Source organism: Rattus norvegicus, chromosome 2 (assembly GCF_021556685.1).
Source record: "Rattus norvegicus strain SHRSP/BbbUtx chromosome 2, alternate assembly SHRSP_T2T, whole genome shotgun sequence".
Lineage (NCBI taxonomy): Eukaryota > Metazoa > Chordata > Mammalia > Rodentia > Muridae > Rattus > Rattus norvegicus.
In genome coordinates this window covers 85582169-85654257 of record NC_141535.1, presented here as the reverse complement: position 1 = coordinate 85654257, position 72089 = coordinate 85582169, and the positions used below count along the sequence as shown (strand labels likewise).

Below are 72089 nucleotides of genomic sequence, written 5' to 3'. Positions count from 1 at the left end.
TCAACCATCAGAGCATAGAATGACAACCAGAAAACAGAACAGATGGGCTTGTCCTCTTTCTAGTCACTCACCAAGCGTGTTCTAGATGGGCCACACAAAGAGGATGGAGGTTGTCAGAATAACCTGTCAGAGGTGTCCTTTTGTCTCCAAACAAGCCGAGGCAGAGGAGCTGAGCATGAGCATGCACAGGCTTGCCTTCCTCAGGAATTTATTTTTGGGCAGAACAGAATCCTCAGTCTGACCACAGCTCCTCCCGGACCCTGTAGCTTCTTGAAATCCAGGGTCTCCTCTGTCTGGCAAATATGAAGTACTGAGACCCTCCTGTCCATTCTTTTCCCATCTGCGCCCAAGAAGGAGACAAACTTGGGTATGTTTGAACCCCCATGCTCCCTTACAGCTATAGGAATGAGTGAGATGGAATTCATAACTCAGAAAGGATGTCTCTCAAAGGGTCTCAGGGCCATGACTATCAAACTGCTGACATGAGGGCATTCTCAGTTCTGAATGCAGCCAAGAAAGGCACCATCAAGTTATCAAGTATACACAACCATAGACTGATTAATGCCGATTAAGAAATGATGCCTTAGTGGCAGACCAACTGGAGCCAAATTCTGAATCTATCCCTAAGGTTTTTGACCCAGCAGAGCTCATTTTAATCTTATTACATAAAATAATGAAAATCACACACATTATAAAACCCAAATAATAAAAAAGAGAAGGGATGTTAGATGCCTGTATATTACCTTCCACAATCTTCATCATTGGAAATATTCAGTAGCTGAATGTTTTATCTGTTTACTGCATTCCATAGTATTGCCTGGCGGGTGTGTGTGTGTGTGTGTGTGTGTGTGTGTGTGTGTGTGTGTGTGTGTGTGTGTCTGTGTGTGTGTGTATGTGTGTGTGTATGTGTGTGTGTGTGTGTGTGTGTGTGTGTGCAGTGTGCTTGTTCCTTGGGTTTTCAAAGTAATTTGGTTTTAAGAGCATGACCCTCTGTCCATTCATTTTCCTTTCTCTGATGTCTGGCGAGGGTTACGGCATTGGCATTCTTCGGTGACTTTTCTATATCTTTTATGAACACCGTCATGTTCTTCATCCATTATTTAACATTTCTTTTTTATATCAGCTTTTAAAATTCTGGGGTTGGAATTATATTTTTTACTATTTCTCCTCTATTTGATACTTTAGTTTTTCATTCATATTCGGTTACTGACTCTAGGAAACAATTTTAGTTAGTCAAATTTGATATGGTAGCTTTAATTTTCCTTTTGGTTTATTATTTTTTTCATTTGTTAATTTAGTGGGCTTTGCATGTGCATGCTACATAGTGGAGGTCAGATGATAACAGATGATTCCTCCCATCATATGGGTTCCAAAGACAGAATTCAAGTTGTCAATCTTGACCAGTGCCTCTAACCATTGAGCTATCCATGAGCAATCTATTTACTTTGGATAATTATTTAGATGTTTATAATTCTAGGGATACACATTATTTTACTACTCCCCCAGTGTCTATGCATCTGTCATTATGATATTATATAGATGTTTTCGAACTGCAATATAGATTAGTGTATTATTTTTAATGAGTATTATATATAGTATGAGGTCATGAATTAGTCTTACACATACTTTTTTTTTATTATCAAACAAATTAATTGTTTAATCTGCTAGTAACATAACAGCCACAACCAAGTTGCATATGTATTTAGGATCAAAATATCCCGTTAGAAATCATTAAAAGTTCATCATAGGTACTGTGTTGTTGGTCTGCCTTTTGGCCTCGCTGATGGGGTGTCAGATCACCAGTGATATGCTGCTCAGGGAAGGCAAATGCAGGAGTGTTAGGCTACAAATTTTCCTCACTGCTAGGGTCCTGGGCTGCCAACATGCAGCTCAGAAAAGACGAAAAGCATTCTAAGATAGGGATCGCAGGCCCTGTTTCTCAGGGCGACAACCAGAAATGAACATTATTCTCCAACCCCACAATAGTGACATCCCGGTCCTTGATGAAGGAGACAGTTCTTGCTTGTTCAAACCCTTATTCATAGGGAATGAGGATGCCTACGTCTTATTTGGGGCAAAACAGAGATCCAAGGTGAATTTTTTTTTTAACCTCGAACATATTTTAGCTTTATTCTATGTCTCTGCAACACAAACATATACATTGAAATTTAAGTTTTAAAATGTGTGCTGTGGTCATCACAGTGGAATTTTATCTGTCTTTTTTTTCCTTTTTTTTAAATATTTTTTTTCTTTTTTTTTTTTATTAACTTGAGTATTTCTTATATACATTTCGAGTGTTATTCCCTTTCCCGGTTTCCGGGCAAACATCCCCCTCCCCCCTCCCCTTCCTTATGGGTGTTCCCCTCCCAACCCTCCCCCCATTGCCGCCCTCCCCCCATAGACTAGTTCACTGGGGGTTCAGTCTTAGCATGACCCAGGGCTTCCCCTTCCACTGGTGCTCTTACTAGGATATTCATTGCTACCTATGGGGTCAGAGTCCAGGGTCAGTCCATGTATAGTCTTTAGGTAGTGGCTTAGTCCCTGGAAGCTCTGGTTGCTTAGCATTGTTGTACTTTTGGGGTCTCGAGCCCCTTCAAGCTCTTCCAGTTCTTTCTCTGATTCCTTCAATAGGGGACCTATTCTCAGTTCAGAGGTTTGCTGCTGGCATTCGCCTCTATATTTGCTGTATTCTGGCTGTTACACATACTTTTTTTTTATTAACTTGAGTATTTCTTATTTATATTTCGAATGTTATTCCCTTTCCCGGTTTCTAGGCCAACATCACCCTAACCCCTCCCCCACTCCTCCGATATGGGTATTCCCTCTCCATCCTCCCCACATTACTGCCCTCCCCCTCACAATCACGTTCACTGGGGGTTCAGTCTTAGCAGGACCAAGGACTTCCCCTTCCACTGGTGCTCTTACTAGGCTATTCATTGCTACCTATGAGGTTAGAGTCCAGGGTCAGTCCATGTATAGTGTTTTGGGTAGTTGGCATTTTTGTTCATATGGGGTCTTGAGCCCGTTCAACCTCTTCCAGTCCTTTCTCTGATTCCTTCAATGGGGGTCCCGTTCTCAGTTCAGTGGTTTGCTGTTGGCATTCGCCTATGTATTTGCTATATTCTGGCTGTGTCTCTCAGGAGAGATCTACATCCGGTTCCTGTCAGCCTGCACTTCTTTGCTTCATCCATCTTGTCTAATTGGGTGGCTGTATATGCATGGGCCACTGTGGGGCAGGTTCGGGATGGATGGTCCTTCTGCCTCTGTTTTAATCTTTGCCTCCCTATTCCCTGCCAAGGGTATTCTTGTTCCCCTTCAAAAGAAGGAGTGAAGCATTCACATTTTGATCATCATCTTGAGTTTCATGTGTTCTGTGCATCTAGGGAATTCAAGAATTTCGGTAATAGCCACTTATCAATGAGGGCATATCATGTGTGTTTTTCTGTGATTGGATTACCTCACTCAGGATGATATTTTTCAGTTTCCTCCATTTGCCTATGAATTTCATAAAGTCATTGTTTTTGTTAGCTGAGTAATATTCCATTGTGTAGATGTACCACATTTTCTGTATCCTTTCCTCTCTTGAAGGGCATCTTCTTTCCAGCTTCTGGCTATTATAAAGAAGGCTGCTATGAACATAGTGGAGCACGTGTCTTTTTTATATGTTGGGGCATCTTTTGGGTATATGCCCAAGAGAGGTATAGCTGGGTCCTCAGGCAGTTCAATGTCCAATTTTCTGAGGAACCACCAGACTGATTGGCAGAATGGTTGTACCAGTCTGCAATCCCACCAACAATGGAGAAGTGTTCCTCTTTCTCCACATCCTCGCCAGCATTTGCTGTCACCTGAGTTTTTAGCCATTCTCACTGGTGTGAGGTGAAATCTCAGGGTTGTTTTGATTTGCATTTCCCTTATGACTAAAGATTTCGAACATTTCTTTAGGTTTTTCTCAGCCATTTGGCATTCCTCAGTTGTGAATTCTTTGTTTAGTTCTGAACCCCATTTTTAATAGGGTTATTTGTCTCCCTGGGGTCTACCTTCTTGAGTTCTTTGTATATTTTGGATATAAGCCCTATATCTGTTGTAGGATTGGTAAAGATCTTTTCCCAATCTGTTGGTTGCCGTTTTGTCCTAACCACAGTGTCCTTTGCCTTACAGAAGCTTTGCAGTTTTATGAGATTCCATTTGTTGATTCTTGATCTTAGAGCATAAGCCATTGGTGTTTTTTTCAGGAAATTTTCTCCAGTGCCCATGTGTTCGAGATGCTTCCCCACTTCTTCTTCTGTTAGTTTTAGTATATCTGGTTTGATGTGGAGGTCCTTGATCCACTTGGACTTAAGCTTTGTACAGGGTGATAATCATGGATCGATCTGCATTCTTCTACATGTTGACCTCCAGTTGAACCAGCACCATTTGGTGAAAATGCTATCTTTTTTCCATTGGATGGTTTTGGCTCCTTTGTCAAAAATCAAGTGACCATAGGTGTGTGGGTTCATTTCTGGGTCTTCAATTCTATTCCACTGGTTTATCTGACTGTCTCTTTACCAATACCATGCAGTTTTTTATCACTTTTTCTCTGTAATACTGCTTGAGTTCAGGGATAGTGATTCCCCTTGAAGTTCTTTTATTGTTGAGGATAGTTTTAGCTATCCTGGGTTTTTTGTTATTCCAGATGAATTTGCAAATTGTTCTGTCTAACTCTTTGAAGAATTGGATTGGTATTTTGATGAGGATTGCAATGAATCTCTAGATCGCTTTTGGTAAAATGGCCATTTTTACTATATTAATCCTGCCAATCCATGAGCATGGGAGATCTTTCCATCTTCTGAGGTCTTCTTCAATTTCTTTCTTCAGAGTCTTGAAGTTCTTATTGTACAGATCTTTTTCTTGCTTGGTTAAAGTCACACCGAGGTATCTTATATTATTTTGGACTATTATGAAGGGTGTTGTTTCCCTAATTTCTTTCTCAGCTTGTTTCTCTTTTGTGAAGAGGAAGGCTACTGATTTATTTGAGTTAATTTTATACCCAGCTACTTTGCTGAAGTTGTTTATCAGCTTTAGTAGTTCTCTGGTGGAACTTTTGGGATCACTTAAATATACTATCATATCATCCGCAAATAGTGATATTTTGACTTCTTCTTTCCTGATCTGTATCCCCTTGATCTCCTTTTGTTGTCTGATTGCTCTGGCTAGAACTTCAAGAACTATATTGAATAAGTAGGGAGAGAGTGGGCAGCCTTGTCTAGTCCCTGATTTTAGTGGGATTGCTTCAAGTTTTTCTCCATTTATTTTAATGTTAGTGACCTGTTTGCTGTCTATGGCTTTTACTATGTTTAGGTATGGGCCTTGAATTCCTATTCTTTCCAGGACTTTTATCATGAAGGGGTGTTGAATTTTGTCAAATGCTTTCTCAGCATCTAATGAAATGATCATGTGGTTTTGTTCTTTCAGTTTGTTTATATAATGGATCACGTTGATGGTTTTCCTTATATTAAACCATCCCTGCATGCCTGGGATGAAACCTAGTTGATCATCGTGGATGATTGTTTTGATGTGCTCTTGGATTCGGTTTGCCAGAATTGTATTGAGTATTTTTGCGTCGATATTCATAAGGCAAATTGGTCTGAAGTTCTCTTTCTTTCTTTTTTTTTTTTTTCGGAGCTGGGGACCGAACCCATGGCCTTGCGCTTTCTAGGTAAGTGTTCTACCACTGAGCCAAATCTCCAACCTGAAGTTCTCTTTCTTTGTTGGGTCTTTGTGTGGTTTAGGTATAAGAGTAATTGTGGCTTCATAGAAAGAATTCGGTAGTTACACATACTTTTTAAGGGGTATGACCTTTATATGCCACAAGCACAGAAACTTTTTGTGTAGAAGACATGACTAAATTACTCCAAGCATCTTAAAACTATATACTTTACATAGTACAGACAGCAGATTAGGAGATAGAGAGTCCTGTACTATTAAGCTACACTCTACACACCCCTATAATACTATGCCATGATTCTACAGTAAGAGTCCTAAAACCACCTTTCTTTACCTCTTCCTGTGAGTCACATCACATTCACTGACATCACCATGTAAGAACACTTCAGAAAGTGATATTCATTTTTCAAAGAGGCAGAGCAAAGTGTGGAGTGGTTAGCTTTACTGTAGCTTTGCTGTCTCTCATTATTATCATCGAAGAATGCATATGTTATGGCTCCCATGTGACGTCAGAAGAAAACTTTGTCTGTTGTTCTCTCCTTCAACCTTCATTGGTTCTGGTCAAGCAATAAGGCTTGTGAGGCAAATGCCAGACTGCTGGCCCCAAGGTTTGATTTTGAAGAAATCAGAAACTAAAAGACAAATAACAATGTGAGAATAAATTCAAAATTAGGTCTAGATTCAGTGGGATATTTGTATTCTGCTTTGATGGTTTGCAGAATGATGGGATTTCAAGGAGGCTTGTACAGCAACTGTGAAGACTGCATGGCATTGGATTTAGATTTAAGACATTATATATTAGCTTTACCAAGACCGAGACACAAGAACATTTACTAAAAGGAGAGTTGTGTGAGGAGCAGTCAGTCCCTTCACAGGACCAAGTTCACAAATACTTGTGTAATCCTCAGACACGTTCTCTCACGTAGTTGATCATGAAGTGATGTTCTGGTGGTCTTTTGCTGTGTAACGAGCTACCCCTTAACTAGAGGACTATAATTACTTATGTCTGCAAGCTGATAGTTCACCTGTGCTTGGGGCCTGTCACCACCTGTTTCTAAATGTCATATTCTGGCCCTTTCGACTGAAATTCTGGTCCAAATTTGAGAAACGAAGGTATGAACCCAAGGTGACCTTCTTTTAGGTAATAATGCTACAGGTGTACATTAGGCAGTGTGTGATCACTCATGGACAAGCAGCTTCTTGTGATAAGCTCTGTGTTTACTGGTTCTCCCTATACTGAGCATTGATCAAGTCCACAGTGATCGCAAGGTGAGGTGTAAGAAGCCCAGACTGTAATTACAAAGATGTACTCAAAGTAAGCTGATGCTCACTCTGCCTGAGTTCCCTGAAGGTGTCAAGAAAGATTGTGTATCCTGGAGGCTGCATATATAGGGTTCTCTAACCTTATCCCCATGCAAGCACAAAGCTAATGTTAAGAGGATGGGTAGGAAACCAGGCTGTGTAACCAGCTGGGGAACTGGAGTCCTGGATATGTCTGTGACTCCCCTGCCTCCCTGGCACCTGGTACCTGCTTCTTTCCCTATGTTTAAGATGTGATAGTTACCTGAGACTGGTGCTTGCAAGGACCTTTCAGGAGGTCCCTGAAGAAAGGATGTTCTCTACATTGTAACCAGAACTTCCTGAGCTAAAAACTGACAGCAGACTAAATCCCATAAGCATTTAATACCCCAGGGTCCCAACAAACATATCTCCCGTGCTTGGTGTGAGAAGCTGCACATGCATATAATACAACAGAGGAGGGTAATTGCACTGTTTGTGGTGATAAAATACAGAGTGCAATCTTGCCTTGCCTATATTCTTCTGACAGTGCAGGTCCTGCATCCGCTGGGGCTGAGACTCAAGGCCGATGAGAGAGTAGAACAGGGGAAACATACATACCTCTTCACAAAAACAAGGGCATAAGAGTTCCTGTAGAAGGTTTGAAATGTGTGACATGTGTGCATGTGTGCGTGCATGCATGTGTGTGTGTGTTGGGTCAGGCATAAATCGATGCATTTGTGATTGTGCAGAGATGTTGGGAGGATTGGGGAGACTCTGATGGGACACCTGGGTGGCTCAGTAGGTGGGAGTGCCTGCTTGTAAGAGTGAGTGTGTGGCCTTAGGGCATGTGAAATGGAGGTGTTGGTATGTGTTTCGGTCTCAGGTATAGCAGGCTGAAGGTGGAGTGGAGTAAGCCCCCCTCAGCACTTTCCTAGTGAAATACAGGGCCTGGGATTTGGCTCACTTCACACACTTGTTCCGTGCTGGGATTTCATACTTCCCCCAGGGACCTTGGGAAGATGGTGTGGAAGTTCTTCCAACTGGAAGCTGAGATCCTGACAACACATTGTCACTTTGTTCTCTCCCTGTCCTTCAGCGTCTGCACCCAAGCTCTGGGTTTTCTGTGTAGAGTTGACACATCTGTGGAAGGACATCAGCTGTAACAGCACCAGATATTAATACTGTTCCCTTTACTTGCCAGTCTGCCCTCCCAGGACCTCCACACTCTCATGACGTGGAGCACTGCAGGTTAATAGCTTTAAAGGGGAATAATTGAGAAATCTGTTGGTTATTTTTAGACTCTGTTTCCATAAACCTCTTCAGGCATTTTGAGCAATGCACCAGCATAGAGAAGTATATCGTCTCTCCTTTGTCCTGCAGAAACTGCTCATAACTGGGCACTGGGAATGGGTAAAATATTTCACCTCTACCCAAGAGGCAGTCCTTTCATGCAAGGCTTGGGAGTTCCTGTGGAGCAGTGAGGGGCAGCCACAGAGCAGTATGTTCTGCCATATTTCTAGGAGGAAACAAACATGACAATGCATAATCTCCCAGAACAGCCTCTTTCTGTCCTGACGTCCTCATAGAAATGCAAACAGCCTTCCATTTTTGGTAGAGCCACACACATGAATAGGAAGAAAGGCTGGAGCTTGCCACAGACAAGGACCTTAGTGAGTACTTGAAGCTTTATCTTTCACTGCCAAATGTTCAAACTTTGGAACTTCATAGCCCTCAAGGGAAATATTCAGCACTAACTTTTGAGCCATCCTTTCCTATTCATGAGTGTCATCACTCGTCACCAGAAAGCCTGTGAGCTGCAGACAGATCTAGACTGGGGACAATTTCCCCTGTGTCAGTTTCCATGAGCACAACACGGCAGCCCTAAGCATCAGAAGGACACCATGCCATTCCTGACCTGACCTCTGCCTTGATCCTTTCTGCTGCACAGTGGTTGCTGCGGTCCTTTGCAACCTATAAAGAGGAGAATTGAAGTTGATCCAGGGACCTCATCTCTGGTATTAGAAGGCACTGGCTTCTTTTCAATTCAGAAGAAAATGCAAATAATGACTTTCACATATAGTAGAACCTATTATTCATGATTTGTTTCTTAATTGAATTTTCATTTTTTGTGATCTTCCTAGTTTCAAATTCAAGCCAGAGCAGAGACAAAAATACCCAATAAAGTGCCGAAAAAAGGCATTCAGCATCTTAGGATTCAGGATGTTTTCATCTCATCTGCTGCAGAGCTGTATCCAGTGACCTTTCCTTGTTGACTGTAGTATCCCTGGATTGAGAAGGACAGGAAGAGAAAGAAGAAATAACCTTATATTGATCAAGAGTATTTTCTATTGGCAAACTACATTTCAAACATGAAAAGTTCTATAATTCCCGTGAATTACGTCCAGTGAAAAATGATCTTTTAGCTATACTAAGAAGTGTTTCTGTTTAAGCAGTTTTTTTTCATTATTCAAAATTCATTACCAAACAGATTGTTGGTTCTTAGTAGATCCAAGAACCGAAGTTATAAATGTTGATAGAGAAAGAAGTGTCAGACCCCAGGATGCTCTGTTTTCACGTGATAGAGGAAGTGTAATGCTTTAAGAAAAATCTAGAGCTAATGTTTTAATTGTGTGTTCATACATGGTCAGAGCATTCTATTACTGCGGTATATGATATGATGATAGCATTGTGTTAGTCACCAGTGTGGGGGCAAAAACCACACACACACATGGACACTCACACGCATGCACGCACGCGTGCGCACAAAAAAAAAATAGGAAAGTTACTTTTATGTTACTAGTCCGGATATTCACAGTTCACTCATGGCAGGAAAACAAAACTGCCATTTACAAGTAGCTGAACTGTGGATAAACTCCATCTAATTAGAGCTGTGTTTAAGGACTGAAGCTAAGGACATTTCAGGTAACTTCATGTGGTTTATATTCTGGATGAGTGTGGCAGAGCATTACACTCGTGTCTGTATTTAGAAAGGCCAATCACATGTAGTTTTTATACTGGTTCTACTTCCTTGCAGCCCTTATCTACAGACATCCTGAATATTTGTATTATAATAAAATAAAGCAAATACATGCAAATGTGGGTATTAAAAATAAGACACTAAATAATTAATATTGAACAGTCAAATCTTTCATGAATCATTTTTTTTTTGCTTTCTGATATTTGGTGCTTGCAGTTTTGTTCATCTACTTTATGATTAACATTCATTACTAATTTATTAGCAAAATTGCTAAAGGCAGCCTCGTTCTGAGAAAAATAACTGCTTAAGAAATTTAAAGTAGGCTTTTCTCTTATCTATATTTTTCCCTAAGATATAGTGGGCTACATATGGCTATTATAAAGTATAATTTATTATTTTAGTATATTGCAGCTGAAACACATATAATTAAATTAAAAGGAAAACTCAAATACTAATGGCTTTTTGAACTATTAGCTACAGTGATCTACTTCATAAGGGCGTGTGCTTCCATATATAGTCAGCTCCAAAGTCCAGCATCAGATCTCAGTCCTCCAAGCTTACCTCACCTTCACCCCCATCCTAAGGAGGAAGGACTAAGGAGTAAAAAAGCAAGCACCTGCCTGTATTTCCTGATGTTGGCCATTCTCGGAACACAGAGAAAATACATAAAACCTCAAAAGAATAAACAGCTGTCATTATTCTAGTCATTCATCACAGTTAGCATGCCAGTCCTAATTTCTAAAGAAAACAGAGAAAACCGGTTCCCAATGCTATCAATACTTGCTGTCTTATGGATTTTTCTCTTAAATAAATCCATTTTCCCAGTACACCTTGCAGTTTCTCATAAAAATAAAATGTTGATCTTTAACACAAGCCTTCTGATGCATGATAAATGCAAAATAAAACAAATTGAATTCAATTTCCTTTCACACATTGTTTAGTGACAAAGATTTTTAGAAAAGGAAAATCACAGTGCTAAAGGTTATACAAAAAGGAAGACGATAGAAATCAAACAGAAGAAAGTCTGCCCTGAGTAAATACTGTGCATTGATATCTTAGTATCATAGAGTTTCCAGTGTTAAATAATGAAAATGTTCTACCTAGTGCCTTTAATGCTCTAAGAGAAAGTTGAAGATGCAGGTAAATAAAAAGCAATAGACCCTCATGGAGACTACTGCCTTTGAGTCTGGCACAAGCATTGGTATAATGGATCCTGTCTAATATCTGTTGTGAGCTCATATGTTCACCTAAGTACATGATGTCCAAGGTGCTGGAATCCTGCTGTGGTAGCATCATCTGGGCCTGGGAAGAAGACACATAACCACAAAGCAAACATGGCCCAGAATGTCCTCACACTACAGAGTAAGCAGTTGGGTGATGGAGAGTCTAAGGTTTTGGGTCTCACAGGGAAAGTTCATATACTGCCTCTGTGGAAGCTCTGTGTGAGCTCAGGGGGAAGTGGACAGATGCCTCCCTGGAGCACCATCCATGGTTTTTGATAAGGACTAAGGTTTGATAAGGTTTTTGGAGGATGGGCTGGAAGGAGAGAAATATGTGCTCAGTGAACTGCAAGCCAACTGTCCTCTGCTTCCACCCAGATCCTGCATGTAATATGCTCTGTTTGCCATATTCCCTAGTAGTGGACAGAACACAGCTTAGTGTACCCAGTCTATTCTTCCCAGAGTTCTCACATAGCCTTCATGAGTAGAAGGGGTAGGAATTCAGAGATTTCTCTATTGAAGCTCAAATTTAGGAATGAAAGAATCAGGGTACCCACTAACATTTGCTTTATGGTTGGATTCACCTGATCTTGACTCCAGACAACGCTTGATACCTGTAGATCATATCTCCTCCTAAAGAGTTGGGTGTATTTAGACAAGGACGTTAAGTAAAAGGGCATGAAATACATAAAATGCTGAGGCGGTAGAAACTAATATAGGATTTGTGACTCTAAAACAAATGCATACCTAGTCATCCATGTCCAACTCTTAGTTCTGAACATGCAAACATCTGCTGGTTAGCCTCTACGGCTAACTCCTGTCACTGCACCCGTCTCTGCACTCCTCCTTCATTCTCTCCACCTGTGGTTAAATGGAAGGACTCTCATGTGTCCTGAGAAAAGATGATGGTCTGTCTGCTCCTAAGGCATGCATGTGAACCATCATGGCACCTTGAGTAGAGCTGTTAACATTAAGATTAAACTTGTAGAATCCAGTGCATGAGTTTTTCTGAAATTTTTTTCTCTTCAGAATCCTTTTCTGATGCTTCACCATCTTAGGTCTTGTTTCTGTGCTCCATCCTTTGTAAGGCTGACTTGTCCAGACATCCCTTTGATTTTTGTCCCAGTCAACTTTGACTATCATTTTGGCTTTCTTACTTTATTTTATGTCTTTTACACTTTTAACTAACATATAACTATATCATCTTTCCTACCTCTATCTCCTCTCAGGTTTCCTCCTTCTAACTCTCCCATTCCTTCCCCATCCCCACTATAAAATTGAGGGTTTCTTTTCCTTTGATCATTATTCTTACATGGATAAATAAACCACTGGGTTTATTTGGCTTGTGACTATGTTTTCAGAGTGGACCATTTTGTATTAAATAACTAATCAGAGACTCATTGCTTAGAGAGGGTAGTTGTTCCTCTCTCACCTGTCACTAGTTGCCTGTAGTTCTTTGTCTATGGTGGGGTCCTATGAGATTTTTCTCCTTCCATGTTAGCATGTCCATTTATATTGTCATTTTTCAGGTCATGTGTATGCTGCCACTACAAAAGAGGCTGTCATAAAGTTCATTTCTTGGTATTATGGCTTTACAATCAGTCTTCCCCCCATTTCTTAATGGTCCCTGAGCTACAGAAGCTATAGTGCAGATGTATCCACTGGGACTGGGCTATCCACAATCCATTGATCTTTGCATTGTGCCCTGTTGTGGTTTTCAGTAAGTGACCCATTTACTAGAGAGAAGCTTCTTGGATGAAGGGTGGTAGCTACACTTATCTGTGGGAATAAGGATAAAATTTCGACTGTTGTTAAAGAAGTATGCTGGTTTAGAAAAGTGACAGTAGATGTTCTAAAATGCATGACCTCCCTAACCCTGGGTAACTGGTTAGGTTTATTAACAGGCATGATTTCCCTCATGTTGAGTGGGCCTTAAATCCACGTCAGCAGCTGTTGGTAACTACCAACATGTGAGTGGCACTAATCTGCCTTTATGTATATGTTACCACTGTTGTGATTCATAGATGCTGCAGCTGGCTAGAAATACTAATTGCTTCCATCCCTTGACAACTTGGATAATACTTTCTGGAACTATGACATCTAGATTGTAGGAAGGACACATTCAGGTTAGATCCAGATCAAATAATCTGAGTCCTGTAGTTCTTGTATCCTGGCAGATACCATGCAGTAGAAACCACAGTGGGCAAGCAAGCTGGAGATGGTCTACCATTTTTATGGATGTACCTTGGAGAGGCACAGTCACCACCAGGGCTTTGTCTCCTAATTGCTTTTTTCTGCTGCTGTGTCTTCTCATGTTTGCCATGGCTATATTCCTCATATATCTGTCATAGTGTGATTGGGCATGGGGGGAACCCTCACTGTCTATAGTCTGGTGTGATTGCTTCTTGAGAAACAGCCCACTATATTAAACAATTTTTCTGCAGAAAAATTTGAAGATGAACTTTCATAATTTTTATAGAATTCCTGATTTGATTTAAATCGTTTTAGGAAGTTAGGGTAGCTGCTAGGAAGTTTAAGGAGATGATTTGAGTTGTTTTGCCAGAAAGATAGAATAAAGTTAGAGTTAAGAGTGGAGTGTATCCTGTCCGGTGTAGAATATTGAGAAATGCATAAGTTAGAAAAGGAGCAAGTGAGCTTTCAGGCATCACAACCACAGAATTGCACTTGGAGAGAAAAGTAGGCTTGAGACAGTTAATAATCAAAGAAAATGTTCATTCCACATTGAGTCTGAGTTCCTGAATCTTGTGATCTAAGTATGTGGCCATAGGTGTTGTTGCGCACCATGAAAAGACAGGGTTATGAATAGAGTAAATAATTCTATTACAAGTATAAGAATAGAAAATAGATGTTTAGCCAGTTTGCTGAACAAGACTTCAATTCCATGACCTCCCTAACCCTGGGTAACTGGTTAGGTTTATTACCAGGCATGATTACCTTCATGACTCAGATCTGGAATGTAATATAGAGGGTGATCTCTTAGTAAATACAAATTATCGTCAGCTAAGCATAGTAAAAAAAAACAACAACAACAACAAAAACAACAAAAAAAAAACTTGCTACTTGTCTTAGTTAGGGTTTTACTGATGTGAACAGATACCATGACCAAGCCAGCTGTTACAAGGAAACATTTAATTAGGACTGGCTTATAGGTTCAGAGATTCAGTCCAGAATCATCAAGCCAGGAAGAAACATGGCAGCATCCAGACAGGAATGGTGGGGAGGAGTTGAGAGGTCTATATCTTCATCTGAAGGCAGCTAGAAGACTGGCTTCCAGTGTTTTAAAGCCACACCCCCAGTGACACACCTTTTTCAAGTAACAAGACCACACCTCCTAATAGTGCCACTCCCTGGACCAAGCATATACAGACCATCATACTACAATAGACCGGCATGCTTAAAATTTGGTAATCAATGACAAAGCAATTATTGCCTTGGGGTTACAATGAACTTGTGGAGAGAAAGATAAATAGGAAATATTTGATTAGGTATGAGTTTTTAAAAGAATATATAATCAATAATCATGTTGTAATTTCTGTTTGTGTAGTGATTTTAATGTGTTGAAGAATATGTTCTTGTGGGGATTGTTTTTTATGTAACTTGTGGCTATGAGGAAATCTTTTTTCTTACATAGAGAATTTTTGTCTTAGGTAGTATAAAAAGGCAAGAGAAGAAATAAAATGGTTGGAGCTTGGCCATTGGATCTTGATCTGTGTGCGTGTATATGTGTATATATATGTATGTGTGTATTGTGTGTGTGCATGTGTATGTGTGTGTGTGTGTATGTGTGTGTGTGTGTGTGTGTGTGTGCGCATGTGTCTATGTGTTTGTGTGTAAAGTTGGTTGGAACTTTGATCCATCTACCCAATGTGTGGTGGGAGCTTCTTGCCAGCCTCAGATAATCAGGCTTTGTCCCTTCAGAGAAAAGTCTACTGAATGATCATTTGACAACTCAGTTTGCCCTGGATGTCGAAGCTATCCTTTGACAGTAATTCTAAGCATACTATGGCTTCAGCATACCTTTAACCTTTGAGAGGATTTCAAGGGAAAAAGCTTTTATTATGTAGGGAATCATTTGGATGGCCCTGACCAACAACTCAAAAGGGCTTTTTTTTTGTTTTGTTTTGCTGTTTTTTGTTTTTTTATATTTTTCCCATGCTTGGTTCTGTGGCATTTCTTAGTCTATGATTTTTGTGGGAGTATTGTCAGTCCAAAAGGCATAATTTTATTCAGTGTATTTAATATTATATATTATGTATGTGTATATATTATATATGCATGTATGTGTGCAGGTACATATACATGTATACAATATATATGTGTATATATGCTGTATATACATATATAATTTTAGGTAAATGTAAAATAATGATTCTTGAGGCTTTATCAAATAGCCTTGCTATACTCTGACATTTTTAGTTTTTATGTTGTTTATTGTATGGAGTTATATCAATCCAAGTAAAAAGCAGAGCATAAATGGATACTTCATGCAAGATGTGAGATTTTAAACCACATGACAAGAGACATAAAAGGGGCTTGACTCATTGCAAAGAAATCCGCATTTATATTTTAGGGAACCACAAACATTAAAAACCCTCAAGCCTTCAACTGATCATTCTTAGCACATCTAGTTCATATACAGAACTAGCATATGTTCTTGTGCTGGTCACTCAGAAACTGAATTATTTTTCCATGCCCTAAATGCTCAGTTACAGGACCTTTGCAGGTAATTTTCTTCTTAGATGCCTTAAATCCTTTCATAGTAGTAAAGGTCTTCTTGAGACTTGTTGAAATCTCACATGTATAGAATCCCTGGTACCACCAGGAAGCTTTCATCATTAAAGAAATCAAGCTCAGGATGATGGACACAATCTATGACTCCATCACCTCAGTGGAAATGGACTATGGAAAGCATTAAGCAACAGGGAAGGAAAGTGATGGGGAGGAACCAGGGACTGAGGGTCCCTGAAAGTGAGAGCCTCAGGGGACAGGCTCACTGAGTAGACTCTGTGAGCTTTTACTCAACCATTTTTCAGCAGATTCTGGCAATACGGGCACAAAATATTCATGGAGAGTGCCAGAAGGAACAGATCGGAATCCAGATCAAACAGAGGGAACAATCTCTTTGGTACATGGGGGAGGGTGATGGAGGTCCTAGAGGAAGTGCTGTACCCCAGAGTAAACACTTGGCACATGTCCTTTTCATCCAGCATTTTCCCTGTTCTGTTCCATTCACAATTATGGTTTCATAATAATGTCTAGTCTAGACAAGATTGTCTCAGAATCACAACCAAAAACAATCAACTGAGCATTTGCTTTGTATACATTTTCTTCCTGTCTCTTGCAGATCCCTGTAGAAATGGGGGCAAAATTCTAATGGAAGTTAAACTGTCGTGCATCTTAAGGCCCAGAAAAAGAGAACACCACTTGATGTCTTGTCAGTCTTTTCACTTTACCAAAAGTAGCTTCACTAAGTGTGGCTTCTTTCTCTCAGTCTCCTGTCTCCTGAGTCTTTCTCTACGTGCAAAGCAAATTCAATCATCCATTGACTGTAAAAACTGTCCACCCCCAAGATTTCTCATCATTTCCCCTCCTCACACAGTTGAATGGCTGCTACACTTTCCTTTGCTTCAAATTTCTGTAATCAACTTCTACAAAGAACTGTGTCTCCACTCATTTTACCTTCCATTCACTAACCAAGTGGTGCCTTTTGTTATAGCTTTGAAATCATTTTGCTTTGTCACAGTCTTGAAATTGCATTTGCCAAGGTCAACAGTGGCTGAGAGTCTATTAATGGGACTTTTCCTGCTCAAGATTATAGTCTCTAAATAGCTTGTTAGTGGGTCTTTGATTGGCCTTTGACAAGACCCACTGTCTTTCTTGGCCTCTTGCTGGCAGCTCATCTGCCATCCTTTATTCCTGCTCTTCCTCCTCTATTCTCTCCGATTATTATCTAGTATTACTCTAAGACAAGTACTTAGAAAGTGATTGGGGAAGAGGAGACCACTGTAAAATGGGGAGCTAGGGTATAGGCTGATCATCAGTGTGTGGGTAGGTGTAAGAAAATCTCTGTCACTGTGCAGCATCATGTGCTATGAAGGCAGGCAGAGTGTTGCTGGTTAATTATCTTCTGCCAACTTTAGCAAGTGCATTAGAAAAGGGGAATAAATCAGATGGTGTCTTCAGTCTAGAATGCTACCCCTTCAGTGAGGAAGACACTCCTTAAAGTGAACAAGGACAACTGATTTCACAGTGGTTGTATTTTGAGGGTGGAAAAAAAGAGAGAGAGAAAGAAAATATAGAGCCAGTTTGAAGTTAGATCTATGAAAAGTGTTTTAGATCTCTGCAGCTGTTGGAAAGGGGTTGGATTTAGTCTTTCTTGAACATCAGATGGTTGACAATACTCTCCTGTAATGGGTTTCCTTACAATATTTAGCATCTTAGTCGCCAACAGATGCCAGAGTTCCAATCTACATAGCCAGGTCTCTCTTCCTGGGCTGAGCCTACTGGTCCACATTTTACTCCTTGTTCTTCCTCTGCCTTCTCTCCATCACAGGGCTGGACCCTGCACATCACAGCTTTGCCTGGAGAGATTGTAGCTGGAAGGAAGCTTGATCAGGAAACCGAAGGTCTGGAAAGAAACCAAAAATCACAGGAATTTCTTTCCTTCCGTTTACTCTTAGGTAGAATTTAGCAGCCAGATGGAATCCTTGTGGCTCCACTGAGAGCTGCTTTTACCTTTGGTCCTGAGTAAGAGGAGCAGCAGCTCCTTACTCGGGCCCTCCAATCTCTTATTTTGATTGTGGCCTTTTTCTGCCATATACGTAAACAATACTGTTTTCTCTGTTTTAAAACACATAATCCATTACTTGTTTGGATGCACTTTGATAAATTATTCATGTCCTAAAGTCCCCAAGTCCTTATGAAGAACTCTTTATTTTAGATACCGCTCTTCGAATATCATATGAGGGGATTGAGAAAATTCAGTATGATTGCATTCTAAACATATTGAGGATAAAATAGCTTTGGAATATAAAATGTCTTATGTAACACTTTGGAACACTGGGGAAAGGAACAAAATCATTCAATCACTCATATCTCCAACCCTGCGTTCATTTATTTAGCAAATGTTTACTAGTATCCTCCACGAATCCAGAAATAATTTTTTCTTCTCTTCTGGGGGAGAATGTGAGTAGGGATAGTTGATATTAAAACCACAAGCAGCACAACATGTTTCTGCCTCTGAGGTGTTCAAATTCAATTGCAGAGAAGAACAAATACTTTCTATGCTGGTACCCTCCCAGGAGGCTCTGCACAGTATGCATATTAGTGCTAGCTGGAGACAGAAAGATGACTTAAGCCATTTCTCTTTGGAGACATAGAAATATGATTTCAAAAAAACATCATCTTCTGTGTGACTACTGTGACTGCAATTCCATCTTTCCATATCTTCTGTCTGACTCTAAGCCTGTTTGCTGCTCACCCAGCAAGCCTTGCATTCCCACAGCTGGAGGGGGACCCAAGCCTATGTTTTTGTGTTAATTTCATTTATCATATAGGAAATAAATGTATCCTCTGCAAAATGCCAGAGTCTCCACATAGCAAAACCTATTTTTAAATTGACTGACTCATACTTTTTCTCTCCAACTTATTGAATATTTCCCAGAGCAGAAATACATTTAAGTTTGACATTTCACAGATTTATCTGTGTGACACCAAACACGCTACCCCACTTAATGTAAAATTAACTGCAATCTAAGCTGAAAACCCACATCTTTCATGAAATGCTCCAGCGTGAAGTAAGCTTTAAAGAACCACAGGGTATGATTGATGGTCTGCGAATCACCTCTGCATCTGGGGACACCAGAGAGCAAGAAAAAATCTCCACGAACCACATTCCAACTTAATTGAAAAGCAGAGGGTACAATGATCTTTTTAGAAACTAATTCTTTTTAGATTTATTTCTTTATGTATGTTGAGTACATTGTCGCTGTCTTCAGACACACCAGAAGAGGGCATCAGATTCCATTACAGATAGTTGTGAGCCACCACGAGGTTGCTAGGAATTGAACTCAGTACCCCTGGAAGAGCAGTCAGTGCTCTTAACCACTGAACCATCTCTCCAGCTTTTAGAAACTACTTATTAAGATATTGAACATTTGAGTGGATGGCAATGACGCCAAAGACAGAGCTAGACATCTGACCTATAGTCTAGAATAACCAGATTTTCAGTGGTGAGCCCAGAAGTTAGTGTGCTCTTAGCAAGTAAAAAAACCAAACCTTTGACTTTAGATAAGAACTTGGGTTGTTAGTCCTGCAATAACTGACCATAAATGGCTAGAACTTGACAAATAACCAAAAAGAATCTTTAGTTTTGATTCTTCTTTCCACTGGAATCTTTAGTTTTGATTCTTCTTTCCACTTAAGACCAATAGGAGAAAGACAGATGCATGCCTCTTAACCACCCACAGGGTAGCTTTGTGTTGCTGACCTGTCTGCAGTCCATTACCAGTACCTTTACACCAGACACTTGAAGAGTATCCCTGTCTCTTCTGTCTGACTCCTTGCCAAACACAGTGCTTCGCTCTCTAGCTGGCTGTGACAGACTGAGAATCAATGGCTTTGGCTCCTCTCACTGGGTTGCTTCTCATTCGTTTCCACATATGATTTATCTGCTCTTTCTTCTGACTAGCATCCAGTTTGCTAGATCTGACACTCATTGATGATTAGAGCTTCGACAAAACACTTTTAAGAGAGCCTGTGAAATGTCTTAATATAGAGACAGCTCTCAACCAGAATATGTCTAATAAGCCCAATGAAAGTACCAGGGGACATTCATATTGAGTTTAGATCATCTGTGCCAAGAAGACAAGCATATTATTATGAAGAAAATGATAGAGGAATGAGTTTATAATGTGCCCAAAGAGGAACTCGGCCATCCAATGGATAAAACATGAACAAGTACAACTGCTGTAAGAAAGTAGGCAAGGCATCAGGGAAAAATGAAAGCACAGGTAGAAAAGTGAGTTAAAGCTAGGAAACCCTGGAGTCCCAATGAGCAAACCAGTCATGGTGGTATGTTCTTGTACCTAACCCAAGCACTTGAAAGAAAGAAGCAGAAGAATCAGGAGTTTGAGGTCATCCTCAGCTATGTAGAGAGTTCAAGGACAGCATCAGGAACATGAAATCCTATCTCAAAAAAAAATAAGATAAAAAAATTAGAAAGAGGAAGGTAATGAACTCTGTCCACCTATAGCAGAGGTTACAGGATATCTCACAGGTGTATGGAGTTTGTCGACAGGGGCAGGAGACCTGTTAAGTGCTGCTTTGAGGTAGAGAACAGGACTAAAATGTGGAACAAGATGAGGAAATTTGTACAACCTCTTTTTTCCTCTTGGGTTCTACCAGGGATAAGGACTTGCAAGAAAATATCCATAGGAGATTCACTGAGCCATCATATGAAGATGAAGGACCATGGATAGAAGGAAGTCAACATGCCTAGTACTAGAACAGACAAGTCAGACAAAAGCATACATGTTCCAGGAAGAGCATTCTGAAATCCAGGAATTCTCAAAATTTCCAAGATTATCAAAAGCAAGGGGAAACTGAAGAAATGTAATGACCAACTAGAATGGGAAGACACACAACTGTTAAATGTAACATGGTACCCTAGAAGGAAGTAGGAAAGGGTCCTTGGGTATTCCAGTTATCAGTGATTGTCAGCCTGACCCAGTTTAGGATCATATGAGAAACAAAGCATCAGTTGAAGAATTGCCTAGCTCAGCTTGGCTTGTTGACATGTCTGTAGGACATGGTCCTGATTGCTGATGATTGATGTATGAGGACCCAGCCCACTGTGAGCACCGCCATCACTAAGCAGGTAGGCCTGAGCTGTATTAGGAAGCTGACAATGTATAAACATATGAGCAAGCCAGAGACTGAGCCAGCTTAAGGGTGAGCAAGTAGCCAGCATTTGGTAAGAGTTGCAGCTCAGAATTCCTAACTTAGGTTCTTGCCCTGATTTCCTTCAATTATCGATTATGGTTCGTAAATATAAGCCAAGTAAATCCTTTCCCCTCAAAGTTGCTTTTTGTTACAGTGGGGTATTTTGTTGCTGTTGTTGGTTTTTTGGTTTGGTTTGGTTTTGGTTTTTGCAATAGAAAAGAAACTAGAACATTGGATGTTGTAGAGAGGATGGAATGAAGTTTGCAATTACAATAATGTGCCAATATTGATTAATTATAACATGCACACCACAGTAATGTCAAAGGCATTCATGTGGAATCAGTGTGCTGTCTTATTAGTCAACCCTCAAGTCTAGGGATATAGTATTTTGTAAAGTATGTTGAAATTGAGGAAAGGCTTTCTTATGGGTTTAAATTCATACATAATTAAGTGTCTTGGATACAGAGGTTGCAAAGTAAAAGGTAATTCTCTAGGTCCCTTGTGATAGAACTTGCTTACCAACCAACACAACATGCTGATTTCTCACCTGCACAGCAGCTGTTCACCATGTGGGTGGTTTTAGCCTTAAGCACTGCTCCAGTGTGAAGTCACAGCCTAATTCTTGCAACACATAGGCAATATTTCATGCTCAAGGCTTTCATGGTTTGTGGATCTTCTCTGTTTAGGGATGCGTCTGAGAATAAAGTCCAACCCAAAATAGGCAATACTGTGAATTTTTAGTGAATACTGAAGAGTCCTGAAGTACTCAAATCATTCAACGAAACACAGGAAACAAACCCCTTTTCTCCATAGACAGACAGTGCAGAATTAAATGCAGCCAACATAGACATAGAAAAACCTTTAGCCACAATTACTAGTCTAACATTTCTACCTTCACTGTTTGAGAATAACATGAGGATTTTATCACTCTGATGTTCTAGGACATCATTAGTGGAACAGGTCAATAATAATGAAAAAGAATAACCCTAACAGGTCAGATCCAGGCCCCACACTACTTCCTGGGAACATGATCAAACCTAGGGTATCTGACCACAGAATTCTCCTGGTTTTGTTTTGTTTCACTTCATTTTGTTTTTCCGTAGAACTGAGATGTACAAAGTAGCTGCCTCGCTGGATTGATTTTTTTCTTTTATCATAACTTAAATTCTAAACCTATCTAAAATCTTATTGAATGGTATTATTAGTAATCCTTTTAACTTAATTTCCCTTTGAAGGAACTACAAGAACGAATGAATCATTCATTTACTACTTGTGCCATCTCCTTTCTCATGTATTCTTACAGGCTTACAACTGGCTTCATTTCCCTTACATCTGAAAAACATCCACTAACATCTATAAGGCTCATCTGCTGCTAACAAGTGGTCTCCATACCTGTTAGCACGAAGATGTGCTGGTCTTGTTGTATTATGTAGTGATTATTTGCTGTGGTTTGTTTCTTATCTGATCTTTTGTTCTTTAACAGTTCCTGGGATGGCAGCTGCATCCTCCATGTAACAACGTGGCGTAGCAATTTTTTTGAAGATAAAACTGGCAATCTGGGGGTGGGGGAGGGGACTCCTTAACACAGGGATGTTCTAAGGTATGTGGAGAGTGGAGCAGGACAGCCTTCAGGGGAGCTTGTTAACCATAGAAGCTAAACAACTCAGTAGCTTCCAAAGCTCCCCAAACTTGACCAGATTCACCAGGCCCCCTCTTTCCAAGCATATGTAAGTTATACAGACTGATAAGACACACACCCAGAAGTGGTGAGATGTCTAGAACAGGCAGAGAGCTGCCAAGTTACCTGGAAGAGGTTCCAAAACCTGAGCTGTCTGAAAGAGATTCTCCAACCTGTCAAGCTGCCTTCTGGCTATGACATGTATTCCAGGTTTCCATCTTTTATAAGACATTGCCCATGCTGGGGTGAGCTTTGGTTAATAAGGCTGTCTGAGTCACTTACGCTCCTGTAAGTGAATCCTCATCCATCCTATTAATTAAACCCATAAAATTCATTGGCTCACCAAGTTGGACTGTAGTGGTATCCTTACTTTTGGTCTGTGGTTAGTTTCCTATCTGGGATGAGGAGACTTTGCTTTTCATGTCCCTTTAAGAATAATGTTACTCAATAGTGTAGGAAGAGGTACAGGTGGAACCTAATGGGGTGTGGGGTGGGATGGGGTGTATGAGGTCATTGGTACTGTGCTTTGAAAGAGTTAGAGTGTTTCTTAGGGATTCTGGTTAGTTTCCAATGAAAGGTTCTAAGAAAACAAGACTGGACCCTCCTGGTTCTCTGACTTCCTCTCTTGTAATGTGGTCTGGTCTGCCTCTCTCATCTGCACTGCTCTACCCACTGCCCACCACGGAAGGAGAAAACAGGGGTTTTCAGGAATGCTGGGAGGTCAACACTGTGGGCGACCCTTACTGCTATCTCACCAACCTAGCATTTCCTCATGATTCCTCATTTCCTCATCTTGGGTGGTTAGTCATATTTATATTCAGACTCCAGAACAGAAAACAAATATTGCAAAGATTTGGACATTTTATGGCCTCACCAAGGAAGGAGTAATGAAGAACCCAGAAGGGTGCAGCCTAGAGACAACTTACCTAAGAGAATAGTATGGTAAACTGAGACCATCTGTTTGCATCAGGACAATGAGAATAGGACCATTCTCAGTGCATGATTCAAAATGTATAAAATATCACTTACATAGGAGAATAACATGAAATACCTATTGAAGTATATGAATGGTTATGGGGCTATGTGCATGTATATACTGATGCTGGCTTTTCATCAAATGGCACTGATTCACACGTGCTTTAATATTGAGGAGGCTTAGTCTCTCCATTCTCCTTTCACGGAAGTATTTCTGTAGCAGGTATCGGTGCCCTTCTGTAAAAGTGAACTTATCCAGCTTCCTGTCCTACACACAACTTCCTCTGGTCCATTATATGGGAGAAAAGTGTCTTCAAGGCTTTGCTGACTGAGCTGATGTCCCCTTCATGTGCTCTGCATTTCCTCTGTCCTCCAGCGTTCCAGACAAAGAAGGGACAAAGGCTAGCTGTGGCATGAAAATGACAGTGCAAAGGTAAACAATGACCCCACTGGGGAATGCACTGTAATGTGTATGGCTGTTACTTGCTTCTAGAGTCAAAGCCAGCTCATCCCTGTGGCATCCATATTGGTTCACATATGAGTATATTCACCAGTTTCAAAAACACTTATCAGATTTCCAGATATTTTATTAGATGTCGAGGGGAGTTTATTAGCTCATAGAATTATTCAAAATAATAGACACATCTATGCTAATGAATCTTCTTCCCAGGCACCGTATGTCTTTTCATTTATGTAAATCTTCCATCAGGCCATCCAAGGGCATTTTCATTTCTGTTACAGAGTAATTCACTGCAACCTTTTCCTAATGAACAGTATGTAATTATTTCTATCTTTAATCTATTAATAGCAGAGTAATGAAAATATTTTACACAAATATTTGCCATGACTTCTAATTATCCCTCATTATAATTGTATGGATCAGGAATACTAAATTAAAGTTAATGATGATCTTGGACTTCCATCATTTTCAAATAATACATTGGAAAGATTCTCTGGATTTACTCTCCCTCTGGCACTGTAATATATGCTATAATTTTAATGAGTCTTACTCATACTGAAATTTATCTTCGGTAAAATATCAAAGTAAATAGTGAGAGAGACAGACAGGCAGTTAGATAACATGTATGCATATGTGTATGTGTATATGCACACATGTGTATATGTGTATGTATATGCACATGTATATGCATGTATGTGTTAGTAAAACATCTCTCCAAAATTGCATATAAGATTGAGACCACGTATTTTTTTTTGTTGTTGTTGTTGTTGTTGTTGGATAACTTTCTTTTTTTTTTAATTTATTTAATACTTAATAATAATTCTTTGGTTTCCGGGCAAACATCCCCCTCCCCTTCCTTATGGGTGTTCCCCTCCCAACCCTCCCCCCATTGCCGCCCTCCCCCCAACAGTCTAGTTCACTGGGGGTTCAGTCTTAACAGGACCCAGGGCTTCCCCTTCCACTGGTGCTCTTACTAGGATATTCATTGCTACCTATGAGGTCAGAGTCCAGGGTCAGTCCATGCATAGTCTTTAGGTAGTGGCTTAGTCCCTGGAAGCTCTGGTTGCTTAGCATTGTTGTACATATGGGGTCTCGAGCCCCTTCAAGCTCTTCCAGTTCTTTCTCTGATTCCTTCAACGGGGGTCCTATTCTCAGTTCAGTGGTTTGCTGCTGGCATTCGCCTCTGTATTTGCTGTATTCTGGCTGTGTCTCTCAGGAGAGATCTACATCCGGCTCCTGTCGGTCTGCACTTCTTTGCTTCATCCATCTTGTCTAATTGGGTGGCTGTATATGTATGGGCCACATGTGGGGCAGGCTCTGAATGGGAGTTCCTTCAGTCTCTGTTTTAATCTTTGCCTCTCTCTTCCCTGCCAAGGGTATTCTTGTTCCCCTTTTAGAGAAGGAGTGAAGCATTCACATTTTGATCATCCGTCTTGAGTTTCATTTGTTCTAGGCATCTAGGGTAATTCAAGCATTTGGGCTAATAGCCACTTGTCGGTGAGTGCATACCATGTATGTCTTTCTGTGTTTGGGTTAGCTCACTCAGGATGATATTTTCCAGTTCCAACCATTTGCCTACGAATTTCATAAAGCCGTTGTTTTTGATAGCTGAGTAATATTCCATTGTGTAGATGTACCACATTTTCTGTATCCATTCCTCTCTTGAAGGGCATCTGGGTTCTTTCCAGCTACTGGCTATTATAAATAAGGCTGCAGTGAACATAGTGGAGCACGTGAGACCACGTATTTTTAACTTTAACACAGTAAAATATATAGACCTATACTTGCATGTATGCATGTGTTTCTATATACATGTTTTAGGGCCACTGATTTCTAAGGGGGTTAGAAAAGCTGTAGGAATTGAGATGCTTAGTTCTACAAAATTTGATACAACTAATACAGCTAACTATTTACAGTAGCACAGTTAATTCCTCGTCACACTCTTCCTCCAGCCATGTCTCCAGCATACTGATCACTGATGGAAAGGCATGAGCATGAAGGAAGTCCAACTGCAACTTAGGACACAGTAGTAGGATGCTGACCTCTCCTAGGTGGCCACTGGAGCTTCACCAGAGGTGCTGGCACTGAGGTACTGTTAAAGTCAAATCTGTATTAAGGAAATGGGGTGTTGTTATGCCTTCATGGCATGCTTTCATGGCATGCTTTCATGCCTTTACAGCAGTATAACATTGTAATATAAGTAAATAATTTTATAAATGTATGGGTGCCTGAGAAAAATAAAGCATGGCTTCATTGTTTTCAAGTTTTATTTACAATGTTATAGGAGGCCTATGGTTTATAGGATTTTCTTTTAATGTTTTTCTTAATTTTTCAACCTACATACATTTTTATAAATGTGAATATGCTATCAAAGAAAATTTAGATTTTAAAATGTACTACTCATCCATTGATTAGTATCATTAGGCTACCTTGGGTAGTGCATATAAATATTAGTGTTCAAGTACTTTTATCATGCTCCAAATGCTTGGCTCTATATCCAGAAGGGGTAATATGACAATTTTCTCTCTCTTTTTTTTCTCCAGACAGTATCTCACTATATAACCCGGGTATCCTGGAACTCACTCTGTAGACCAGGCTGGCCTTGAACTTACAGATATCTACCTGCCTCTGGCTCCCAAGTGCTGGGATTTAAGCTGTGTACCATTTTGCCCAGCTATTCCATTTTTTAAAAAGAGCCTAAATATCAATTCTCAGCCATAAAGAAGAATGAAACTGTGTCATCTGCAGTAAAGGGGATGAAAGTGAAGATAATCATGTTAAGTAAGATAACCTAGGCTCACAATGATAAGCACTGCTGGTTAGAGTGAGACAACCTAGGCTCACAATGATAAGTACTGCAGGTTCGAGGTAACAGTAGATGGACCCAAGAGGAGTAAGTAGGGTGGTGGGATGATAAGATGGAGGAGGAGGACTTTAAGGAAAAGTAATAAAGGATAATATAATTAAAGTAATTCATATGCATGGATGGAAAGACATTAATGTACTTCACCAGTCCAGCCAGCCTCTCAGCCTCTCAGGCTGTATGTGTTTATGACAGACCACAGCATTTTAATTGGCAAGTGTGACTGTTCCTTCTTTACGTCATGACTTTCTCTGTTCATCTTATATTTTAATTCCTCTGCATGACAAAACATAATTATCTTATCAAGTTTAATTTCAAAGTATCATGATTTGCATAGAAATATTTTAAGTAGGCAAACTAATTTGGATTAAATACATTTTTTAAAAATCTTGGTTATTTTAAACCTCTCTATTGTATCCATCTTCTTTTAGTTTCTACTTTCATTTTATAGTTTTTTCCCACATGTAGCTTCCACTGTTTTCCCCCTTAGGTGGCATACAACAAAATGCTCTGCTGTTTACCCAAACCCCCATTTTCTCCTAGAGTCATATCAAAGTTAGATGTGGGCAAGAGATTTAAGACAGTCAGAAAAGTGAGTTTTTCCTCTTCTCGAGGGTCTATTTAAAAGAAGCATGCTATTTCTCATGATCCTAAAAATCTCATGGTAGCCAGTGATCATTAGTAGTGCAGATGCTTCCGGAAACAGCTGTTGCCAACCCGCATTTCTGAAGGCTGATGTGAAGGGACAGTTGATTTGAAGACACATCAGACTTATAACTAACAATGACGCAGCCAGAGGAGTGTTTCTGTAGCATTATTTATTCTGATCATAGCAACACTGTATCTTCCTGACTTTTCCATTGTTGTGAATGTGGACTCAGTATTATAACCAGTATCATTGTGTGATATAATAAAATAATTACTCATCGTTCCCAGGAATAGGCTGATTGCATGACTTGATTCTGTTCTAAACATATTGCAGAAGTCTTTAATACTAACGAACAATCTGCTTACAGATGCTAGTAAACATATAGAAAAAAGGACTTTTCTAATTTCCTCTTCTCTAGTTTCCATATCACTTACATCTTCATGCATTGGAAGGCACACTTCATGAAATATGAATATCTGTCAAATAGCAGGATGCTAAGGGGCAGTGATGTTCTTGAATCTATCCTTTGCTTCATTGAATGACTTATAATGGTAATATGAGTGGAAATATGATAATTTCTTTTTAATCTTTTTGGGAGAAACTTCATATTGATCTTTCAAATTATATCTTTCAAAGGCACGACATTCAGTATGTGTCTGATAACCAGCCTTTACCAGGCAGTGGAATTTTCATTTTATTTAATAAGATTTATTTCTTATGAATGATGTTAAAGTCTATTCTGTAGTCAATATAGCCTTATCATAGAGCTAACTCTTAGATCAGAGATTCTTTGTATGTATGTCTTTTGCATTCCAAACACAATTTAAAGTAAGCTTGATATTTCTACAGAAAAACTGAGATGAATGAAACCTGCTAAGATTTTGAATCCAAATGTTATCTGTAGGAAGTCAATAGTAAAGTCATCCCCAAAGAGGACTCTCCCCTTGAAGAAGGCTGAATTCAAGTCAATCAGTAGCTGATGACGGTGACTGCAGATCAGTCCTCTGGCTTCCAGAAGCTGTAAGCTCTGGGGTTATATCAATTAACTTGATGTCACTGTGACATAATGCCTGAGATAAGCTAAGTAGGGGAGGTAAGTCACTTTTGTCCATGATCTCTGGTTTCAGCTCAGGATTGGCTTGTTCCACTGCTGTGGGCTTGAGGATTACAATGGGTATGGCAGGATCATGTGGTCAGGCATATCCAGTTGTTTCATGATAGCCAGGAAGCAGAAAAACAGAGATGGGTTAGAGACATAAGAACACACTAAACCTCCAAATGCCCTTTCCCATCTCCCCATGATGTGCTTCTTGAAACAAATCTATGACCATATCCCACTCAGCTATAAATGTGTCAAGACAGTAATCTGTTACTGAAGAGACTTCATGATACAATTGCCTCTTCACTTACCAGAATGCCATCAGCAGACAATCAAGAAAATATAATACAGGAACTCTGCTGGGGACAGAGTTAGATTAGAATCATAGCCCATCTAGGAGGACACTGTCTCCAAACCATCTAAGGGAAGGCTGCTCTCATCCCAAACCAGATATTGTCAACCCAGGGCTCAGCAAATATAGAGAAAAGCCACCTGCTTACAGATGGGCCCATTTCAGTAGCTTCACAAAAATGCAAAACCTTATGGCTTTTTATTTTCAAAGCAGAGTCCTATGATTTGATCCAGGTTCCTCCCCTCCCCACAACTGTCAGGTACTCTTAGAAAACTAATATCTAGTCCACAGATTAAATGAAGGGGATTTCTGACCATATAGAATTCTACTTCAGCCATTCATTCACCAATGAGTTCTCTTTTCTTCTTAATTTTTTGCCTGTGTGATGAATTTCTCAATCTCCGACTTGCATGGCAGAGGTAACAGCTTGTCACTACTACATCCTGTTCAAAACAAGAAGTTGGTATAACTACTTTGGAATTAAGTATTTTGCAGTTCCCAAGAACTGGGTTATGATAGCTGGCATTTTAAAGATTTCTACTATTTTGTGGTGAACATGAAGAAGATTGTCAGAATTACATAATTCATTGCTACGTTCAATGTCATCAGAATAGAGATGCTCACAGCTCTCTATTGTATGCCATTCCATGACTCATTTTATATAAATCTTCATTTTTATTTTACTTTTAACTAACCAGTAATTTATTTTATTGTCTTAAATATAAAAATCTCTTTTCATCTACTTTCAATTTGCATTTCATTTCCGAGTTTTATTTTTATGTGTTTTTGATTGGATACCTTTAAATGTTGTCTTAGTTGTTTTCTGTTTCTATAAATGAATACTATAGTATTAGTTACTTTTCTTGTTGCCATACCTGACAACAAACCTGACAAAACCAATATAAAAAATCAAGTGTTTAATTGGGTCACACTTTAGGAGCACAGTTCCTCACACTGGGAAATCAAAAATAGATGTTCACATTGTATTTGCACTAAAGCAGCAGACAGTGGGGAATGTTAATACTCAGCTCACTTTCACCTTTTTTCCAGATCTGAACTCTAGCCCATCAAATGGTGCTAGATCTTCCAATTTCATTTAACTCAATATAGAAACTGCCTCACACCTATAACTAGGGCATCTTTTTTCTAGGTAACTCTCTACCCTGTCAAATAATAACATTAACCACCACAAGTCTACCCTTTGTAAAATTGGGATCCAAACATTTATTCCTCAGAAGCCTGAAATAGTGGTATGGCTAGGTAGGTAGATGAGTGTCTTCTCTCAGAGGGAAGTATGTATGTATGAATGTACATATGTACATATGTACATATGTATGTATGTATTATGTGTGCATTATGTATACATTATTGCAATTAAGGAACCATAATTCTGAGCCTGATACCAAGTGGTCAGAGATGATCTTGTGTTCCCTCAATAATCCGTAAATATACTGCCTAGCGTTGCAGGAGATCTGGGTCCAGGAAAAAAAGCACTACACATTGACTATGTGTGTGCTGGCTATTTGACTACAATAGTCACCGCTGCAGAGAGCAGCCACATGCCTCCCACAGTTGATATAAAGCCAACTGTTTGGCAATCGCACGTTGGCTAACACCTCCTTTGTTCATATCTCAGGCTTCTGTCTCTAGTGAGTTTCTCTCGTCTAGAGAATGAGCAGAGAGATGACCTTTGATTAGAATGATTTCATGGCTGGAGATATGTGAATCTATCTTTCAGGACTCTGGTTTTTAGGTGGCTTAGACACTTGTTCTCGGGACTGTAAGAACTTCTTTTTCTGTTTACCCCACTTTCCTCTTACCAGTTTTCTCCCCTCTATTTCCTCCATAGATTTCCTCCAAGTTCCCACTGGCTTCTTTCCTGATATTACCCTACAGTTCACTCACTCATAGCCACTCTCCATTCTCTGTGGGTCACTGTGCATTTCCTTGTGGATGCTCCAAGATGCTGCTTTGTCACTGGATATATTATTTTCTAGAACCGCCAGCACTCTCCCTGTGGATAAGAGCATACTCACGTTTTCTTCTTGCTCACTTGATACAGCTCTAGGACAAAGGACAACTCTCTAAACCTCTAATAAGTTGGACATTGCCAACTTTTCCAGAAGTTGTGCTCAAATATCACAATATTGGTGGGCTCCATAGTCCTCCTCTTGACACAGAAGTACATGAGTCAGCTGTATTCTAAAAAGATCCTCATTTTTACTCTGGGCAGATGTGAGCTATTTTTGTCTCTAGCCTGATGTGTTGCTATGATAGACTATCTAGACACACTGGCAAGCTGACATAAACCACTTTTCACAGACTTAAGAGATTACTTTCTATGTTTTTCTATGATCTTTGGGGGTATTTCTCTCATAATTGATTTTCTCTTTAAATTATTGATTAAATTAGAGAAACCATTTTTGTTTATTCTGTGCTTTGCATTTATGCATTTCTATTTGGTCAAGAATAAGAAACAGGGTCATAGCAGCCTGCTGACTTCCTTGGGTTATTTTCTCAATACTAGAAAATAGTTCATGCCTGAGGAAAATCATCTTCAAAGGCTGCTGGTGTTCTCACCAAGCCCCCCCTTTGGGTTCTCAGTCTCCCCAGGTAGAATAAAGCACCACTTCATTTTTATTAATTTTTGTGACAGATATGAACCAATATGGGTTCCTGATCAGGGTAATAAGGGTCAGATAGAGCTTTCCATCTACCATTTATAGTAAAGGCTGCAAGGAAAGGGGCTTGTAATAGAGCAGTGGAATTTTCTAACTATGAAGCAGAGCTAAGACAACATAATAGCGAGTGATCTGAGACGTAGAGGAATCACTGTGACTTCAGATGTTGGTATTGATAGTATGCTATAGGAGCTGTCTAGATTGCTGTGAAGAAGGGGAAACACAACCCAAAAAGTATGAAACCTCATTCTACAGAGGCATTAGTTGCTGATTCCAACTCATTTACAACCCCCCTTTCCTGGGGCTATAGACACTCATCCAGACAAAGACCATGGATCCCCATATGCAGTAGACCCTGTCACAGGTGCCTTACCCCAGTGACACTTGGTATCTGGGAGTTCATCCTGGCATTGGTAGTGACGTTGATGCATACTGCCTATTTTTTCTCTGGTTAAACGTAAAATGAAATATTATGCATTAGCTTGTCTGGATCTGAGCACTTCTACTCATGTAGATATTTTAACATGGTTACAGGCTAACAAAATTCAGTCAGACTCACCTCTGTCACATTCTTGTAGTGGCTCTGGGTATACCTTTAAAAATTTTTATGTGAACTTTAGCAACTGATGAGGCAGCACAAAACTTTTTTTTCCCTTGGTTCCTCGGAGTCACTGTCCTACCTGGGGATTCTCTATGAGGAATAATGGTTTGAATATGCTAAATAACATTCCAGGGGTATGTTTCTTTGAAGTGATGAATTATGGATTATTGTTTGTGGTCTCTGAAAGGTAATTAGGATTTTGTTGTAGCAAAGTTACATATGAGGTAGGAAAACTACTAACAGGCTACTCTCAAAATCAGAGCTGAGGTTCAGTTATCATGAGGATCAGCTACTACCTCTTACCTAGAATGCAGTTGTGACAATTAAGTGTAATGGTTGTACCTTCGGACTTTGGATAAATGACAGAGATTTGCAGCAAAGACTCAGACTATGATAGAACATTCCAGAGGTTCTGGTGACTAAGTTCAATCCCATGATATTCATTTACTTAGTTTGAGATCTGGCATAGATATTGGAATACTGGGAATATACCAAGGGTTATAAATCCATGATTTCTGTTAAAGTAAGTATTGAGTATTGGACAGTTTTTCCAAGATTCTTTCTTTTCTTCATTATAGTAACACAATTCTGTTTATATAAATGTTTCTGAATTTCATTCCTCAAATGAATCTATTTCTTGAATTAGTGAGATGTCTGTGCCCTTTCCTTTTTCCTTCTGCCAGAGTTGAGTTACTTTACCTAATGAAGATGGACAACTGCTAGAAAATGAAATGGCCTTGAAGAATATTTTTATCAGGTGTACTATGGCCATCCATACTACTGACATCCATAGGCATACCCATAAGAGTAGATGTCTCCCCAACTTGTAGGTTCTTGGTATATTATGTGAAGAAGTCATATTGGATTATCATGAAGCTTCTTTACTATCTGTGCTCTCTACCACCAGGAAACATTGTGGCTTGTTCACTAGAGAGAGTTAAAGCATGTGTCTCCATGCTTCTTCCTTGAACAGCACAGTTGTGCCTTTCACTCTTTCAAAGTGGGCTGGCTTGTGAATAGATATTGAATGTGAATGGGGAAGACATGAATGCTAGCAGAATTTTTCATAGTAAGTGTATGATGATACTCCAAATCCTTACTCACCTCTTTGGCAATTGTGATGACATATTCTGACATGAAGCATTTGGGTTTTTTTTGGGGGGGTTGTTTTTTGTTTTTTTTTTTTTTTTTTGGTTCTTTTTTTTCGGGGCTGGGGACCGAACCCAGGGCCTTGCACTTCCTAGGCAAGCGCTCTACCACTGAGCTAAATCCCCAACACCGAAGCATTTGTTAAAGTTGACATTTTAAGACTACCACAGCCAATGTTTCTTTGCCAGACCAATTCTGTGAACAAAATTTGACTGTTTTAGACTTGAGCTTTTGAAATTTTTAAAGCATCTCATTCCATATTTTTTCCTCTCTGTATTTATACTGTATCCAAACCAGCTAATGAAACTTCTCTTGAGACTTTGAAAGTATCTTTTACAACACATTGAGTATATCAATTAATTATTTAGTGGTAATCATGAAAAAGATGACTCTAATAGAGTTTCAAACACAAACAAGAAACCATTGTTAACATATGAATAGAACTGAAGACCCAGAAATTAACCTATACACCTATGGTCACTTGATTTTTGACAAAGGAGCCAAGACCATCCAATGGAAAAAAGATAGCATTTTCAGCAAATGGTGCTGGTTCAACTGGAGGTCAGCATGTAGAAGAATGCAGATCAATCCATGCTTATCACCCTGTAAAAAGCTTAAGTCCAAGTGGATAAAGGACCTCCACATCAAACCAGATACACTCAAACTAATAGAAGAAAAAGTGGGGAAGCATCTGGAACAAATCGGCACTGGAGAAAATTTCCTGAACAAAACAATGGCTTATGCTCTAAGATCAAGAATCGACAAATGGGATCTCATAAAACTGCACAGCTTCTGTAAGGCAAAGGACACTGTTGTTAGGACAAAACGGCAACCAACAGATTGGGAAAAGATCCTTACCAATCCTACAACAGATAGAGGGCTTATATCCAAAATATACAAAGAACTCACGAAGTTAGACCGCAGGGAGACAAATAACCCTATTAAAAATGGGGTTCAGACCCCCAGTGAACTAGACTGTTGTGGGGAGGGCGGCAATGGGGGGAGGGTTGGGAAGGGAACACCCAAAAGGAAGGGTAGGGGGAGGGGGATGTTTGCCCGGAAATGGGGAAAGGGAATAACACTCGAAATGTATATAAGAAATACTCAAGTTAATAAAAAAAAATAGAAAATTCTGTATTTTATCCAGTATAAAATAAATGTTTCCTGGAGGAAAAAATGGGGTTCAGAGCTAAACAAGGAATTCACAGCTGAGGAATGCTGAATGGCTGAGTAACACCTAAAGAAATGTTCAACATCTTTAGTCATAAGGGAAATGCAAATCAAAGCAACCCTGAGATTTCACCTCACACCAATGAGAATGGCTAAGATCAAAAACTCAGCAGATGCTGGCGAGGATGTGGAGAAAGAGGAACACTCCTCCATTGTTGGTGGGATTGCAGACTGGTACAACCACTCTGGAAATCAGTCTGGAGGTTCCTCAGAAAATTGGACATTGTACTACCTGAGGACCTAGCTATACCTCTCTTGGGAATATACCCAAAAGATGCCCCAACATATAACAAAGACACATGCTCCACTATGTTCATAGCAGCCTTCTTTATAATAGCCAGAAGTTGGAAAGATCCCCGATGCCCTTCAGCAGAGGAATGGATACAGAAAATGTGGTACATCTATACAATGGAATACTGCTAAGCTATCAAAATCAATGACTTTATGCAATTCATAGGCAAAGGGATGAAACTGGAAAATATCATCCTGAGTGAGGTAACCCAATCACAGAAAAACACACATGATAAAACCCATTGATAAGTGGATATTAGCCCAAATGCTTTAATTACCCTAGATGCACAGAACACATGAAACTCAAGAAGGATGACCAAAATGTGAATGCTTCACTCCTTCTTTAAGAGGAGAACAAGATAGCCTTGGGAGGGAATAGGGAGGCAAATTGTAGAACAGAGGCAGAAGGAACACGCATTCAGAGCCTGCCCCACATGTGGCCCATACATATACAGTCACCAAACAAGATAAGATGGAGGAAGCAAAGAAGTACAGGATGATAGGAACTGGATGTAGATTTCTCCTGAGAGACACAGCCAGAATACAGCAAATACATAGGCAAATGCCAGCAGCAAACCACTGAACTGAGAACGGGACCCCCGTTGAACGAATCAGAGAAAGGACTGAAAGAGCTTGAAGGGGCTCAAGACCCCATATGAACAACAATGCCAACCAACCAGAGCTTCCAGGGACTAAGCCACTACCCAAAGACTATATATGGACTGACCCTGGGTTCCAAACACATAGGTAGCAATGAATAGCCTAGTAAGAGCACCAGTGGAAAGGGAAGCCCTTGGTCCTGGCAAGACTGAACCCCCAGTGAATGTGATTGTTGTGGGGAGGGCAGTAATGGGGGGAGGATAGGGAGGGGAACACCCATAAAGGAGGGGAGGGGGAGAAATTAAGGGGATGTTTGCCCGGAAACCGGGAAAGGGAATAACACTCGAAATGTAAATAAGAAATTCTCAAGTTAATAATAATAATTTAAAAAAAGGGTATGTTGGCCGGAAACCGGGGAAAGAGAATAACAATTGAAATGTAAATAAGAAATACCCAAGTTAATAAAGATGGAGAAAAAAAACATATGACTACTACGAAAATTGAAAACTTCTAAAAAATGTGATTTACACCTCTCAAAATATTCCAAAATGTTCTGAAATTGAGGCTGTGAAATAGCAGTCATATCTCTAGAATTTTCTTTAGGATGTATACTTAAAACAGCACATACCAAAATAGCAAATGGAGAAGTTGTTGACACAGTTTCGTGATGGTCAATGCTTTGGATATTGATGATGATATAATTTGCAAGAGGAATTTCAATAGGATTTAAAAATCCCTTAGTGATTTTTATGTTGTCATGTTGATCACTTCATGCTTGAAATTTATTAGTAGTTTATACTTGAAACAATTAACTAGGTAAATGGCTTTCAGATGAAATTCCAGGTACAAAATTACATGGAAATTAAAATGATGAGGTTAATATACCACACTTGCTTGCTAATAAATACATGATTCATGAAGATTCATTCGTTTATCCTGTGGAAGGAAAACTTACACCTGAAGCTGCAGAAGTATAGAAGAGATGGGCAAGCTAAAATAGAGAAAGGAAGTGTTATTGCTAATTCAATATCAGCCAAGTATTTGAACCTCACTATCTTAGAAGTTTTATTAATTGTGTTTGGCTTCTGAAAAATGTCAATCTGAAGTAATCGGAGTCAGAACTGAATTAATCTGAGGTAGAAATTGTCCTTGCAACTTGACCAATATGCCTGTCTTCTGAAAATGAAATTCTTGTATCTTTACTTCCAAAATAGGGCGATTGTTGTTTGAATTTGGCACATTCATAGACTAAAACCCTACTCAACTCCACATTGTTGAGAAGTGGGGCCTTTAAGAAGCATTTGGTATGGAAGGGTTCCTGTTTTATGAGTAGATCACTGTTTGCAGAGGTGAGTTAGATATTCTGAGGAGATGGTTCCTAGCAAAGGAATCGCCATTTCCTCTTTCTCACTCCTAGATCTTACCATGTACTACCTACGTCTTAGTAATTCTCTTGATGTGAAGAGAGAACATGACACTTTTATTAAAAGAGAACATTAACTGGGTGTTTGCTTACAGTTTCAGAGGCTTAGTCCATGATCATTACAGCAGAGATATAATCTTAATTCAAAGACAGAAGAGGGGAAGGGAGGGGGAGGAAGGTAGGAAGGAAGACAGAGAGAGAGAGAGAGAGAGAGAGAGAGAGAGAGAGAGAGAGAGAGAATGTACCTGGTACCTCATAGAGCCAGAATGTCCTTGAGAAGAAGGCATGGGCTCCTCAACTTAGACTGTGAGAATCTCTATCTTTTATAAATATTCAAGGACTATAGAATTGAAAACAGAATTAAAGAGACAGGCCAGAGGGCAATCAGCAACCACACTGATAACAAGTGTGACAGCCACACACACCTCCTGCCTTGGTTTGCTTCCCATTCTAGTGCCCAAGTTACCCTCAAGCATATTGGATTTGCTGAGAAGTGTTGGACAAGGTTCTGTTTTGTATTAGGCTAAGTTTCCATCAGTTCTCCTGTGGGAGCCCCTCTTTGCTCAGAGCATCATTGACACCCTACCTCATTGGGGGTAGCAAGTCCATGCCATTTCAAACTATACCATTGTCTGTTAATGTATCCAGTTGGATACTAGAATGGCATATCATATTTAGACCTCAACTGGCATTGATCTGTTGTCCCCATAAATCCACGTAACACATTATCACATTATCTCTATGACTTATATGTTTATCTCTTCTGACAAAGGGCATTTGAATTCTGTATTGCCAAGCTGATAATAACATGCAGTATAGTTAATAAATTTAGCAGTATTATTCTTCAGATGTTTCTCTTGTCCAGTGATCTCTAGATTCCTTAGTAGGATGCTTTTCTTCTCCTGGAAAGAAAAAAGCAAACAATCCTCCTTTAACCCTAAATCTGGTTCTTACACTGACTAGCAAAATATTTCTTTCCTGGGGTTGGGGATTTAGCTCAGTGGTAGCGCACTTGCCTAGCAAGCACAAGGCCCCGGGTTCAGTCCCCAGCTCCAAAAAAAAAAAAAAAAAAAGAAAAGAAAAGAAAAAAAATATTTCTTTCCTTTTTCTTTCCTAGGGCAAATTGCTTTTGGGCAACAGAAAATTTATTTTTCAAATTGAAATAATAAACATACCTTATGTGGATAAATATGCCTATACTCTCCTTTTAATTTACATAAATTGAAAATTAGTATGTATTTATCTTTTAGATAATTAAGGACATAATATTTATTACTAAGCAAAAAGTTACATAATACCTTTAAGGAAAAAATTTTAGACTGTTTGCAATTGCTGTATCTTATCAGCAGGAGGTCCTGCCCTGATTTCGTTCTGTAGACTGACAACGACATAGGCGTCACCAGGACACTGAGAACAAGATTTAAGAAGAAACTCATACTTGGGTCATCTGTGTTAAAAGAATGCTGTCCAGGCTTTACTGAGATCTCCTTATATACCAGAGGCAAAAGCCATGGAAAAACAATAAAGCAGGTGAAAATGCCCAACCAGGAAAACAGGAAAAATCTGTGTTGTGGAAAGTTCCAGCCCCAAAACAGGGGCATAAACAACTTCTTAACAACAAGAACAAGCTGAAAGACTTGGCGAGGGAGAAGGGTGCCATGGAAAGTCCCGGCCCCAAATCAGTGGCCAAGAGCAACTGCCAAGGGTGTAAACAACTTCTTGCCATAGCAAGCTGAAAGACTTAGCAAGGGGGAAGGGAAACACCCCAAGGTAGGGCCCAACAGTAGACAAAGCTGTTTTAGAATTTACAGAGATCTGCCTGTCTCCACGTCTTGTATGTTGGGACTAAAAGTATGCACTGCCACCACCATCCTGCTAAATATTCCATCTCAGTTCCCACTCATTGTAACCCTTTGATTCAGAAAACAACAAATTTGAATAGTAATGACATTCTGAATTTACTTAAAATCTTTAAAAATATCCTGTTTTAGTAATGTCAAACAATAAAATTATCCATTATATTTCCAGCTTTTGGGGAAAAACAGACATTTGGGAAAAAAATCAAGCAAAGAAACAAAAAAAAATCTAAGTTTTGGGGCCAGCGTTGTTATCTCACACTGTATCAGCGAAGCCTTGTCTATTAGACCTTGGAAGAAAGGTGTTGCTGCACTGCATTGGTGGGACCTTAGCAGAAACAGCTGACAAACATCTCACAGCCACAGAGCTCTGACTTCCAGCTGCCATCAATTTCCAATTTTCTATTGGGAAGAGCCCTTTCCTTCCTCTCTTTTTACTGCTTGGAATTTACCATTCTGTTTTTTGTTTTCTCCTTACCTCTCTTCTTTATTCTGAACTTTCTTAGAGAGGGCACAGAAAACTGTGATCATTACTGAGCATTTAGTAACTAGCCCCATGAGGGAAATAACTGAAATGAAACTATAAAAGACTTAAGCACATTCTGCTGAAGTGTTTTCTGCCTTTTAACATGGAAAATACTTTTCCCTTTCTGACTCTCTCCTTAAGAACTTCAGTTTACCAATTTTAAACTTAATATCTTACTGGTTTAGACACCTGGGGTTTTTATTTTGTATCTTGTGCTGTTGCTAGCCCTGCCATAGTCTTTCAGATAGCTCAGGGCTCTGGCTTCACCTTTGGCCAGCCAGGCCTTTCCACCCTGCCGTACTTCTTCACTGCTTCAGGCTGAGGCTTCCGGCCTAGCTCTCTGTAATGTGCTTTTAACAGGGCTGTGCTTGAGAGAAGCCAGCAGCTTTTGAGCATATAGGCTTTAGTCTGCTTTTGTCCTTTTTTAAAATAGGCTAGGCTCTTGTCTGCCTACCTTGACTCCCACCGCCACTCCCAAAGCTACTTTTCATAAACGCATTCTTAGGCTGTAAGCTTGGATTCTAGTTGCCATTAGTTGAGTGCCCTTAATTTAATATATATATATAGTATGTATTAATGCTGAAAATAAATATGGCAGTAGTTATTCCTTAACCAGGCCCCAGCTCATCTAGGTTTGAAAGAACAAATGAAAGAACCCCAAATTGGCGAGACTCTCGCTCCAGTCTCGGGATGGCGGCATGCCCCATGAAACTCGAGAAGCCGATCTTGATGTAATAATAAGAGGTAGTTTTATTAACGAGATCTCGAGCCGACACCGAGGTCTCGGGCCGACACGCCACGCATCTCACGCAGGAGATAGAGGAGGAGCCGACGACCACGAGCCTCTTCAGGCAGGGGTTTATATAGGGGAAGCCAGGGAATTTCGAGCGGTTACACAGGATTGGCTAATTCAAAGGACTCACAGATACTTTTGGCACGGGATTACATCAGCAAAGAGTACGTGCTATCTAGCTGCTCAGCAATGTGGGGTGGGATGATTCATCTCACTCTGCAGGGGGATGACCCATCCTCAGGGAGTGAAGGAAGGGGAGGGGGCGGCTCTTTTTGAAATTTAACTCTTCATTCCCCTCTACTTGTTGTGAGTAGTTCTAATCTTAGAACTACATGGAGAATTCAGCTTCATCTAGCATAACAGCTTGCTATTGTTGTCTTAACATGAGGATTCTAATCTGGACACTATCTAAGCCTATACACCAAGGTCATGACTAGCTTTTAGAACTTCTAAACTTATACAGATTGTGATCCCTGAGGCACCGTCCCAAGAAGTATTAGGAGTACTAACATATGTAATGTTACATCATTTGCAATAGAAATCAAGCCTATCCCCACACCTATCCCGATGGAACCCAGAGCAAACATGCTGAGTGTCCCTCTAGGTCCCAGCTCTCAGCCCCAGCAGGTTAACCTGACCACTTAGCCCCATCCAGACACTGGCTACCTATACCTTTCAGGCCCATAGTCACATCTATCTCCTCTGATGTCTCCTTGCCAAAAAGTCTTCCTCTTTTTTCTTCCTAACGTTCTTTTTGCCCTCCCAGGAAGCCCCATCTTCCTCTTCCTGCCCAGCTAATTGGCTATGAGCATTTTATTAAAGCCAATCAGAGAATGCCTTAGGTAGGTAAGGAAGTACAAAGACACAAATTCAAACAGCATACCCCAAATCTACCACTGTCCTTCACATCTGGTGTCACCACCATCCACGCAGTAGAGTAAACTGTCAAGGTGGAATTCCTTTCTCTTCCTCAGGGAGGAGTTCAGTCTCCTATGATGTGCAGTCATGCCCTTTTCCTCTCAGGCTCATTTTATTTCATCAGAATGTTACTGTGAGTGACGGTATGAATGAAGGACTTACTGATTTTAACAGACTCAGGTGGGAACCTTGTCATGTTTCACAAGTTATTCTTGGAAAACTCTGTAGGGTCCTCATGTTGGGTGATGTCATTCAGTTCCTTGTGATGGCTGTGTGCATGTCAGAGGTCATGCAAAGAAGGCACAAACACTATTTTGTGCTGAATTTGATGGGTATCATAAGGAGAAAGGACTAAACCCAAAAAGCACAGGTTGGCATCATTTTCTGCTTTTGAGTTAAGATACTTCTGGTGCTGAGTCCATGGACACTTTTTCAAACCACATTTAGGTTTTTCCACCCCCCTAATTAATGTCCCACAATCCTTCTCAGTTTCCTCATGAGATCAAATGGACATTCCATTCTCTTTCTCATGACACCAAACAGCATCCCTTCGAGAGTTCATGGCCTTCATGACCAGTAGACTAACAAGGCAAGGGAGGCAGGAAGGCCATTTCCCCAACTCAGTAGCAAGTGTTAGTTCAAACATCAGGAGTTTGACTCCACCTTGCTTGTACTTGGTAACACACATGTCTAAGATATTGTCTGATCCTTTCTAACTAGAGTTATAGACACTTATAAGCAGCCACTGTGGCTTCTAGGAATAAACCCCGGGTCCTTTGGAAGAGTAGCCAGTGCTCTGAACTGCTGAGCCATCTTTCCAGCCCCAACATATTATTTGGTAGATTTCCTCATTTTTCATTTTATGATTCTTTAAAAGTACAATATGCATAGGAGTTTCTAGGACCTTCTGTCATTCACTTTCCTTAAAGAAGACGCCTGTGTTACCCTCAGCTCCACATGAGGAACATATTAGAACATTACTTACCCATATCAGAAGTGTTTGCAGCTCTCCTCTAACTGTGGGTCACGTTTAGATTTATATGCAGAAGCACATGATGCCTCTTGGTGTTTGTGTTATTATTGATGTTTGTAATTAGCATAACATGTGGTATTCACTGTTTTTCTTTATTTCAGGAAATGCTGCCACTCAAGGAAGTGGCCATTGATTTCTATGAAGAGGAGTGTGAAAGCCTAAAGCCTGTTCAGTGTAGTCTGTACAGGGACATGATGCTGGAGAATTATGACAACCTATGTCCTTGGATGAGGATAGCTTCCATTATGATTTCTTAATTGTTAGCATGAAATGTGCTCCCTTTGAACAGTATCTCATGGGAGCTTGTGATTTCAACAATGACCTTCATAGGGCTACATTTTTTTCCTCCATCATTATTAAATTGGGTATTTATTATTTACATTTCAAATGTTATCCCTTTCCCAGTTTCCAGGCCAACATCCTCCTAGCCCCTGCTGTCACTTTCTATATGGGTGTTCCCCTCTCCACCCTCCCCCCATTACCGCCCTCCCCCCAACAATCCCATTCACAGGGGGTTCGGTCTTGGCAGGACCAAGGGCTTCCCCTTCCTCTGGTACTCTTACTAGGCTATTCATTGCTACCTGTGCAGTTGGAGCCCAGGGTCAGTCTATGTACAGTCTTTGGGTAGTGACTTAGTCCCTGGAAGCTCTGGATAGTTGGCATTGTTGTTCATATGTGGTCTCAAGCCCCTTCAAGCTCTTTCAGTCCTTTCTCTGAATCCTTCAACGGAGGTCCCGTTCTTAGTTCAGTGGTTTGCTGCTGGCATTCACCTATGAATTTGCTGTATTCTGGCTGTGTCTCTCAGGAGAGATCTACATTCAGTTCCTGTCAGCCTGCACTTCTTTGCTTCATCCATCTTATCTAGTATGGTGGCTGTATATGTATGGGCAGGCTCTGAATGGGCATTCCTTCAGCTTCTGTTCTAAACTTTGCCTCCCTACTCCCTCCCAAAAGTATCTTGTTCCTCTTTTAAAGAAGGAATGACACATTTGCATTTTCGTCATCCTTCTTGAATTTCATGTGTTCTGTGCATTTAGGGTAATTCAAGCATTTGGGCTAATATCCACTTATCAATGAGTGCATACCATGTGTCTTTTTCTGTAATTGGGTTACCTCACTCAGGATGATATTTTCCAGTTCCAACCATTTGCCTATGAATTTCATAAAGCCATTGTTTTTGATAGCTGAGTAATATTCCACTGTGTAGATGTACCACATTTTCTGTATCCATTCCTCTGCTGAAGGGCATCTGGGTTCTTTCCAGCTTCTGGCAATTATAAATAAGGCTGCTATGTTGAAGGAAAGATGTTGAACATTTATTTAGGTGTTTCTCAGCCATTTGGCATTCCTCAGCTGTGACTTCTTTGTTTAGCTCTGAACCCCATTTTCAATAGGGGTTATTTGTCTCCCTGTCAATTATTTGTCTCCCTGCAGTCTAATTTCATGAATTCTTTGTATATTTTGGATATAAGTCCTCTATCAGTTGTAGGATTGGTAAAGATCTTTTCCCAACCTGTTGGTTGCTGTTTTGTCCTAACAACAGTGTCCTTTGCCTTATAGAAGCTCCGCAGTTTTAAGAGGTCCCATTTGTCGATTCTTGATTTAAAGCATAATTTTCTCCAGTAGGGCTACATTTTTAAAAATTAAGATTATTCATATACCTTGGAATTTTACATCTTGTGTTCATATCTCACTCTTACCCCCTTAAATGCATCCTTCATATTGGAAAGTAAGTGGTACACCATAAAAATACCACCACACACTTCTATTTTAAATTTTTTCCATGTGTCTGAGGGATGTGAAGCTCTGTTCCTGCAAATGCTAAATCCTCTTAAGCATTCTGATGTGACCATCAGAGGATGCACAAAGAACTAATCCTCTACGCTCTTTTATTGTATAGTTTCATCCTCATACACACCATCCTGGAAAGAACATGCTGTTTCCCAGGAGAACATGCTAACAATGTCCTTTCCTTTTTCCACAAACATGTCTTGCTTCCTCTAAGCCATACCTGGTCACATTTCTGGAACAAAGACAAGAACTTTCAGATGTAAAGAGACAAGTGGCCACTACCATGCACCCTGGTGGGTAGGAATGGGGGGGGAGGTCAGAGAACACAGTGGGAGATTCAAAAATCCAACATAAAGCCATTGAGACACAATATTCTGGTGTAAATCATTTTTAACGATCTCATTTTCTGTCTCTTTCTGTCGACAAAGGACAACTGTTTTGTGTTTAGCATGCATTGTGTCTCATAAGCTTTGTTTTTTCCTACCATGACATAACTTGTGTTTCCCATGACAGTCAAAATTCTGTCGTTTCTAAGGGGATCTCTAACTTGGGTTTTTAATTTTATTTATATGATATGCATAAAACTTTTTATGTTAAATCTTGAAATGTATTATTTAATGATATTATGGACAGACTTTTTATGTAGCTTATCTTTCATAACATCCAAAACTAAAACATACATTCACACACACATGCACACACACACACATACAGACAGACACAGACACACACATACACAAAGAGAGAGAGAGAGAGAGAGAGAGAGAGAGAGAGAGGTTTGTGTTTATCTATTCATAAACTTCCTGTATTTTAATGGACTGATTCGCATTTGCCTAATGCTATTATGAGTTTTATAAGTTGTTGTTGCTATGTCTTCATTATATGTTTCACTTTAATATTCCTCTGTTTCCATATTCTATGTTCTCATGGTCTTCTTACTTAGGTGGAAGGTTACATAATTTTCACCTGTTGCAAATTTTGCTTCATTGAATATGGGTATAGAAATTTGAATGTAGCTTATCATTTATATAGACAAATGCAAGTATGAATAAACATTGTTTGCAAAAATAAACATTATAATATAAAGAATTTTGCTCTGTTTCATTTATTTTTCAACCTTCACTCACCAGGGGAAGAATGCTATACTTGCAAAGAATGTGGCAAAGCTTTTGAGTGGAAAAAAAAACTTTAGAAATCACCAGAGAATTTAAGAGGGAAGCCCTACAAGTGTAAAGAATGTAGCAAGTACTTCCATTTTCTATCACTGCTTGCTGCTTTCTGAACAAGAGAATTCATACAGGGGAGAAAACCTACAAGTGTGAAGTATGTGGCAAGGCCTTCCATGTTCCATCAAGCTGTTCTAAACATAAACTAATCCATACAGGAGAGAAACCCTAAAAATGTGAAGTTTATAGTAAGGCCTTCCATACTCCATCACTACCTTCTGTACACAAGAGACTGCACACAGGAGAGAAACCATAAAAATGTGAACTATATGGCAAGGCCTTCCATTACAAATCAATATTTTATAAACATAAGAAAATTCATACAGCGGAAAAACCACGCAAGTGTGAAGTATATAGAAATGTTTTCCATTTTTCATCATTACTTTCAGAACACAAGATAATTCATACAGAAGAGAAACACCACAAGTGTGAAGAATGTGGCAAGGTCTTCCATGCTCCATCATTGCTTTCAGAACACAAGAGAAGATATGCAGAAGAAAATCTACAATTGTGAAGTATGTGGCAAAGCCTTTAGAACCTCCTGTACTCTTTCTACTCACTTGATTCACATTCTAGAGATAAACATTACAAATATGAGTAATGTGGTAAAGCTTTCTCTACAATATCATACCTATATCAGCACACATTAACTCACAATGTGGAGAACCTTTACAAATGTAAAAAAAAAATGTAGCAAAGTGCTCAACAATCCAGAAAAACTTTAGAGATCATCAAAGAATTAATTCTTGAGAGAAAGCATAGAAAGATAAAAAATATGGCAAAGACTTTAGATGTTGCACAGCATATTCTAAATACCAGATAATTTATACTGGAGATAAATATCACAAGTGTGAAGAATGAGCCACAAGCTATTTACCAGTCTTCTGGTCTGAAGCAAAAGCAAAGAATTTAACTGTGAGAGAAACCACACAAGTGTGTAGAATGTGCCCAGGTCCTTTGAACTTACTAGGAACGTCTAAAATACCTCATCATTCATACTAGACTGAAATGCTACATGAGAAAAATGTTGAAAACTTTTAAAAAGCTGCTTTAATAACAGACCCAAGACCAAGACAACTCTTATAAGAAAAATATTTTATTAGACCTGGTGTGATGGTTTGCATATGCTTGGCCCAGGGAGTGGCACTATTAGAAGGTGTGGCTTTGTTGGAGGAACTGTGTCACTGTGTGGGTGCACTTGGAGACCCTCCTTCTAGCTACCTGAGGATGTTCAGTCTGTTCCTGGCTTCCTTCAGGTGAAGATGTAGAACTCAGCTTCTCCTCCACCATGCCTGCCATGCTCCCGCCTTGATGATAATGGACTGAACCTCTGAACCTGTAAGCCAGTCCCAATTAAATGTTGTCCTTTATAAAACTTACATTGGTCATGGTGTCTGTTCACAGCAACAAAACCCTAACTAAGACACCTGGCTTACAGATTCAGAGATTCAGTCCACTATCATCAAGGCAGGAGCATGGCAGTTCCAGGCAGGCATGGTACAAGAATTTCTAAAAGTTCTAGATCTTCATCTGAAGGTCACTAGGAGAAGACTAGCTACCAAGCAGCTAGGATGAGGGTCTAAAAGCCCACACCCACAGTGACACACTTCCTCCAATAAGGTAACACCTACTCCAACAAGGCTATGCCACTCTCTGGGTCATGTATATTCAAACCATAACAGAAACTTTCTTATTTTTATCAACACAAGGTATTCCAAATTTGCTGTCAAATAGTACAAATTTTAAAATGTTCATAAAAGGCTTACATGTCTCCAAACCCTAAAAACATTAAAAATGCATTCTGAATAGAAGCCTATATGCTTGAGGAATGTGGTGAAGCCTTGCAAATCATTCAGATCTTACCAACCCCCAAAAAATGTTAGTGGAGGTCTGCCATGCACATGAGAAAATTTAGTGAATTATTTACCATTCAACCAACATTTCTGACCTCCATAGAATTTATCCTGGAGAAACACCCTAACTTTGAAGGATGTGGTAATGCCTTTCAAAGCTCCTCACCACACATGGATGGTAACATTCATGATCCCACACTCCTAACTTAACCCGAAAGACTCATAGCTTCCCTCCTAGGCATGTTCCACTAATAGCTTGCAGCTTTCCTTAGTAGATCCTGGACTCCCATACCTCTGACAATTGGCATCGCCAAAATCTTGGGGCTTCTTCCATGTTGTGTGATATGCATGATTCTGACATCAATGACTTGTGTCTTGACAGCACACAAAACAATTCTGTCATATTAATTCTGCAGGGAGAGCAACATTTCAAGATAAATCTGGCAAAAGAATGAGAGGCTCGCCTCTCACATGATTCTAGATCTCATTGAAGTGCTGTTTTACTGAAATGAAATTCATGAGATTTTGCTGTGGGGTATGGAAACTTTTAATTGTAGGGTTATGTCATCTTCAAACAGGGATACTTTAATGTCTTCCTTTTTCATTTTTCCCCTTTTGCTATTTTCTGTCCTCTAAATGCTTTAGTGAATGAAGTTTCTGTACCAATTCTTGCATTACAATGGAAATAGGGAACCCTTACCTCATGCCATGTTTTAAAGGACACCTCTTCAGTTTCTGAAGTTCAGCTCCTTTTACTAAAGATTGGTTATGGGTTTCTCATATATAGCCTTTATTATAGTGAAAAATTGATGTTTTCCTAGGGATTTATTACACAGATATTTTGAAGTTTCACAACTGCCTTGTCTTCAATTATTGAGACAACTATGTGAATTCTCCGTCTTTCTCTGTCAATGTGGATAATTATACACATGACTTACCCAAGTGGAGCCAACCTTTTATCATAGAGAAGAAAGCAAATGAATTATACATTATGATCTAATTGGGAATTTAGTTGAGGGTTTTTAAACTTATTTTGTTCTTTTGGGAACTAGTTTCTGCAGTGTTTTGTTGTTGTTGTTTTGGTTTGTTTTTTTAATTTCTTCATTCTTCTCTAATATAATACATCCCAACCGCAGCTATCCCTCCTTCCTACTTCCCTGAACCTCCTCTCTCCCTGGGACCCATGTCTCTCTGTGTATCCTCTCAGAAAAGATCAGGCCTCTCAGGGACATCAACTGAATACTGCACAAGATACAGTTATACCAGGCACAAAGCATCATATCAAGAGTGGGTAAGGTAATCCAGTAGGAGGTAGGTGGTACCAAGAGCAGGCAAAAGAGACAGAGAGATCTCTACTCCCACTGCAGGGAACTCCCAAAGCCAACACCAAAACATACATGCAGAAAAACTAACAGAGACCAATGTAGGCTCTCCTATTCTCACTTCAGACTGTATGAGCTACAACGAGCCCTGCTTAATTGATTCCACAAGGCCTTGGTCTTGAAATGTTCTTAATTCCTTATCTCCCTCTCCCATATAGGTTGCCCCAAGCTCCAAGGGGAAGACCTGATGGAAATTCCAACTTGAGCTGTCTGATTCATGTTTGACCGCGGATCTGTGTATCTACTCCTGTGAGCTTTTAGAGAAACCTGCTCTGATGATGACTAGACAATGCACCTATCTATGAGTATAGCTGTGGTATTTTGAATAGGTCTGCTCTACCGTATAGACTCATGTGTTTGAATGCTTGTCCCTTAGAAAGTGGCACTATTAGGAAGTGTGACTTTATTGAAGTAGGTGTGGCCTGTTTGAGGAAGTATGTCACTGTGGGGGTGAGCCTTGTGATCTCCTATTCTCAAGCCATGCCCAGTATAGAACACAGTCTTCTTCTGCTGCCTGTGGATCAAGATGTAGAACTCTCAGCTCCTTCTTTAGCACCATGTTTACCTGGATGCCGCCATGCTTTCCACAATGATAATAACGGACTAAACAACTGAAATTGTAAGGCAGACCCAATTAAATGTTTTCTTTTATAAAAATTGTGATGGTCATGCTGTCTCTTCATAGCAAATACATACATAGCAAATATATATGTAATATAATTTATATTATATATAATATGAAGTAATATACAGTATATTATATTATATAATATGATAAATATTATAAAATATTATAAATATTAATAAATAATATAGTTTAGACAAATACATATTTATAATTATTTACATTTATAAATAAAATATTTTTTAATTTATAATGTATATGATATAAAATATAAATAACATATTTAAAAGAAATATATGTATAATATATATGATTTTCTTTACTTTATTTTATGTTTTCAGTTGTGTTTGGTTCCAATCTAGGTTTCTGGGTCTTTGAGCCTGGATATAGAGTTAGCATTTAGGAATCTAGCATGAGTAGGCTCGAATCTCTTTGGCTTGGTAACAGGAGGGTATATGTGGAATTCTGTGTCTTGACCCTGCCTCATGAAGTCTTGAAGGAGATTCTCCCTCAGTCCATATGCCTCTCAGTCTCAGACGCTGATGGCTTTGACAGAAGTTAACTTAAGTAAAAGAATGCAATCAGGTTTAAAGATACAGTTATTGTGTGGTTTTGTCTTTAAACAATTTGTCTAGAGGCACTGGATTTCTGAGTACAGGAGGAAAGGTAATCATGTTTTATACACAGTTACCTATGATAATCTTACAACAGAGAGAAGGAAGCTTGCACTGCTAAGGGATGGCATGTTAAGTTAGATATTGGAAATGAACTGTCTGAGCTAATTACCATTGATATGCTTTAAGTCAGAGATGGCCCCATTTGAAGTTTATTTTTATTTATTTATCCCTGTTTTCTTTCTTCCTTTCTTTCTTTCTTTCTTTCTTCCTTCCTTCCTTTCTCTTTTTCTTTTTTAGCTTTTTTTGTAAATATCACCATTACAAAACTTAATTAAATATTGTGAAGGTTGAAAATATTTTATGACTTGAATTTCTGCAAAAACAGAACAAAATCATAATAATCTCTATAATAATTAAATACTCTAACAATTGAACTGTGCAGTGTCTACTGAAAAGGCTTTATAAGAAGGTGAAAGACTAGTAGATTGAGAGGTGAGATCATAAAGCTGCATCCTACTTTGCGAGGCATGACCTGGCATATGCACACCAAGCCATTCAGAGGCAGGGGTCTTGCCCTAAAACTGAAATCTAAATTGAATTTGCTACTCCCTCTTGTTTCAGAAGCTATACTCAGCCAGATATAAATTTAACTTTTATTCACCAGATGTTTTATCATCCCAGAGTCTTACTGCTAAATGAACTCATCTTTTCTAGCTCTTTCTGAACTCTTGCTGACTGGTTCTACTTAGGTGATCTGGCCCAGACTCTTCTCTAAGCTGACTGATTCAAACCAGCTTCTTGGCAGCTTATCAAGAATTGTTCTCCTTGGCCTCATTCTAACTGAGGCAATGTGTTCTAATCTGGTTCCTTTGCATTTTCTGCCTTGTCCTATCCTCACCTGTGTCTAGCTTATTCTCTCTGCAACTTGTCTCTGTAGAATTAATCCCAGTAAAACTGCCCCCACCCAACACACACACACACACACACACACACACACACACACACACAATTCTTTTTGTCTCAGCATTGCTTCTAAATAGCCTCTCTTTCTTGTGCTGTTCTTGCAAGAGTTGGGTGTATCCTATCTACGATTCATTCTGACAAATCTTTCTCTGGCTAGTCACTTTCTCTGCCCCTCATTTAGATGTCATCTTAAACATGGTTGATTCCTTCTACAAACTAACTTTACCTTCAGTGTCTAGAATTGAATGTTAATACTAAGAGTGTGTCTGTCTTCCAACCAGAGTGATTAAAGGTGTGTCATTCCAGCTCCATCACTCAGACTTAGGTCTTTGGATGTGATCCCCTAACAAAGCAACCATGTTACTGGGTAAAAATTCCTCTACAGAGCACACTGATGCCAGCCCAGCTTGTACTTTCTAACAATGAAGTTTATTCATTGAAGGATCACTATTAGATTGCAATCATAAGTGTTCTTTACCCCATGACCCCGTAAATAAGTAGGTCCTCAGAAGGATGGAGGTGCTGTAGACTGTCAGTTTGGCTATAGTTATGGAAAGTAAGCTGTAGGACAGAGAGCAAAGAGATGTTTGTTGTATATTCTCTTGCATCTCTGCTCTTGAGATCAACTTCAGTAATTCTTATATTCTACCCATAGGACAAGCTAGTGATGGCTGAAACTAAGCCCACTGTTAGCTCACGAAGAGTACCAAAAGCCAAACAACCCACCCCGATGGTGTTTAATTGAAACAAAGGCAACATGTTTCTACTTTGCAGAAGAGTGGGCATTATGGTCTTTGCAGTCTGAGGGGCAGTTTCACAATGACTTATCATAGTTATAAATACTAAAGAGAGCATGGATAGGAGCAGAAAGAAGGCCTTTGGCTGACAGTTATGGAGGTTAGATGTTTGCAAGTTCTTAAATGGGGAGAATCTTCAAAGAGCTGGTATTTAAGTGCTCTTCACAGAATGTATCTGTCAAAATTGCCTTAGGCACTTGAAGTGAAATATGGATTGGTTTATACTACAGATTGCCTTGAAATCTCACACAAATGAAGCAGAAATGGGTAAGAAATTCTGAGAAGCAGAACTGACATGGACCTGTGATCCATTGTAATCTTTTCTTTCTAGTTTCCCATCTTCCCTCCTGGTGCATATTCTTCCTAAGGGGACAGCCTATATATAGCACACATTATATAAAACAAGTTATCAGCATCAAGGGAGGGGAAATTAGAACCATATAAAATTTTAAGGAAACACCCAAGTTCATATACCAGGTGAAATGGACAATAATAGCATGATATTCTGTGAAAAGCCCATTTTTCTCAGAGAGTTTTCTGATGTCAGTCTGGTAAAATAAACACTAGGAAGAAATTAGAAAGGTCATCAAATTGCCTCCTCAGATTGTTTTTTCAAAAACATATAACACCATTTATCTAAGCTAAAAATTTGAGATTAAAAAATCCCATGGATTGTTGAACAAGGGTTTTAAAGATTTGAGAGAAGGTAAAGACTATAAACTTAACACAATTCAGCTTGAAATATCCAAGATTCTGCCTATAAACCATGAATTGGCAAAAGGGCAGGTTTTCACATTTAATTAAATGTGGAGTTCATACTTTTTACCTCTGCTTCATTCCAAGTGCCTCCTTTTCTTAAAATGAAGCTCACTTTGACCTTCTCAAATAACTATCTCCAGTTACTGGAGGAAGGCCGGGGAGAATGATATGATGAATAGCATAAATTGCAAGGAGAAATTCACATGTGGAAGTCAAATTCCAGCTCTGTCACATGAAAGGACGGTAGTTGAGTAAGATAGTAGACTAGAGGCTGTCTTCCTATGAACCAGTAAAAGACAGAATCATAATAAAGTATAGACCATATAGACTGTATTCTAAAGAGAAAAAGTAGGAAGTGAAAGGTGCTGGAAAAGAACAGGAATCAAAAAAGATACACAGAGAAGAAAGCACAACATGGTCTTGTCTACCCAGTTCTCTGGGTTGGGGAAAGGAAGAGCAACTGACTTTCCAAAGACTGTGACTGAAGGGATGAATTTATGAAGAGAATGAAGATCTGGGATGACTTGACAAAGAATGCATGTGGCAGGAGGCTCAGCTCAGGCTATTAAGGGATCTCCAAACCTCTATAGGGAAAAAGAGCTCACCAGTCATTGGGATGCCATGGGATCACATTACCAAATAACTGGAGTTTGATATCTTTCTGAGTCCAGTGGGTGAATTAGAGTCTGAAGTCACCTCTTGGTTCTTCATGTCCGTAGACTGCAGGACCTCCAAGTTCTAAAACATGATAATACAGCTGTGTCCCTCCAGCACTGCTGTTGAACTCTGGCTGTCCTTAAATGTGAACTTGTAGGGCTCTTAGAGAAGTGGTTGTTTCCCGTACTCCCAACACATTTCTCAGATATCGCTCATCTAAAGCATCATTTATTTACTCTGGGATGATACTACCTGAAGAATCTCAGGAGACTGCGATAAACCAAGGAAGACAATATGAGTACAGAAAGAGTAAATCTACAATAGTGGAGACAGGATTGCAAGACACCAGATATGTGCTCAATACAGTCTCAATAATAGCAGGAAGCACAAAATCCTTCCACTTTGTACACAGACCTGGTGTGCTCTGATCTCCTAAGACCCAGAGGGAGCTTTCTGAATGCCTCATCTTTTTAAATACCATATAATGTATCTCTTCCTCTTCTTCTTTAACTACATTTTTAATAGTATTTCTAACTTTGCTTTTTTTTTTTCCCTCCATCTTTATTAACTTGGGTATTTCTTATTTACATTTCTTTTTTTTTTTTATTAACTTGAGTATTTCTTATATACATTTCTTTTCTTTTTTTTTTTTTTATTAACTTGAGTATTTCTTTTTTTTTTTTTTTTTTTTTTATTAACTTGAATATTTCTTATATACATTTCGAGTGTTATTCCCTTTCCCGGTTTCCGGGCAAACATCCCCCTCCCCCCTCCCCTTCCTTATGGGTGTTCCCCTCCCAACCCTCCCCCCATTGCCGCCCTCCCCCCATAGACTAGTTCACTGTGGGTTCAGTCTTAGCAGGACCCAGGGCTTCCCCTTCCACTGGTGCTGTTACTAGGATATTCATTGCTACCTATGGGGTCAGAGTCCAGGGTCAGTCCATGTATAGTCTTTAGGTAGTGGCTTAGTCCCTGGAAGCTCTGGTTGCTTGGCATTGTTGTACTTTTGGGGTCTCGAGCCCCTTCAAGCTCTTCCAGTTCTTTCTCTGATTCCTTCAATAGGGGACCTATTCTCAGATCAGTGGTTTGCTGCTGGCATTCGCCTCTATATTTGCTGTATTCTGGCTGTGTCTCTCAGGAGCGATCTACATCCGGCTCCTGTCGGTCTGCACTTCTTTGCTTCATCCATCTTGTCTAATTGGGTGGCTGTATATGTATGGGCCACATGTGGGGCAGGCTCTGAATGGGTGTTCCTTCAGTCTCTGTTTTAATCTTTGCCTCTCCCTTCCCTGCCAAGGGTATTCTTTTTCCTCATTTAAAGAAGGAGTGAAGCATTCACATTTTGATCATCCGTCTTGAGTTTCGTTTGTTCTAGGGATCTAGGGTAATTCAAGCATTTGGGCTAATAGCCACTTATCAATGAGTGCATACCATGTATGTCTTTCTGTGATTGGGTTAGCTCACTCAGGATGATATTTTCCAGTTCCAACCATTTGCCTACGAATTTCATAAACTCGTTGTTTTTGATAGCTGAGTAATATTCCATTGTGTAGATGTACCACATTTTCTGTATCCATTCCTCTGTTGAAGGGCATCTGGGTTCTTTCCAGCTTCTGGCTATTATAAATAAGGCTGCGATGAACATAGTGGAGCACGTGTCTCTTTTATATGTTGAGGCATCTTTTGGGTATATGCCCAAGAGAGGTATAGCTGGATCATCAGGCAGTTCAATGTCCAATTTTCTGAGGAACCTCCAGACTGATTTCCAGAATGGTTTTACCAGTCTGCAATCCCACCAACAATGGAGGAGTGTTCCTCTTTCTCCACATCCTCGCCAGCATCTGCTGTCACCTGAGTTTTTGATCTTAGCCTATCGCACTGGTGTGAGGTGAAATCTCAGGGTTGTTTTGATTTGCATTTCCCTTATGACTAAAGATGTTGAACATTTCTTTAGGTGTTTCTCTGCCATTCGGCATTCCTCAGCTGTGAATTCTTTGTTTAGCTCTGAACCCCATTTTTTAATAGGGTTATTTGTTTCCCTGCGGTCTAACTTCTTGAGTTCTTTGTATATTTTGGAAATAAGGCCTCTATCTGTTGTAGGATTGGTAAAGATCTTTTCCCAATCTGTTGGTTGCCGTTTTGTCCTAACCACAGTGTCCTTTGCCTTACAGAAGCTTTGCAGTTTTATGAGATCCCATTTGTCGATTCTTGATCTTAGAGCATAAGCCATTGGTGTTTTGTTCAGGAAATTTTTTCCAGTGCCCATGTGTTCCAGATGCTTCCCTAGTTTTTCTTCTATTAGTTTGAGTGTGTCTGGTTTGATGTGGAGGTCCTTGATCCACTTGGACTTAAGCTTTGTACAGGGTGATAAGGATGGATCGATCTGCATTCTTCTACATGTTGCCCTCCAGTTGAACCAGCACCATTTGCTGAAAATACTATCTTTTTTCCATTGGATGGTTTTGGCTCCTTTGTCAAAAATCAAGTGACCATAGGTGTGTGGGTTCATTTCTGGGTCTTCAATTCTATTCCATTGGTCTATCTGTCTGTCTCTGTACCAATACCATGCAGTTTTTATCACTATTGCTCTGTAATACTGCTTGAGTTCAGGGATAGTGATTCCCCCTGAAGTCCTTTTATTGTTGAGGATAGCTTTAGCTATCCTGGGTTTTTTGTTATTCCAGATGAATTTGCAAATTGTTCTGTCTAACTCTTTGAAGAATTGGATTGGTATTTTGATGGGGATTGCATTGAATCTGTAGATTGCTTTTGGTAAAATGGCCATTTTTACCATATTAATCCTGCCAATCCATGAGCATGGGAGATCTTTCCATCTTCTGAGGTCTTCTTCAATTTCTTTCCTCAGTGTCTTGAAGTTCTTATTGTACAGATCTTTTACTTGCTTGGTTAAAGTCACACCGAGGTACTTTATATTATTTGGGTCTATTATGAAGGGTGTCGTTTCCCTAATTTCTTTCTCGGCTTGTTTCTCTTTTGTATAGAGGAAGGCAACTGATTTATTTGAGTTAATTTTATACCCAGCCACTTTGCTGAAGTTGTTTATCAGCTTTAGTAGTTCTCTGGTGGAACTTTTGGGATCACTTAAATATACTATCATGTCATCTGCAAATAGTGATATTTTGACCTCTTCTTTTCCGATCTGTATCCCTTTGATCTCCTTTTGTTGTCTGATTGCTCTGGCTAGAACTTCAAGAACTATATTGAATAAGTAGGGAGAGAGTGGGCAGCCTTGTCTAGTCCCTGATTTTAGTGGGATTGCTTCAAGTTTCTCTCCATTTAGTTTAATGTAAGCAACTGGTTTGCTGTATATGGCTTTTACTATGTTTAGGTATGGGCCTTGAATTCCTATTCTTTCCAGGACTTTTATCATGAAGGGGTGTTGAATTTTGTCAAATGCTTTCTCAGCATCTAATGAAATGATCATGTGGTTCTGTTCTTTCACTTTGTTTATATAATGGATCACGTTGATGGTTTTCCGTATATTAAACCATCCCTGCATGCCTGGGATGAAGCCTACTTGATCATGGTGGATGATTGTTTTGATGTGCTCTTGAATTCGGTTTGCCAGAATTTTATTGAGTATTTTTGCGTCGATATTCATAAGGGAAATTGGTCTGAAGTTCTCTTTCTTTGTTGTGTCTTTGTGTGGTTTAGGTATAAGAGTAATTGTGGCTTCATAGAAGGAATTCGGTAGGGCTCCATCTGTTTCAATTTTGTGGAATAGTTTGGATAATATTGGTATGAGGTCTTCTATGAAGGTTTGATAGAATTCTGCACTAAACCCGTCTGGACCTGGGCTCTTTTTGGTTGGGAGACCTTTAATGACTGCTTCTATTTCCTTAGGAGTTATGGGGTTGTTTAACTGGTTTATCTGTTCCTGATTTAACTTCGATACCTGGTATCTGTCTAGGAAATTGTCCATTTCCTGAAGATTTTCAAATTTTGTTGAATATAGGTTTTTATAGTAAGATCTGATGATTTTTTGAATTTCCTCCGAATCTGTAGTTATGTCTCCCTTTTCATTTCTGATTTTGTTAATTTGGACACACTCTCTGTGTCCTCTCGTTAGTCTGGCTAAGGGTTTATCTATCTTGTTGATTTTCTCAAAGAACCAACTTTTGGTTCTGTTGATTCTTTCTATGGTCCTTTTTGTTTCTACTTGGTTGATTTCAGCTCTGAGTTTGATTATTTCCTGCCTTCTACTCCTCCTGGGTGTATTTGCTTCTTTTTGTTCTAGAGCTTTTAGGTGTGCTGTCAAGCTGCTGACATATGCTCTTTCCTGTTTCTTTCTGCAGGCACTCAGCGCTATGAGTTTTCCTCTTAGCACAGCTTTCATTGTGTCCCATAAGTTTGAGTATGTTGTATCTTCATTTTCATTAAATTCTAAAAAGTTTTTAATTTCTTTCTTTATTTCTTCCTTGACCAGGTTATCATTGAGTAGAGCATTGTTCAATTTCCACGTATATGTGGGCATTCTTCCCTTATTGTTATTGAAGACCAGTTTTAGGCCGTGGTGGTCCGATAGCACGCATGGGATTATTTCTATCTTTCTGTACCTGTTGAGGCCCGTTTTTTGACCAATTATATGGTCAATTTTGGAGAAAGTACCATGAGGAGCTGAGAAGAAGGTATATCCTTTTGCTTTAGGATAGAATGTTCTATAAATATCCGTTAAGTCCATTTGGCTCATGACTTCTCTTAGTCTGTCTACATCACTGTTTAATTTCTGTTTCCATGATCTGTCCATTGATGAGAGTGGGGTGTTGAAATCTCCCACTATTATTGTGTGAGGTGCAATGTGTGTTTTGAGCTTTAGTAAGGTTTCTTTTACATATGTAGGTGCCCTTGTATTTGGGGCATAGATATTTAGGATTGAGAGTTCATCTTGGTTGATTTTTCCTTTGATGAATATGAAGTGTCCTTCCTTATCTTTTTTGATGACTTTTAGTTGGAAATTGATTTTATTTGATATTAGAATGGCTACTCCAGCTTGCTTCTTCTGACCATTTGCTTGGAAAGTTGTTTTCCAGCCTTTCACTCTGAGGTAGTGTCTGTCTTTGTCTCTGAGGTGTGTTTCCTGTAGGCAGCAGAATGCAGGGTCCTCGTTGCGTATCCAGTTTGTTAATCTATGTCTTTTTATTGGGGAGTTGAGGCCATTGATATTGAGAGATATTAAGGAATAGTGATTATTGCTTCCCGTTATATTCATATTTGGATGTGAGGTTATGTTTGTGTGCTTTCATTCTCTTTGTTTTGTTGCCAAGACGATTAGTTTCTTGCTTCTTCTAGGGTATACCTTGCCTCCTTATGTTGGGCTTTACCATTTATTATCCTTTGTAGTGCTGGATTTGTAGAAAGATATTGTGTAAATTTGGTTTTGTCATGGAATATCTTGGTTTCTCCATCAATGTTAATTGAGAGTTTTGCTGGATACAGTAATCTGGGCTGGCATTTGTGTTCTCTTAGTTTCTGTATAACATCAGTCCAGGATCTTCTGGCCTTCATAGTTTCTGGCGAGAAGTCTGGTGTGATTCTGATAGGTCTCCCTTTATATGTTACTTGACCTTTTTCCCTTACTGCTTTTAATATTCTTTCTTTATTTTGTGCGTTTGGTGTTTTGACAATTATGTGACGGGAGGTGTTTCTTTTCTGGTCCAATCTATTTGGAGTTCTGTAGGCTTCCTGTATGTCTATGGGTATCTCTTTTTTTAGGTTAGGGAAGTTTTCTTCTATGATTTTGTTGAAGATATTTACTGGTCCTTTGAGCTGGGAGTCTTCACTCTCTTCTATACCTATTATCCTTAGGTTTGATCTTCTCATTGAGTCCTGGATTTCCTGTATGTTTTGGACCAGTAGCTTTTTCTGCTTTACATTATCTTTGACAGTTGAGTCAATGATTTCTATGGAATCTTCTGCTCCTGAGATTCTCTCTTCCATCTCTTGTATTCTGTTGGTGAAGCTTGTATCTACAGCTCCTTGTCTCTTCTTTTGGTTTTCTATATCCAGGGTTGTTTCCATGTGTTCTTTCTTGATTGCTTCTATTTCCATTTTTAATTCCTTCAACTGTTTGATTGTGTTTTCCTGGAATTCTTTCAGGGATTTTTGCGATTCCTCTCTGTAGGCTTTTACTTGTTTATTAATGTTTTCCTGTGCTTCCCTAAGTGTGTTCAGGTCTTTCCTGAAGTCCTCCAGCATCATGATCAAATATGATTTTGAAACTAGATCTTGCTTTTCTGGTGTGTTTGGATATTCCATGTTTGTTTTGGTGGGAGAATTGGGCTCCGATGATGGCATGTAGTCTTGGTTTCTGTTGCTTGGGTTCCTGCGCTTGCCTCTCGCCATCAGATTATCTCTAGTGTTACTTTGTTCTGCTATTTCTGACAGTGGCTAGACTGTCCTATAAGCCTGTGTGTCAGGAGTGCTGTAGACCTGTTTTCCTCTCTTTCAGTCAGTTATGGGGACAGAGTGTTCTGCTTTCGGGCGTGTAGTTTTTCCTCTCTACAGGTCTTCAGCTGTTCCTGTGGGCCTGTGTCTTGAGTTCACCAGGCAGCTTTCTTGCAGCAGAAAATTTGGTCTTACCTGTGGTCCCGAGGCTCAGGTTTGCTCGTGGGGTGCTGTCCAGGGGCTCTCTGCAGCGGCAGCAACCAGGAAGACCTGTGCCGCCCCTTCCGGGAGCTTCAGTGCACCAGGGTTCCAGATGGTCTTTGGCTTTTTCCTCTGGCGTCCGAGATGTGTGTGCAGGGAGCAGTCTCTTCTGGTTTCCCAGGCCTGTCTGCCTCTCTGAAGGTTTAGCTCTCCCTCCCACGGGATTTGGGTGCAGAGAACGGTTTATCCGGTCTGTTTCCTTCAGGGTCCGGCGGTGTCTCCGGCAGGGGTCCTGCCGCTCCTGGGCCCTCCCCCACGGGAGCCCAGAGGCCTTATACAGTTTCCTCTTGGGCCAGGGATGTGGGCAGGGGTGAGCAGTGTTGGTGGTCTCTTCCGCTCTGCAGCCTCAGGAGTGCCCACCTGACCAGGCGGTTGGGTCTCTCTCTCACCGGGTCTGGGAGCAGAGAGCTGCTGCGGGCCGGGATCCGCGGGTGTGGGACTTCCGGTAAACACAGAACGTGCCCGGTTCTAGAGAAATTCTGCTTCCGTGTGTCCCAAGCTCACCAGGCAGCTTTCTTGCAGCAGAAAATTTGGTCTTACCTGTGGTCCCGAGGCTCAAGTTCGCTCGTGGGGTGCTGCCCAGGGGCTCTCTGCCTCTTATATACATTTCAAGTGTTATTCCCTTTCCCGGTTTCTGGGCAAAATCCCCCTCCCCCCTCCCCTTCCTTATGTGTGTTCCCCTCCCAACCCTCCCCCCATTGCCGCCCTCCCCCCATAGTCTAGTTCCTGGGGGTTCAGTCTTAGCAGGACCCAGGGCTTCCCCTTCCACTGGTGCTCTTACTAGGATATTCATTGCTACCTATGGGGTCAGAGTCCAGGGTCAGTCCATATATAGTCTTTAGGTAGTGGCTTAGTCCCTGGAAGCTCTGGTTGCTTGACATTGTTGTACTTTTGGGGTCTCGAGCCCCTTCAAGCTCTTCCAGTTCTTTCTCTGATTCCTTCAATAGGGGACCTATTCTCAGATCAGTGGTTTGCTGCTGGCATTCGCCTCTGTATTTGCTGTATTCTGGCTGTGTCTCTCAGGAGCGATCTACATCCGGCTCCTGTCGGCCTGCACTTCTTTGCTTCATCCATCTTGTCCAATTGGGTGGCTGTATATGTATGGGCCACCTGTGGGGCAGGCTCTGAATGGGTGTTCCTTCAGTCTCTGTTTTAATCTTTGCCTCTCCCTTCCCAGCCAAGGGTATTCTTTTTCCTCATTTAAAGAAGGAGTGAAGCATTCACATTTTGATCATCTGTCTTGAGTTTCGTTTGTTCTAAGCATCTAGGGTAATTCAAGCATTTGGGCTAATAGCCACTTATCAATGAGTGCATACCATGTATGTCTTTCTGTGATTGGGTTAGCTCACTCAGGATGATATTTTCCAGTTCCAACCATTTGCCTACGAATTTCATAGACTCGTTGTTTTTGATAGCTGAGTAATATTCCATTGTGTAGATGTACCACATTTTCTGTATCCATTCCTCTGTTGAAGGGCATCTCGGTTCTTTCCATTTTCTGGCTATTATAAATAAGGCTGCGATGAACATAGTGGAGCACGTGTCTCTTTTATATGTTGAGGCATCTTTTGGGTATATGCCCAAGAGAGGTATAGCTGGATCCTCAGGCAGTTCAATGTCCAATTTTCTGAGGAACCTCCAGACTGATTTCCAGAATGGTTTTACCAGTCTGCAATCCCACCAACAATGGAGGAGTGTTCCTCTTTCTCCACATCCTCGCCAGCATCTGCTGTCACCTGAGTTTTTGATCTTAGCCATTCTCACTGGTGTGAGGTGAAATCTCAGGGTTGTTTTGATTTGCATTTCCCTTATGACTAAAGATGTTGAACATTTCTTTAGGTGTTTCTCTGCCATTCGGCATTCCTCAGCTGTGAATTCTTTGTTTAGCTCTGAACCCCATTTTTTAATAGGGTTATTTGTTTCCCTGCGGTCTAACTTCTTGAGTTCTTTGTATATTTTGGATATAAGGCCTCTATCTGTTGTAGGATTGGTAAAGATCTTTTCCCAATCTGTTGGTTGCCGTTTTGTCCTAACCACCGTGTCCTTTGCCTTACAGAAGCTTTGCAGTTTTATGAGATCCCATTTGTCGATTCTTGATCTTAGAGCATAAGCCATTGGTGTTTTGTTCAGGAAATTTTTTCCAGTGCCCATGTGTTCCAGATGCTTCCCTAGTTTTTCTTCTATTAGTTTGAGTGTGTCTGGTTTGATGTGGAGGTCCTTGATCCACTTGGACTTAAGCTTTGTACAGGGTGATAAGCATGGATCGATCTGCATTCTTCTACATGTTGCCCTCCAGTTGAACCAGCACCATTTGCTGAAAATGCTATCTTTTTTCCATTGGATGGTTTTGGCTCCTTTGTCAAAAATCAAGTGACCATAGGTGTGTGGGTTCATTTCTGGGTCTTCAATTCTATTCCATTGGTCTATCTGTCTGTCTCTGTACCAATACCATGCAGTTTTTATCACTATTGCTCTGCAATACTGCTTGAGTTCAGGGATAGTGATTCCCCCTGAAGTCCTTTTATTGTTGAGGATAGCTTTAGCTATCCTGGGTTTTTTGTTATTCCAGATGAATTTGCAAATTGTTCTGTCTAACTCTTTGAAGAATTGGATTGGTATTTTGATGGGGATTGCATTGAATCTGTAGATTGCTTTTGGTAAAATGGCCATTTTTACTATATTAATCCTGCCAATCCATGAGCATGGGAGATCTTTCCATCTTCTGAGGTCTTCTTCAATTTCTTTCCTCAGTGTCTTGAAGTTCTTATTGTACAGATCTTTTACTCGCTTGGTTAAAGTCACATCGAGGTACTTTATATTATTTGGGTCTATTATGAAGGGTGTCGTTTCCCTAATTTCTTTCTCGGCTTGTTTCTCTTTTGTATAGAGGAAGGCAACTGATTTGAGTTAATTTTATACCCAGCCACTTTGCTGAATTTGTTTATCAGCTTTAGTAGTTCTCTGGTGGAACTTTTGGGATCACTTAAATATACTAATAGTGATATTTTGACCTCTTCTTTTCCGATCTGTATCCCCTTGATCTCCTTTTGTTGTCTGATTGCTCTGGCTAGAACTTCAAGAACTATATTGAATAAGTAGGGAGAGAGTGGGCAGCCTTGTCTAGTCCCTGATTTTAGTGGGATTGCTTCGAGTTTCTCTCCATTTAGTTTAATGTTAGCAACTGGTTTGCTGTATATGGCTTTTTCTATGTTTAGGTATGGGCCTAGAATTCCTATTCTTTCCAGGACTTTTATCATGAAGGGGTGTTGAATTTTGTCAAATGCTTTCTCAGCATCTAATGAAATGATCATGTGGTTTTGTTCTTTCAGTTTGTTTATATGATGGATCACGTTGATGGTTTTCCGTATATTAAACCATCCCTGCATGCCTGGGATGAAGCCTACTTGATCATGGTGGATGATTGTTTTGATGTGCTCTTGAATTCGGTTTGCCAGAATTTTATTGAGTATTTTTGCGTCGATATTCATAAGGGAAATTGGTCTAAAGTTCTCTTTCTTTGTTGTGTCTTTGTGTGGTTTAGGTATAAGAGTAATTGTGGCTTCGTAGAAGGAATTCGGTAGTGCTCCATCTGTTTCAATTTTGTGGAATAGTTTGGATAATATTGGTATGAGGTCTTCTATGAAGGTTTGATAGAATTCTGCACTAAACCCGTCTGGACCTGGGCTCTTTTTGGTTGGAAGACCTTTAATGACTGCTTCTATTTCCTTAGGAGTTATGGGGTTGTTTAACTGGTTTATCTGTTCCTGATTTAACTTCGATACCTGGTATCTGTCTAGGAAATTGTCCATTTCCTGAAGATTTTCAAATTTTGTTGAATATAGGTTTTTATAGTAAGATCTGATGATTTTTTGAATTTCCTCTGAATCTGTAGTTATGTCTCCCTTTTCATTTCTAATTTTGTTAATTTGGACGCACTCTCTGTGTCCTCTCGTTAGTCTGGCTAAGGGTTTATCTATCTTGTTGATTTTCTCAAAGAACCAACTTTTGGTTCTGTTGATTCTTTCTATGGTCCTTTTTGTTTCTACTTGGTTGATTTCAGCTCTGAGTTTGATTATTTCCTGCCTTCTACTCCTCCTGGGTGTATTTGCTTCTTTTTGTTCTAGAGCTTTTAGGTGTGCTGTCAAGCTGCTGACATATGCTCTTTCCTGTTTCTTTCTGCAGGCACTCAGCGCTATGAGTTTTCCTCTTAGCACAGCTTTCATTGTGTCCCATAAGTTTGGGTATGTTGTATCTTCATTTTCATTAAATTCTAAAAAGTTTTTAATTTCTTTCTTTATTTCTTCCTTGACCAGGTTATCATTGAGTAGAGCATTGTTCAATTTCCACGTATATGTGGGCATTCTTCCCTTATTGTTATTGAAGACCAGTTTTAGGCCGTGGTGGTCCGATAGCATGCATGGGATTATCTCTATCTTTCTGTACCTGTTGAGGCCCGTTTTTTGACCAATTATATGGTCAATTTTGGAGAAAGTACCATGAGGAGCTGAGAAGAAGGTATATCCTTTTGCTTTAGGATAGAATGTTCTATAAATATCCGTTAAGTCCATTTGGCTCATGACTTCTCTTAGTCTGTCGACATCACTGTTTAATTTCTGTTTCCATGATCTGTCCATTGATGAGAGTGGGGTGTTGAAGTCTCCCACTATTATTGTGTGAGGTGCATTGTGTGCTTTGAGCTTTAGTAAGGTTTCTTTTACATATGTAGGTGCCCTTGTATTTGGGGCATAGATATTTAGGATTGAGAGTTCATCTTGGTGGATTTTTCCTTTGATGAATATGAAGTGTCCTTCCTTATCTTTTTTGATGACTTTTAGTTGGAAATTGATTTTATTTGATATTAGAATGGCTACTCCAGCTTGCTTCTTCTGACCATTTGCTTGGAAAGTTGTTTTCCAGCCTTTCACTCTGAGGTAGTGTCTGTCTTTGTCTCTGAGGTGTGTTTCCTGTAGGCAGCAGAATGAAGGGTCCTCATTGCGTATCCAGTTTGTTAATCTATGTCTTTTTATTGGGGAGTTGAGGCCATTGATATTGAGAGATATTAAGGAATAGTGATTATTGCTTCCCTTTATATTCATATTTGGATGTGAGGTTATGTTTGTGTGCTTTCATTCTCTTTGTTTTGTTGCCAAGACGATTAGTTTCTTGCTTCTTCTAGGGTATAGCTTGCCTCCTTATGTTGGGCTTTACCATTTATTATCCTTTGTAGTGCTGGATTTGTAGAAAGATATTGTGTAAATTTGGTTTTGTCATGGAATATCTTGGTTTCTCCATCAATGTTAATTGAGAGTTTTGCTGGATACAGTAACCTGGGCTGGCATTTGTGTTCTCTTAGGGTCTGTATGACATCAGTCCAGGATCTTCTGGCCTTCATAGTTTCTGGCGAGAAGTCTGGTGTGATTCTGATAGGTCTCCCTTTATATGTTACTTGACCTTTTTCCCTTACTGCTTTTAATATTCTTTCTTTATTTTGTGCGTTTGGTGTTTTGACAATTATGTGACGGGAGGTGTTTCTTTTCTGGTCCAATCTATTTGGAGTTCTGTAGGCTTCTTGTATGTCTATGGGTATCTCTTTTTTTAGGTTAGGGAAGTTTTCTTCTATGATTTTGTTGAAGATATTTACTGGTCCTTTGAGCTGGGAGTCTTCACTCTCTTCTATACCTATTATCCTTAGGTTTGATCTTCTCATTGAGTCCTGGATTTCCTGTATGTTTTGGACCAGTAGCTTTTTCCGCTTTACATTATCTTTGACAGTTGAGTCAATGATTTCTATGGAATCTTCTGCTCCTGAGATTCTCTCTTCCATCTCTTGTATTCTGTTGGTGAGGCTTGTATCTACAGCTCCTTTTCTCTTCTTTTGGTTTTCTATATCCAGGGTTGTTTCCATGTGTTCTTTCTTGATTGCTTCTATTTCCATTTTTAATTCCTTCAACTGTTTGATTGTGTTTTCCTGGAATTCTTTCAGGGATTTTTGCGATTCCTCTCTGTAGGCTTTTACTTGTTTATTAATGTTTTCCTGTGCTTCCCTAAGTGTGTTCATGTCTTTCTTGAAGTCCTCCAGCATCATGATCAAATATGATTTTGTAACTAGATCTTGCTTTTCTGGTGTGTTTGGATATTCCATGTTTGTTTTGGTGGGAGAATTGGGCTCCGATGATGGCATGTAGTCTTGGTTTCTGTTGCTTGGATTCCTGCGCTTGCCTCTCGCCATCAGATTATCTCTAGTGTTACTTTGTTCTGCTATTTCTGACAGTGGCTAGACTGTCCTATAAGCCTGTGTGACAGGAGTGCTGTAGACCTGTTTTCCTCTCTTTCAGTCAGTTATGGGGACAGAGTGTTCTGCTTTCTGGCGTGTAGTTTTTCCTCTCTACAGGTCTTCAGCTGTTCCTGTGGGCCTGTGTCTTGAGTTCACCAGGCAGCTTTCTTGCAGCAGAAAATTTGGTCTTACCTGTGGTCCCGAGGCTCAGGTTCGCTCGTGGGGTGCTGCCCAGGGGCTCTCTGCAGCGGCAGCAACCAGGAAGACCTGTGCCGCCCCTTCCGGGAACTTCAGTGCACCAGGGTTCCAGATGGTCTTTGGCTTTTTCCTCTGGCGTCCGAGATGTGTGTGCAGGGAGCAGTCACTTCTGGTTTCCCAGGCTTGTCTGCCTCTCTGAAGGTTCAGCTCTCCCTCCCACGGGATTTGGGTGCAGAGAACTGTTTATCCGGTCTGTTTCTTTCAGGTTCCGGCGGTGTCTCAGGCACAGGGGTCCTGCCGCTCCTGGGCCCTTCCCCACGGGAGCCCAGAGGCCTTATACAGTTTCCTCTTGGGCCAGGGATGTGGGCAGGGGTGAGCAGAGTTGGTGGTCTCTTCCGCTCTGCAGCCTCAGGAGTGCACACCTGACCAGGTGGTTGGGTCTCTCTCTCACCAGGTCTGGGAGCAGAGAGCTGCTGCGGGCCGGGATCCGCGGGTGTGGGACTTCCGGTAAACACAGAACGTGCCCGGTCCTAGAGAAATTCTGCTTTCCTGTGTCCCAAGCTCACCAGGCAGCTTTCTTGCAGCAGAAAATTTGGTCTTACCTGTGGTCCCGAGGCTCAGGTTCGCTCGTGGGGTGCTGCCCAGGGGCTCTCTGCAGCGGCAGCAACCAGGAAGACCTGTGCCGCCCCTTCCGGGAGCTTCAGTGCACCAGGGTTCCAGATGGTCTTTGGCTTTTTCCTCTGGCGTCCGAGATGTGTGTGCAGGGAGCAGTCTCTTCTGGTTTCCCAGGCTTGTCTGCCTCTCTGAAGGTTTAGCTCTCCCTCCCACGGGATTTGGGTGCAGAGAACTGTTTATCCGGTCTGTTTCTTTCAGGTTCCGGCGGTGTCTCAGGCGCAGAAGTCCTGCCGCTCCTGGGCCCTCCCCCACGGGAGCCCAGAGGCCTTATACAGTTTCCTCTTGGGCCAGGGATGTGGGCAGGGGTGAGCAGTGTTGGTGGTCTCTTCCGCTCTGCAGCCTCAGGAGTGCCCACCTGACCAGGCGGTTGGGTCTCTCTCTCACCGGGTCTGGGAGCAGAGAGCTGCTGCGGGCCGGGATCCGCGGGTGTGGGTCTTTCTAACTTTGCTTTTTAAATGTTTTTTAAATTGTTTGTAGTTTTGTTATTCCCCTTCATGTATTCATTCAATTTTGTTTCTTTATACTCCCTTCTTTCGGACAAAATTTTTATCTCTTCCCATATTTCCTCTTTGTTTTCTTTCCTAGCTTTGCTTTTTCTAGCCACATCTTCATTTAGTAGAATTTTGTGGTTTATGTTTGTGTATTTGTGCATGCGTGTGTGTATGTGTGTGTGTGTATGTATATTGTGCATGGATATGTGCAATGATATGTGCATATAAGTTGTACATTTGTGTTTTGTGCATGAATGTGTGAATTTTTGTATATATGTGCATATTATGCATGTGTGCATTCATTAATGCATGTGCATGTATGCATGTGCACACGTGTGCACATATGTATATGTGAGTTGTGCATGTGTTTATAGATGCATGAGTGTGTAAGTGTTTGCACTGCATATAGCATCATTGTTCAAGTGCCATCCATATTTCTCTTTTGAGACTAGGTTCTCTCTAGTTTGGAACTCACCAAGTAGGCTAAGTGGTCTGGTTAGTGAGCTCAAAAGATGGCCTTTCCTCTCATTGGTATTTTAACACTAGATTATTTTAAACATGGGCTTTGGGGATAACACTAAATTCTTATGCTTGCAAGTCATTATTAACTGAACTATGTCCTAACCCATAGTGCTATTTTGACTTTACATTATTAGTTAAAGTAGTCATATTTTATTTTTATTTCCTTTATTATAATTTTGTCTTTTTCCATATTGGGAAATTTTGGCTTGATTTTTCTTGTGGCTCTTTCAGTCTTTTAGTCTTTTTCCCTTCTACTCTATAACTCTCTTTACCACTTCTCATTTTTTTTCCCATTTCATTTAACCTTGCTTTTGCTCTATTTCTCCCCACCTTTTATTTCATTAATTTAGTATTTCTAAACTTATTCTAAACCAACTTTACAGGCATTCTAAAGTAGTTTGCCAATGGTCATAGGTGATATATCCTTGGGCTGTAATTGTCAAATAAATTTCTACTTTTTATACTTTGATACTGTTGCTAAAATGATAGTAGCTTTCTCTGCAGTGAATGATACTGAGTATTGATCCTTCAAGACAAGGTGCTTGATAAGAAGTTTATCTCCAATATAGAAGAAATACCTAAACCAATAGAGGCACAAATCACGAGAATTATAAGAAACACAAAAAAGTTCAAGTCAGTCACATGACTTCTCCAAGGTCATCATAGCTCCACAACTACTAAAATGAAAGATCCTGAACTAGATAAAGGGCCTAGAGAAGATTTCAGAAGTTTCTGTATTGGAAAAAAAAACCTAAATGACCTTAAAGAAGACACAAACAAGTGGATACATTCAATAAAGACCCAGAAAGAAAAGTTAGCAACATCTGGGAAGAAGTCAGACAACTGGCTGAGAAAGTTGGCCATGTAGATAAAAGTCATGAACATGGAATGAACATTCTTCAAGAAAACTTAGATTTTGATAAAATATGTATGTGTGTATGTTTGTATGTATGTGTGTATATATGTATGTATGTATGTATGTACATATGTATACACATACATTTTGGAAAGAAAAAGCTCAATGAATCAAATAAAAACACAGTCAAAATAACCTCCAATAGACTCATTCAAGCAGAAGAAAGATATCTATGGATGCCTGAGAGGCATGAAACACTACATTCAAACGTCGATAAGGAAAAATGTAAATGAAACTAACCACAGTGTCCCAAAGCATTTGAGATACTGTCAAAATAGATATTATCAAAAGAGCAGACCTAAGAATCTTCATGAGAAAAAAATCAGACTGAGATAAATTTAGAGACATAGAGAATCCATTCAGTGAAGCTACAACAGCATTCTGTGGAGAAAATCAATCAAAAGGAAAGAGAAAAAGAAAAAAATAGAAAAAAATAAGAAAAGATAAAAGCATTTAAGAGAGAATAGGAACAGAGTAGTCTAGAGCTGGCATGTCAAGTTGACTTTGGGTATTACATAAAAGATGATAAGAGTAAAGGGGAAAGATATCCCTGGAGAGGGAGCAGAGTCTGGCAGCAGTGCCTTATCTGTTTTCTGCTTCCAATTTCAGCCTTCCATATTCTTTCCTTGGCTTCTAGTTACTGGAAGTACTTAATGTTTTGCCTCTGAAAGCCATCGAGTTAAGAGAAAGTATTCTCTCTCCATATGAATGTACAGTAATGGACCAGGGTAATGGACCCTGGATTATCAGGAGAACTTCCATCCCAGGTTAACTCATGAATGTTGGCACTCCCCTGGGCAGTCTCCCATGGTCCACTTCTAGTTACCCATGTTCATTCTCTCCTGCAGACTCAGGCCAGGTTTGCATATCACCAAAGACTACACGACTCTGATTCAAGGCTTCTTTGCTTCAGTCTAGAGATAGTCTCCTGCCTCCATTTGTGCTTATAATCCTATAACAATGAGTCTGAGGGTACCAATCTTGACTCAAGCAGGAATCATTTTAAAATCTTAACTTTTAAAAATTTCTCAATAGTTGGTGATGTAGTTTAGTAGTACAGTGATTGCTTAGCATGCACAAGACCATGACTTCAATGACTAACATTGTCAAAATAATTTCCTTGCAAGCATAAAAATATTATATTCATATTAAAATGAGCCAATGACTATTGGCATAGAGAAAATACATATTATTGAGGTATGAAATTGTCAAAATAAGTGTTCCCTCATTGTTCCTTTATGTGTGTCATATGCATGCAACGGCAGTGTGAAGGTGAGTCATTGGTGTCAACTCGATTGGCTTAAGACTAGAACAATACATGTCCGGGTGTGTGTGTAAGAGGTAAATACATCATGAAGGCCCATGACTTAATGAGAGAATAAATCCTACATTGTATTCCTAGTAATCATGATGCTACTGGAAATTGGCATAAGTAGAAAGCAGGGCTCTTAGAAGAAGTAGGTGACATGGATGAATCTCTGGGGCTAGATACTTCCCTGGACCATCCCTGTAAACTGTCCTTTATGGTTTTGTGTTCCATAATTTTAGTGGCTTGGATGAAAAATGTTTTCCATAGGCTCAGGTATTGAATACCTGTTCCCTGTTGGGTTTTTTTTTTTTTTTTTTTTTTTTTGGAAAACATTAAGGAGGTAGAAGCTTGCTAGTAGAAGTATGTCACTACGAGTAGGCTTAAGGATTTGTAGCCTGGTCTTAATACTCTGTTCTCCCTCTGTTCCATGTATGTGGCTGGGAACATGATCAGTTCACTCATTGCTCCTGTCACCATGCCATGCTTTCCATGACATGATGGATTCTCCCCTTGAAACAGAACACCAGAATGAACTCTTCCTTTCTAAAGGTGTCATGGTCGTGGTATTTAATGACAGCAACAGAAAATTAACTTATAGGATGATTTAAAGTACTTTTCACCATGCTCCTGATGTGGTAGAGCTGACACCTCCTTGTAAGTTGCTTGTTGGTTATTCTGTCACAGTGACACAATGTCTGACACTCATGGCATCTACCTCTTACTTACATAGAGGAAATAATAATAAGAAAAGCCTGGTTTTTCGGGGTTGCACTCAAAGGTATAGGAGAAAGGAACACATTCTGTACTTGACCTTTCTTAAATGGAAACAGCCCCCAGGTCATGTTTAGCCTAATTCCAAGCCCTAGTACTGTGAGCTCATCCTCATCTTACACCGCATCACACAGTGGCTGAAACTTTCATACACTCTCATATGGAAGGGGACAGATGAAACTGCCCTTGGCACCACAGTGTTTTCCTCTGAAAGTCATCACATTAGAGAGAAGCCCACCCTCTACATGGTGCACTATCATCATGTGGATGGCCCCTTTACATTTGTTTGACCAACAAACAAGTAATTGCTGCCTTCTATATGGAACTCAGGTGAAGTCACTGTATTTAAGTGAGGAGTAGTTCCATTGCAGTGACTCTAATAATGTGTGCCAATCAGACCAGGAAGCACAGGATTCTACATTTAGTTTTTCAAGTGAAGTAATGGATATGGAAGAATGACATAACTGCATTTCTGGTTCCTCTCTTACAGATAACCCGTACTCTAACGATTTTATCACCCGTTTAAATCTCATGTTTTATACAACACCCTTTAAGAAGCGACAGGAATCCTTGTACTCCATGAGGAGGGAATGCCATGAGAACAGTGTAGCAGGGTAACTTCTAAGTCCAACTCCGTTGGAAAACAACAACCCTAAGGAAAAAAAATTAAACAGAAAGTAGTAGTGGACTTCTCTCTGCATGTTTCCCTCAATAAAAGAAAAGCAGGCAAGGTGTGACTCGATTTGTTTTTCTAAAAAAAAAAAAAAACACTGAGAGCAAAAGTAATATTGGCTTTGAAAATGCTATATTGTTTCTTCTTTTAAAATAGATTTAAGACCTATAGACGGAAGGAGAAAGTCAACTTTGTTTAACTACAGAGAACGTTGAAGGGTCACGCAGAAGCCACTTTAATGAGAAAGGAATAAAGCCATTTCCCATCAGTGAAAGTCCCCCCACCCAAGGCCTCAACTCTAGAGCTGAAAGGCAGAGTGACCTCCTGCTGAACTTTCCAGCAGTGTACCCTGGAGCATGCTGTGTCCTTCTTCATTTATGTCAGCTACACAACATCTCATGGCAGAGGACACCACATAGCGCAGGCTTCCCACAAGGAGGCTGTGTGTTCTGGCATATTTCTAATTGGCAGGACTGCTATGGATCACGGAAGGCACTTGAAGGCTGATTCTCTTTCTATGTCCATCAATCTTTCACCTTTGTTTGATGCTACATTCAAAGGAAAGATGCAAAGCACCAGCAAATTAAGAGAGTCTGAAATCTG

General features: G+C 40.0%; 1 protein-coding gene across 1 annotated transcript; it reads left to right on the top strand.

The window, feature by feature from the left end:
• The first annotated feature begins 42425 nt into the window (after nt 1–42425).
• Zfp748-ps2 (zinc finger protein 748, pseudogene 2) lies at nt 42426–71431 on the top strand. Its single transcript, XM_087640483.1, has 3 exons — nt 42426–42538; nt 44308–44405; nt 71304–71431. The coding sequence occupies exons 1-3, from the start codon at nt 42426–42428 to the stop codon at nt 71429–71431; spliced, it is 339 nt and encodes a 112-aa protein (XP_087496609.1).
• Nucleotides 71432–72089: the final 658 nt, after the last annotated feature.

What these genes read in the sequence shown, in the direction of transcription:
- Zfp748-ps2 (XM_087640483.1), top strand. Translation starts at nt 42,426, where the DNA reads ATGCTGCCACTCAAGGAAGTGGCCATTGATTTCTATGAAGAGGAGTGT. An exon ending in CTGGAGAATTATGACAACCT is followed by an intron (nt 42,539 to 44,307) that starts ATGTCCTTGGAT and finishes TTTTCCACAAAC; the next exon opens with ATGTCTTGCTTCCTCTAAGC. An exon ending in GGCCACTACCATGCACCCTG is followed by an intron (nt 44,406 to 71,303) that starts GTGGGTAGGAAT and finishes CCTCTCTTACAG; the next exon opens with ATAACCCGTACTCTAACGAT.